This window comes from Centroberyx gerrardi, chromosome 17 (assembly GCF_048128805.1).
Source record: "Centroberyx gerrardi isolate f3 chromosome 17, fCenGer3.hap1.cur.20231027, whole genome shotgun sequence".
Lineage (NCBI taxonomy): Eukaryota > Metazoa > Chordata > Actinopteri > Beryciformes > Berycidae > Centroberyx > Centroberyx gerrardi.
In genome coordinates this window covers 9635934-9696881 of record NC_136013.1, presented here as the reverse complement: position 1 = coordinate 9696881, position 60948 = coordinate 9635934, and the positions used below count along the sequence as shown (strand labels likewise).

Sequence of the window (60948 nt, the reverse complement as noted above, 5' to 3'; positions counted from 1 at the left end):
TTTGCAAGTATCTCTAAATAATTCCTAAATGTAGTGTAAATGGAAATAAATATTAATACAAATCAAAATCATTGTCCAACCATCAACTTTACCTAAAATATTCCCATGTGTAATAGTAAGGCATTAAACAGTATATAAAATAACATTTCAGTGGTTTAAAATGCTGATAGAAGTACACACTGATGAAGCTTGTGACAGGGAACCTGAGTACCAAACTATATTTATTGTATACAGTAGTAAAAGACGACAAATAATGTACAAATCAGTAGAGAAACAAATAACATGACAAGACCTGTGGGTACAGAACATTTATCTCCCCAATTCCATTGGTTGACCTCCCTCCCCTCCCAATATCAAACAAATTGCATGCATCACTTTCTGAATTGTAAACAAATTTTGGAGACACTCATCACCTCTAGAGATATGCTCATTCTGTTAACATTACTCTCCAAGGTGTTAATTGTTCTGTATGTCTGCCTTTAATATTATTTCAGGTTTGACAGTTAGCATCAGGCGATGACAGCCGTCTCCAAAATGTGTTAACAAAAACCTACGTGACGTATTGACTTTTGCTGGATATTCATGCGCAAACCGGAAGCCGCCGCTTTCCAAACACATCTAGAACCAGTTGCCCCGCCGACCTCCATCCTCGAGGACGACACGGAGATGACGAGACATCTGACCCCAGAACAGTGTTGAGGAACAGCCTTCCAATTATTCCCTCCCACAACCCACCCTTAACTTTAACCCGCCAATGTAAAAACCACAAGCAGAACTGCTTGAAAGAATGCTATAGGGACTGGCCACTGGCCCACTTCAACAGAAAAGAGAAGGGAAAGTTATGTATTCCATGTCAGGAGACTTCCCTTCTACTGCCAAACCCCACCCTCGACTCTGCACCTCAATAGTGTAACATAATTTCCTCTACTCATCTCTGTCCTACACAGACAAATTCTGGATGAGTGAACACTAGCTTGTGCTATGGATACCCACTGGAACGCTTTCCCTTAAATTTCAGCCAAAGAGAAGAGGAAGCAAATTACCACTAATGAAACACAAACTCCCTTAAATGTGACAGTTTTAACCTCGCCCTTTGCTTTTAGACTGATCCAAGTACATGATATATGAAACAAAAGCTCAGTCTTTGGAGTATTGGTCCAGGCCCCACAACAATTATCTAACATCCATTCTGATACTTCTGTACACAAAGCAACAAGCCCCCTGGGTAATAATTCATTTCTTAAAAGAAAAAAAAAAAAAAGAAAAAAAAAATACAAAACTTTGCAGAACTGTTTAGCAAAAGCACCTAAAAATGCAGAGAGAATTAAAATACATTGAGACAGAAGAGCAGGAGTCACCGTTCAGAAGAGAATACACAAGAAAGCGAATTGAAATGGAAGGGGGATTTGTATTAAGTTCAGGTAGTGCTTCCATTTCAAAACATTTTCATGCCAACTGACTGTGACCCTGGACAAAATGGCCGAGGCTCGCATTTGACCCGCAATGGACGAAAACCATGACAAACTACTGGATACTACGCTTTCACTGGAGAGAGAGAAGCACTGACAAACCAGGAACAACCGTGACGCTCGTCGATCCAATCACAACCCTCGGCGCCGGATGGAAGCGCTGTCCTGATTGGCCACAGCAGAGAGACCGTTGACACTCGCAAAAGTTCAGTCCTGGCTGAGACAGTACATAAACAGCTGAGGAGCCCCCCACCTGACACACTGACGAAAAACCATGACAGACATCTTTAAACGGGAAGAAATAATAATGATAATAATAATAATAATAATAATAATAATAATAGAGAGAAGCTGAGAGGAGCGATGGGGAGGGGAGGGACAGTGAAGGTGGCTGAGGGCGTGGTCTGAGGGTGGCCGTCAATGAGGTGGGAGGGGCTTAGCAGTGCCCACCCGTCTGCTGCTGGAAAACATCTATGGTGTCTTCATCTTCCATCTCCAGCTGAGTGGGGCAGGGGGACAGAGAGGTTCAATTTAGTGCATGTAGACAATAACTGAACAGGTAGGGTGAGGCAGAGATTACAACATACACCACAAAAACGATTTTGATCCACATCCAAGACTTTCCTTTCACATTTGTCTACATTTATTTATAGAAACTCAGCACTAGTGACATGCGTGTCAGTCCATTGTGCTGTCAATGTTAAATTCAACTACATCTCTCCTTGTTTGTAAAAGGCAAAACCAGTATGTTGTTATTACATTGGAGAAGTCATTAATTTTCAGAAAGTAACAGCTTTAAATTTCTAATGGAAGTGTTAAAAAGTGTCTCCAAAACGCGTCTCGGATATCCAAGGTATGCATTTCCTTTTTGCAATAACAGACTTTCAGTGAACTGCATAAAGACGTTGGTGCCTGAGGTCAAAGTGAATGTTTGGGTGGATAGAGCATCATTTCTCACCTGTGCAGGTGTATCCGTCTCGTTGATAGGCTGGCCATCAAACCTGAACCTGATCTGCCTTATTGAGAGACCCTGCGGGAGCAAGAGAACGCACAACCAGTCAGGACTCACTTACATCCCACACAATTAAATGAAACCACGATATCCAAGATATTCCATATGCAAGCCAATATTTTTGGTAGATGAATGCCTAAAATTAACGGAGAGGATGCATGAGTTTTCCAGCAACTCATACATGTCGGTTGACAGAAAAATTAAAGAGCTGTCATGTGGGCTTTCAACTCACCTGTCGTTCACAGTACGCCTTCATTAATTTGCTGAGCGGTGTGTGTCTTTTGATTTTAAACTGGACCACTGAACCATCTTGCCCTGCAACCTTGAGGTTGATGTGATCATTCTCGGTCTTCACTCCCTCCTAGGAGAAACATGTTATACACAAGTTAAGATTACATGACAACACTGGAAGCATCAAACATGTCCTGCAAACAAAAAGAAGGTTACAAATGAATGAGTTATTTAAGGCAAACTACAGTGAGAGAACCATCAACAGAGAAGTATGCCAATGAAGTACTTGACTGCTAGTAGTAAAGCCTTTTAAATTCAATGATAAGACAGTGCTCCAAGTGTGGCCATGGTGTGTGGTGAAGGAATAACAAATTCTGTTTATATTAATTTTTAGCCAAAACAAACCAGGCATAACAACACAGCCAATATGTCTTGCCTGCCGGGCAGTTACAGATGCTAGCATGATTAGCTCCGGGCTAGCTGGTTAGCACAACAGCCCTTCAGCAGCGATGCTGAATTTGCCTCAAGCTAGCTACCGGCTAACACTGCTAACGGTTTTGTTTTATTATATTTAGCGTAGCAAGTGCGTAAACATTAAAAATACCGGCAGCAGCACGGCTAGCGTAGCGTTTTATATCCGTGCGTCATCGCCGTTGGTGCTCTATTGTCGCCGCTGCAGTTGCGGCATTTGCGGTGTTGCGGACAAAACGTTAGCGTGGTCCCGTTTCGACAAAGAAAAATCCGCAAATGACAGTAATGGTATAATTAACATTTCAGCTAACTATTTTCGAGTTCGTAGTTGATATGACGGAATCGCCTCTACTTCCACCTAAAGCGCGCCGTGTTAGCACGTTTAAATGGAAAGATGCATGTAGGGACACTCATTCATTTGCGAAACAAACACTGCGCCGATTCAGAGAAACGTGCAAACCAGGCCATTTTAGATTGCACATCTGAGCAATGGTTTGGCATGAGCTTGATTTAGCCATCACTTTGAATCTGCGCTTCTTTAAATCAAGATGTCTTACCTTTGGCTTTTCCTCTGACATCTTAGCTGGATTCCGTGTGGCGAGTTTCAGGATAAACAGTTAATTGGGGTTTATTTCTGTTTCTGCCGCCTTCTGTCCTCTCTTCTCCTCCAGTGACGGGAACGCGCTTGGACTACTGTTGCACAGAAACGATTGGATCCGGGAAGACCACGTGACGTGAAATCACGGGAGCGCGGATACGGGAGCGCGCACCTATGCAAAATACTCGATCACGCGAAATGGAGAACCCGCCAAGGGGGGGTCAAACCTCCCCCTCCCCCCTTACCTTTCCTATGAAACAAACAATCTGGTGATGCGGTGCAAGTTGCCAATGAAGCAAAACAGGAAATATTTTGACAGTCCAGAGGAACTGTTATCTGAATCTGAGATATTAAAATGGCATATTATATTATAAATATCCTGTATTTGTAGTCTGCCAAAGCTAACTTTAAGCAGGGCTTTTGTTGACCAGATGAGGGCGCTCCAACACTTTCAGCTTCAGGACTGATGGGAGGCGGGTCGGTTACTGAGAGATTGTGCATTTCATATTTTGCAGATTACAGCATTTGGCATGATAAAGGCCAGACTACTGCTCATACTGACTATGTTTGACCTTTTGACAAACAAAAACCCAGACACACATGATACGGCAAAAGCTTTTGTTTTAATAAAAGTAAGACGTAGACCTACACACAGCAAAGTCCAGTGTTGCTGGCAGAATTAATGATCAGTTAAGAGTTTGATTAAAATTAGGCCAATTTCAGTCAAACTATAATTTCAACATCTACACATTCAACTTAAATGAATGAGCTATTTATCAGTTTGGAGTGCAAAGGTGCAGATTTCATTCTGATTTCATAAACAAACATCTCAGAGTCGTAACCGATTCCAGTAGGTTAAAAAAAAAAAGTAGCCTATTCCAGTGAATGGAGCCTACAGCAACAAAATGGCCTCTAAAAAGTTCATTCAGCTGTAAAAGATGCCTTGGAATGGGAAGGAGTCAATCCGCAACAAGAGATGAATCACAGAAAATACAAAAATATAGTTTGCCAAAATATCTCTGAATCAACAAGTAAGAACTCTCTTGAGCAAAAACTGACAATTTAATGAACAATAGGTGTTACATAAACTGTTAAGCAACCAAACTGGATTCTTTTCATACTGTACAATTAAAATTTAAGCGTCAACCCCAGCAGGAATAAATAGAATACAACTAATCCTACAGGAGCTACAGTATACTATAGTATTGTACTATCAAAGAACACTGCTGCTACATCTGTCTGCTCTATAGACCTTTATTACAGCCTCTTTGATCATTACAGTGAACACAACATTCCTTAAATTGACCTGTGCATCGGCAGGATGAAGTGGGAGGCTGCCAGTATAAAGCCAATGTCACTTCTCTTAAGCAGTGTTGGAAATGGGTTTAGATTCGTTCTTAGGTCAACGTCTATCCTTACAACCGCTAATCGAGGTCGTTGGTGTCCACAGGGTCAGAGGTCAGAGGTCAGGGCAAAGCAGGAAGTTCACTGATCCTCTCACGCAAACTTGGAGTACGGGTTTGAGCCACTCAGACCTGGAGAAACGGAAGACAATCGACAAAGTGATGCTTTGATTTGAAGAAGTACATTGCGTCAAGCAGGAAAAGATGAGATTGCTTTTTTTTTTTTGGGTGTATACAGTATGAAGCCACAAGACAATGTTGTAGTGTTTCTTTAATACTTCAGCAGCTCACAATGGGGAAATTGTGCTTTTCTCTCAGTGGAATGGGGAAACACATCAACATTATGGTGTGTGTGTGTGTGTGTGTGCGTGTGAGAGAGAGAGAGAGAGAAAGAGAGAGCTCACCATATTTCTTCCTGATGTCGTCATGTCTCTGTTTCATCTCTGTCCTCCTGTAAAGACGAAAACATTGTCTTGAGAGCCGTCTTGAGAGTATAATGACTAATGAATATTTCTGAGCCTCTAAAACAATCCTGGAAGTCGTGGGTAGGCCACAAACCAGTTTGGGCTATTTGTGACGTGTGTATTTTTCCATCTGTAATGCTTTTGTATTGTGTGCTAACAGATATAGAATCCGACCAACAATGCAACAGGGGCAGCTGGTGTGTCAGATGTAGGTGATAAGACATGAGACAACGTCACACACACACGCAGATTAAGACAAGCGATAAAGATGTAACACAAAAGCAAAAACAAATATGTGGCTGCACACTTGTAGGTACGATGCAAATACATATTTCAATGAATAATGATTTACCACTGGAGCTGTGTGTGTCTATGAGCAGCTTTTTGTTTTTACATGCTGTATCAGATAACCTGGACACCATCGATGCTGGTATGCATCCTGCTCCACTTTTAAGCAGCAACACAAAGAACATAGTACAATGCAACCTAGAGCGTGCATAAACTAGTTCAGGCCAACTACAGCCATTCATTTATATAAAGGTTTTGCTCAGTAGTTTCTGAATTCAGATTAAGATTTAAGACAAATTCAAGTTCCCCTTGAGAATTTATGGGAAAAATTATCCTGTAATCCTCAGCAGGCTGCCTGTAGAAAATGGACATTGTGTCTCTTGGAAGAGTCTTTTAGCACTTGAGAGATACAGGTAAACTACGCATATACAAATGAATCAAGTCAACATATAAACGAATTTGACAAACTAGAGACACTCAGACCATGTCAAGTCCGTATGTGAAAACAGTGTAATGAATGACAATAGAAAATGCCCCCTCACCTTTCTTCTTGTTTGGTCTTTGTCTTATTGGCCTGTCTCTCCATCTTGGCCTCAAACCTTTTAGATCTGACACACAGACACAAGATCAAAGTGAGGTTATGATTTTTTTTCATCAATTAAACATATTCCGGGTTTGAGCTGGACAGTTTAGAGAGAAGTTGTGGACAAATCCACAACATGTGTGTTTCAAGCACAGGAACCTTACAGTGACCACACCAAAGCTAACATATACATATAGCCATATTATCTAGACAGAGGCCTGATTAGATTAAATTTCCCCACTAAATACACACTCACACTCACACTCACATAACCTTCCAACGCATTAGTTCCAGACATGGCACATACATTATCATTACCCCTTAAAATCATCACAAGCAAAGAAAAGCTTTGGAAACAAAATAATCTGGGTATCTACTGGTTGATTAAAGGTGCATTAAGGAGATTTTTACTGTCTCATAGCACAAAATGATCATAATGTATGATCATATAATATGGTTGCTGATCAATACCAAAGACTCAACAATTGGTTTGCCAAGCGCTGAGATTTCTGGCTTTCAAAAACTTACTTTCCGGCCTCTACTCTGTTTTTGTGTTTAATAGTTTTACTTACATTTTAGGCATAACATTTTATTGTTAAGCTTAGTTTGTCACTATTTTTATTTGGTGAATGGGTGATGTCTCATGAATAAAAGCTAGCAAATTAGACAGTTACACTTAATAGGCCTTTAGCCATAAGACAGTAACCAATGTGGAGCCTGTTCCTATACTTGAAGTTACTTATTAAATAAACCATAAATATAGCCACCCTTAATAATTGTTCCAAATTGTTTTCTGGATAGAGGTAGTATGGGAGCTAGGGAGGAAAATCTCCCTTTTATGCTTGTTTACGTCACAGCTGTTAGGTAAGGCCTATTCAAGAAGTTCGTAAGTAAGAAGCCAAGAGAAGTTCGTGAAAGACGAGACTGATCTAACCAACTAAAGAAAACACTGGGGAATTGCACATAAAAGCCTTCCTTATGTAAGAACTTCCTTAAATGTCTTCTTAGGTAACTTCTTAACCCCTTGCACATAAAGCTGAAGTATGACTTAGTGCCTCGGTCTCATGTCATGGAGGACGGCAGTGTTTCCTTGTTGTGTTCCTGATCAGGTAGACGGGGCCGTCCCGGCTCGCTGCTGACTTACCCGAAGTTCTCACACTTGCAGCAGCAGAACAGGCAGATCAGGAAGGCGATGATGATGACTCCACCTACCACCGCCAGGGTGATTATCAGCGCCTGGAAGTTCACTGCGTCACAGAGAACGCAGAAACACAAAGGACACATAAGACGAAGACAGAGTCACTTTAGCGTAACCACACGCTGATACATTTCCTCTCCTCTACTCACTCCAACTGCTTTAAAAAAATCCATTCTACCTCTCTCTTTAGCTCTTATTTAATTTATTTTTATTTAATCGCTTTTCTCTCTTACAAGGTCATTATGTGGTTGCAGAAATATTGTCAGGGAACTATGGGTCTGACCCTTGCACTCTTTACTATTGGTTGCTTATAATTTAAGTGATCTAGGAATAAAATGATTCTACTGCTGAACTCATTGTAAGTCGTTCTGGATAAGAGCATCAGCTAAATGCTTGAAAATGTACATGTAAATATATTCATAATGAAGTGACTCACGGAAGTTGTGCTGGGAATGTAAGGGAGGGGTTGTGTGTGTGTGTGTGTGTGTGTGTGTGTGTGTGCGCTCTCTTACTCCAGCAGAGCCCCCAGCGTGCATCATTCAATGGGCAGAGTGAGTGTGGTGGAAGGATGGTCTGCACCGGGTACGTCATACACGTCTTTGTTGTTATACACCACAAGCACTGTAAAAAAAAAAAAAAAAACACACACACAGAATGACCACTCGATTTGAACGAACAAACGCACACATACATACAAAATGTACAAAATGGAGAAGGTGGGGAGGGTAGATCAGTTACACTCCCCAAACCTGTCTAACAGGTGTCGAGGAGGAGCGACTGGCTATGGCTGCTACACCTGTGACACCTCAGACTTCCCATCACACACACACACACACACACACACACACACACAAGTTGGTATTAGCAAAGCCCAGAATGAACTAAATCCAGCAGAAACAAGCGGCTTTCTCCCTGAACTCACCGTCACATTCTTCAGACATTCCTCACAGTTTGTTCCATTCTTAGCTTCACATACTGCGAGAGAAAAGAGTTAGACAGTTAAAACGCTTAGGACACGGAAATCAAGAGAGGGGGGGAGTAAAAACATACAACTATTTGACTGTAAACATGATGTGGGTTAAATATGTGCTGTGATACAAACAGGCAGACAGGCAGAAACAGCACAAGTGACTTAAATATACCGTAAGAGAGAAAACATTAGGTATGGGAGTGGATTGAATGAGGCCTGCTGGTTTGGTCTCACTGGGGTGTTTTTAACAACAGCTAATCCTCCTGGGACATTTTCCATGGAAACACACACACTAAACACAGGCTATAGACCAGTCATTATCACCAACACCATTACCACCCAGGCTACACTGGGTGGTAATGGCAGAGTCAACAGGGTAGACAAAGGCTTGGTAAATTAATACAGTGATACCCAACTGTTGTGTGACAAAGCAAAGCTTCATTGCTACAGGTTCAGTTTGATGTTTGTACTTGTTGTGGGTTTCTTTACATTGAAATGAGGACCTGAGGGGTGTTGAAACTGAAAACAGCCTCATTGTTCCTGCTGAAAGGTTTCTATTACACAAAGATCTGAAACCAACTGAAAGAGAGACTACCTTGAATTTAACAAAATCACTATTATAGTTTATGTTTAGCTTCAAGCAAAGCTGGACCAAAGAAGCTTATTTTTATTTTATGATGAGTAATCTGAATCCAGAATATGAAAACTCATTGAAAACAAGTCCTGAGGGTAATTCAACACCAGCATGGCTCAGATCAGGCTCTTTTGGCTTCTGTATGCTCTGTGCTATTCTCATTAATCATGTGAGACCATCTCAAGACATAAGAGCACTACAATAAGGATTAGTGGGCTCAAGTGATAAAATTAAGACTGTTTTAGGGAGAGAGAAAAGTCTCAGTAACTCAAGTCAGGATTCTGTGCCATTTGGTTACCTAGTTAAAAAAAACTTAATGAAGCAGCCAAAGGCGATTATATCAAATTTAGAGATGATTTATGGCGGCCATTAGTTCTTCAGTCACAGTAAAGTCAAAGTGCCAGTGATTTCCTCTCCTACCTTGGCCAGGTGCGGAAGTCTGGGCGAACACCGTCGCCAAGCCGAAGAGAAGAAGGAGAGCGGGGACAAAACTCCGTAAATCCATTTTATAAAGTAAACGCAGATATTCCAATTTAGTCCGAGAGGGTTTAAGGTAAAGTGTACAGAAATTAGGAAATATTGTGGGAGCCAACAGTCGGCAGCTGAAGTTGTAACAGCCGAGGAGGAGCAGGCTAACCTAAAAGTTACAAACCCTCCTCGCGAACGCACGCTCATTACCCACCAAACTACGAGGAGGAAGAAGCTTGGGTGTGTGTGTGTTTGTGCGCGTGCGTATTTGCATGCGCGTGTGAGTGTGTTTGTGTGTGTGTGTCTGTGTGTGTGTGTGTGTGTGTGTGAAATTAAACCAATAAAGAAAAAAAAATAATAATTGAGGACAATTTCCAATAATTTATTAAAGCATAATTTTGTAAAGCCAGTTACAAATAAAAAAGAACAACACACATTTCTCTCTCTTTCTCTTTTCTTTTTTTAAACAAGCACAATGATTTACTATGTAATGATGATAATAATAAGCATAACATAAGATAAGAGATGGGCCCCACTCTGGCCGCCTGCGGCTGATAAAAGGACCCTTGTGTTGAAGTTGCCCTATAGTTACAGACTTGTGATCAGATTCTTCATCATCTAACTAATCAATACTATTATTGGCCTGTAACAAACACTGATCACATATCAGCAGCTCAGGGCAACTTCTTCCTACTCAGTGTAATATCAGTGAGAGACAGAACCATAGATGTAGAATAGAGAGAACAGGCAGCTCCGAGTTCATCATAATTATGGCTTATGGGTTTAACTAGACTTTGTTTTCTCCAGTTCTCCACTCACTTTAGCCAAAACTAAATGAGCGAAAGGTTTCAACTGGAACATCGGAGTGAGTTCTACTTATTCTAACTCTACGGGCAGGATCCCAGTGGGTTGTGTGTATGCAGCACTACAGATAGACAACAGACACTTTAACCTTTAACCTTATTTAGTTCAATTTCACCTCAGTATTTGCCTTGAAAAGCAACAATGTATTGTCTTCAGGGCAAATATTCCAATTCCTATTGGCACTGAAACTAGTTTGGGCTGTAAAACCAAATTTAGAGAATTAATTAGACCCTGTTTTGAAATTATAGACAGACTCTGCTATTCTGAGTCATTTGACTAATTATCCCTCTGGATATTTAATGTGGAGAAACCCTTTGTTTACAGACTCTATTTGTTATGGGAATAGGTTTTTGAGGGATGCTGCTGCTGTCTACCTGCAGTGCCACAGTCTCAGGTGATATTGACAGAACAGTAACTTCACTTTCAGTCCAAGACACACACACACAAAGCAGTGATGACTGTCCGCATTCCCAATACATGAATTCCCATTTCTCAGACAATTCCCATTTCCTTATCCTCACAGTGTCTTATCAGGTCCTCTTACACTGAGAATTTTTTTTTTTTTGCTGTTTTTTTAAATGCATTATCTCCCCCACCCACACATCCCCCATCCCAACCCCCTTGCAATACATACAATAAGAAATAAATACCCCCACCCCTCCCTCCATCCCCATACTCTTCCCTTTTAACTCACAATCACGAAAATCATTCTTTATAAAGGTTAGTCATGTAAATACTCTTCTTATTTCCAAGGAATATACACTCAGTAATGTTACTTCTCTTATTTCTCATTTCCCTTTTCTTTTCCGTCAGACACTATGTTCGCATTACACCATCAATACACACACACACTCACACACGCACACACACACAGCAGCATTCCAAACACAGCACTTGAGGGGGGTAGACAGCAGGGGCGTACACTAATAGTAGTAGTAGCAGTAATAATAGTCACATGTTCATAAACAGGTTTGAATCACACACAAACTGGAGTTCTTCTGCTTTTAAAAGCATCAACGGTTAAGTCACTGATCTCCTTTGTAAAGAAAAACAAATGTAGCAATAGCATGGGTAGAGTGGACAGGGATACACAGTATCGTATGGCTCCAATTAATACTAATAGAGTAACGGCAAAACATAATAATGTAAAATTCATCAGAACACTGTGAAAAACAATTGGGATGCCAATGCCAGCATGAACACCATGGCAATCAATCTCATTATGGTCTGTGTTTTACTAATTCTGTGAGTCACATTGATGGCACAGCCAGTGAACGATGCATCGGCATATTTAGACATACAGTGGTCATTAACACCAGTTCAGCTGCATGTATTATACACAGGAGTAGTCACATTGCATTTAATATGGCATTTATATACTGTACAGTACGGTGGCCACCAAAATTCAATATAATTCTTACAATATGTGTGATATACAGTACAAAACGATACGTGTTCTTCAGTTTATGCGTACATGTACGTGTAAATGTGAATATACAGGAGAATTATGCAATGTGTTGTTCTCGTAATATGTAGACGTAGACAGGAAAATGTTTTGTCTCATACTGTTCTGGTTGATATTGTTGACAGTCAGTCTTAGGTTTGCTCTCCTTGTGGATCCCTTCAAACAGCAGGGCCAAGTGAGACTGCTACCCAGGGACAGAGTCTCCATATCAGGCATGAAACCTCCACTCCTTGTTCTCTACAGGGTCTATATGATATTATTCAGAAATATTTAAAGTCACTTCCATTTGGCCGTGTCTTCTTCTTGAGGCCGCGCGGTGGCACTGATGTGTGAGGTCACCGGACGTGATGCCATGTCGTTGGGTTGGGCAAGGACCTGATATTCCCTTCAGCCCCAAAGAATAGTCACTGAGTCCTTTGTCTCAGTCACAACAAATGTAATATAGATGATAAGAAAGACAGAAAGAGAGAGAGAGACAGTGAGAGAGACAGAGAGAGAGAGAACAACAAAGAGAGAGAGAGCAAGCGAGAACAAATTCAGCGTCATAACTTAATATCAATAGCAAACAAGATGCAACAGGAGTGAGGACAAAGGACACGTGAAGAGAAAGAGAGAGACACCGAAAGTGGAGGAGTGAGAGAGAAAGGGCCAAAACTAAAAAAAAAGAAATAGTTAACTGAGAAAGTGTGGCTATCCTCCGGCTGGCAGTGCACTGGGGGACGGGGAGCAACCCGGGACAGATTGGGGAAGGGATGAGGGACTGTGGGGTTGAGTGGTTGTGCTTGTTATCAGTGAGTTTGGTCCAGAAAGGAAAACGGAGAGAAGTTTGGAGTGTGCTTGAACATCTACATGCAGGACTAAAACTGGGGTTGTGTACTTGAAGGACTGTCCCAAAATACAGGTTGTTGTTGTTGTTTTTTTTTTCATGCTCATTTTTAAATAGACATCTACTCGATTCCCACAACATATTGACCCTTATCCCAAGTGAAACCTAGGCCAGTGGAGTGTGCGTTTGGCCTCTGTGTCCACTTCTATCTTGCTTTTTGAGAAAAAGACTCCATCGTAGACGCTCTCCCACCATTCTGGATTCGCCCTTGAAGATTAGCTGATTGGTATGACTGCCTCCATCAAAACCAACCGACCAATGCCAGGGACCGAGGCATCTGCTGCCTCTCGCTGTCTGACCCGTCGGAGGAATCAAGGGCTCTGATTGGTCGGTGGCGATCACCTGATCCATGCACTGGAGACACTGGACACGGACATGATGCTGCAGCGTTTCTTCACCACCATGTTAATGTAGGCCCTCATGATCTTGGTGATCTCCCCCACCTGAAGAGAAAGAATGGATATTTTAGTGTGTGCATGTTTGTCTTTGCATATTTGTGTGCGTACGCAAGTTCCCAAATATGACTGTGAGCTCTTACCAACGGAGTCTCGAAGAACATCTCCCTCTCATCCACGATGATCTTGTAGGTGCAGGGCTGCGGAGCCCCGAAGAAGGTGATGTGTTCATACTGGAAGGTCTCCAGCGGCTTGGGCTCTCCTCGCTTGTACACAGACACATTGTCAGCACTCACTCCCAACCACAGATCGTGAGGGAAACCCCCCTCTTTACACTGCAGAGACGAGAGAGCAGGGGTTAACACATGGTTGTCAGGCATTTCCATGCTAAAAACAATGCTTTTAATGTTATTTGCTCAAATCACTGAAAACCATCTTCTCCTATTTTTATTTTCTTCTCACCTCCACGTCAAACAGAGTAGATCCGTATCCGGGCCACTCCTTGACGATGCTCATGTATTTGAGCATGGCCTGGTGCTGGGGCATGCCCTGCAGCCGGGTCCACTTCTCCAAAACACTGGTCCGCGTGGCAGAAGTCTCCTCCTTCACCCACATCTCCAGCATCTGCTCCTCCTCCACCTGGAACACACAAGTCAGTCAATCCATTAATCCTCTGTCAACCTATCAATCAATCAATGACTAAATCAATCAGCAATCCAGTCAGCAGGTAAATTAATCTGTCAGTCAGACTGTTAGACAGGCAGTTGACTGAGCTTGTGGTAATGAGACGAAATCTGTTTGCAAAGATCCAAAAATCACTGTTGCAAAGCAAGGCTCCAGTCAAATCAAACATGTCACATTGCTCCACCACATGGAGAAAATGAGCAACTACAGCTATATAAAGAAAAAGAAAAATTGGTTTCAAGTAGTGTACAGGCACTTGGCTGAAGGATTTGATTCTCTATTCACTGAATAAATAAACAGAGAAACTTGGTTTTATTCTACAATATAAATCGTCTTTTGATCCCCACCTTCTGTTTCTTCAGTGAACCAGTTTTGAAGCTTCTCCTCAGGGTGCCATCCAGGAAGCTCGGAGTCCTGCGTTTCTCTGACCCGGTCCCAATGCCCCCCACCCCTCCTACCGCCCCCTTCCCTTCTCCTGCTCCTCCACCTCCTCCCCCTGCTCCACCTGCCGATCCCGCGCCCTGCTTGGTGGAGTGGAGGATGCGATTGCGGAGACGCCCGATTGGATAAACATTTCCCAGGCTCCACCCGGCCCGGCCCGCCCCGTCACCGTGGAGATACTGAAGACGTAAAGCGGCCAGGTGCTGCAAAGTCTCCTCAGAGGCCGGGAAGTGGCCGCTTATGAGAGACTCATGGGCCTAAGAGAGAGAGAGAGAGAGAGAGAGAGAGAGAGAGAGAGAGAGAGAGAGAGAGAGCATGAGAGAGAGACAGGTTGTCTTTTCTAAAATTGGACTATTGTGCATAATGTGCAGTAAAGCTCACCTGCTCAAACATGAAAGCGAACTCCACTCCTTCTTTAGGCATGCTCTCTACATCCAGGAAGCAGTAGAGTTTGAAGTAGAGTCTCCACTCTCCTTCCTCCTCTTCTTCTTCGCTCCCTGCCAATCTGGGAAAAGGCACAGACTCAGGTTGAGTCCCCAGTCACAGAGAGATACCAAAACAGTCCCAACAAGAAATATCAAAACCAGCATTTCCCTCAGAATCATTTTTTGGCCAGTTGACAAAGCCTCTAAATCAGTATTTAGACCAACTGAAGTTCAAACTCTACCAAACCACTGAAACCAGTAGAAGTAAAGTTTGTGTTGGTGGGGTTCCAGCTCTTCTAGCCAAGCTGTCCTGCCCACCCAGGTTCATGCTAGAGCAAAACACTAGACTCTCAGATACCTCTCAAACTTGGCCAGGACATCGGCCACGATCACTCTGCTCTCCAAAGCTCGGTCTGTGAAGCTGTTGTGTTCAAACAGAGAGAACAGGTTCCTGCTCTCCTCCATGGCCAGACCTCGGATCAGCTTCTCCACCACCTGGAGACAAACAGAAACAATAAAACACTGAACAACTGAACACACACTCATCTCAGCTATTTAATCATTTAATTTTGTATTGAGCCTTAAAATTAGATTTTTCTTAAAACAAGTGGATAAAATCTGGGGTTTCAAGAATTTTCTCGACTCAAGTGAAGCAAGTCTTGAAACAAGTTAAACTGCAATGGAAACAAGTGAAATTATCTCACCCCATTGGCAAAATTTTTCACTTGTTGAAAAATAGAATTTCAGGACTCAATACCAGATCCTTCCTGGACATTTTTTGTAGTATATGCAAGGGTTGGGGTTAGAGTTACATGAACAAACACTGAAGAAAAAATAGAGACTCTATACTAACACAGCTCTGATATACTATTTTTTCAGGTTACTCCATGAAAACTTTCCCAGACTTTATATTTCCAAGATGAAGAGGATGATGTGTTAGTGTGTGTGTGTGTGTGTGTGTGTGTGTGTGTGTGTGTGTGTGTGTGCGTGTGTGTGTGTGTGTGTGTGTGTGTGTGTGTGTGTGTGTGCATGTGTGTTTTTATGTGCACCTCTCCAGCTGTGGTGTGTGAGTTGATGGAGATCTTGCAGGAGCCTCCTCCATGGCAGTAGACAGTGGTGCTCATCTCCTGCCTCACCAGCAGGGCGGCGATCTCCTCCTGAGAGGGAACAAACTCACGAGTCTTGGTCTTCTTCAGGGATTCCCCGATGAAACCGGCGTAGCGCTCGATCTCTGTGCCTGGGTAACGCTCACGCACCCTAAGTAATACCACACACACACACATTACACATTTATTACATATTTCATACAGAAGATACATCCTACAAACTGCAGACCACGCCCACCACACCCAACACACACACACACACACACACCTCTTAAGGTGGAAGCGCAGGTATCTGAGAATGGTTCGACTGGGCAGGAAGGTGCAGCTCATGCAGGTGAGCAGGTGCCAGTGCGCCCGATTGGCTGGGCTGTTAGGCTGAGGCACGTGATTGGTCTGCTTGATCACCTGACAGTACACCTGGAAAATAAAATATTAAAAAGGGGCGTTGAGTAATCTATGGCTTTTATCAACCAAGGAATCTCAGCACCTGGTGAAGTGATTGATATTGATCAACAAGTCTATCAAACCCCCGCAGACATATGGTCATTTTTAGCTATAGGACAGCAAAAATCATACATATAAACTTTTTATAAGGCTCACATTATATGGCATAGTGTTTTTTTTCTCTCTTTGATTTTAACCCTCTTGTAATACTGGACAGTAGACACCAAATCATAGTGGTAACTCGCTGTGTACTCTCCATTAAAAGTAATATAGTAGTTGTAGTATATTTTGTTTATTTTAGCGTTACATTCATGCTAGTTATACTAGTGTACAAATGTACATGTAGGCTATAATATTTTATTCTCTTTCATTGTTCAGGCCAACTTGTTTTCTCTGTGCATATGACAATAAAGAACTTGAACTTGAATTTAAAGTACCTCATCCCTGAGAGGCCGCAGGTCCTGGCAGGTCTGCAGGATGCCCTGTATGATGGGCACCGTGTCCGCCAGCGTCTCCATCTCCTGCAGGGAGTTGAACACTCGCACCGCCTCGTCCTGCAGACTGGCATAACCCTGCTGCCTTTGGACTGCACAAAGAAAGACATAAAGAAAGACAAAGAAAGACAGAGGTGTTAAGAGTAGTGCGGTTGATTGATTTAATTTATTCGCTAATCTTAAAAACAAGTACATGAGGAGGATTCAGCCAGAAAATATCTTCATGTACCCCTAACCCCAACTCAAGAGCCAACCTGGGTCTAAACGACATATACTCCATTCTCATAAATCATGACAATCATAAAATCCCAGAATGCATAATAAACATAATTTAGTGGAACCAGCCACAATGACACAAAACATCAAAAATATAGTTTACAAAGTCAAGACAAACATTGATAGGTCCCTACACCTGACGAGCCGTTGTTTTACTGAGGACTTGAACCTGCCTGTGACACTGATTTCCTTTAAGTTCATTAGAAAATGATCCCACAGGATGGCAGCAGAGTAGAGAAAGGTCTGCTTGCCCATACAAGACTTAAATCTGAAGGGAACAAGGTCTGTAGAGCTCCCTCTAGTGTCATAAACACGAGTATCTCTAACATATTTAACAAAGTTAGAAAGGTAACTGGTAATCTGGTTGACTCTTTCTTGTACTCTAAGCCACTTAACTTTAACGACATGTGAGGAGGCTAATCAATAATATTGAGGATGTATTGAGGATGTATAGTGGTAATAGTAACGTTTAACCAGATGGTCAGTGTGGAAGCCCTGAGACTGTTACATGTTATGTTACTTTGCAATACATATATATACAAATACATATACAAAGAAAAAGACACATTATTCAAAGAACTGTCAGACATAGGTATTTCTTCTTTTTCTTTTTAAACTGTTTTGCCACAGCATCAGTTAATTTTTAATTTTTACACTCAGCTGGCTTTTATCAGTGGATATAGGCTGCAGTTGAGTTGAACTTTTTGTTGCTGATCTGCAGAGGGCAGTCAAATGCCTGGAAGCATTTAAACAGCTGCAAATTGAAGAAGTACGAAAAGAAGACTACGGCAACAATGACTAACGTTTAGTGCGTGCCCTTAGGCTGCATGTAGGGCCTGGAGTGCGGGAGGTTTACTTACGGCTGGTGACCTCTCCGTACGGGAGCGGCAGCAGAGGGGAGTGTAGAGGATGCTGGGTGTATCTGAGGATGGGATTCCTCCGGTACATCTGCTCCACCACATCTGGGTTCACACTGTTCTCCTGAGAGCACACAGGCACAGAGAGGTCACATTCAACAGAGGAATGAGAATATATTGATGAATTTGAATATGTGTACTTACTGTGACTGTGTGTGTATGTCTGTGTGTGTGTGTGTGTGTGTGTGTGTGTGAGTGTGTTTTACCTTGATGTCTCTGATGAGCTGCAGAGTGGGGGTTTCTATGGGCGTCTTGCTGTCTATGACTCCCTGTATGGCGGCTGTCCACCTCATGGCCTCATTCAGCATCTTGGTGTAGAGGCGGTAGGAATGCTTCCTGCCGTGCACTATGATGTTCCAGTAGCCTACAAAAACAGGACACATGCATTATGCATTTAAATAATTAAAAAGCCTCACTTTTTAATTAAAGGAGGCAGAAAGGAAGCCTCTTCCTTTCAGCTGAGGAGATAAATTAAGTTTTATAAAAAGGGGATAGCAATTTTCTTTCAATTTAATTCAATTACTCACACTTTTCATGTCTGTAACAGTAAAATTAGAATCCTCTCTCGACATATACTCCCTATCCTCTTATGTCTAATCCCTGATTAAACCTACCCTCTCTATCTTTTCCCTCGCTTTCTCCTCTTTCTCACCTGTCTCTCTGTGCACCCGTTCATCCGGCTGAATGACGGAGCAGAGGGAGTTGAGGACCAGGGTTCCCATCTTGGAGGAGTTGCGCTCTGAGCTCTTGTAGTAATCCAGGGAGTTGTGGGTCAGAACAAACCAGCGCTTCTTCAGCTTTAGAGAGGTGCTCTTGGCGTTCGTCTTCATCTCCTTCTGGAGCCAGCCTGAGGAAGAACGAGAGAGAAAGAGAGAAGGGAGAGAAAGAGGAGGAGCGAGGAGGAAGAATGTATTTTTTTTTCTTTTTACAGACCAGGAAATGGACTAAAAAATTGTTTTGAAAATTCTTATATAAACATGCACATTTCTACACACATTTAACCCTAAATTGTCCACTTTTTTGTTGATATTGTAAATGCCATGTATGCCATATATGCTGTAAACCTTAGACTGTCAATGTCTTTTACGCTCCCAACTTTATTTGAGATGTTATACCAGAATTCATCATCTATATACCTGAGACTATGTTGCCTAATTTACATATAATCCCTATAAATTCACAGAAGTGCATGTGCAGGCTTATCAACATCCCAGAAACCCGGTTCTCACCCCTGACCAGGAACTCCTGCCCGTCTATCTTGGCGTCTCCTTTGGGTTTCTGCAGCAGACTGATCCAGTGATGCATCTCCTCTGGCGTGTCGGTGTTGCAGTGGATCACACGGTTGGCCGTAATGATCACAAAAGAGTTGGGCCTACAGAGGGAAAGTGACAGGCATTTAAAGGTAAAATCCACCCTTGGATACTCCCACACTGTTAGATATCATCAATTTGTGATGCATTCTGGTCTAGTGCGGTCGGTGGATAAATTAGTATCTCTGCCTCTTCTAAGATGTATGATTGTTGAACATCGGTTCAGCATGGTGAGTCTAGAAAGAAGCCTTTGCTCTTTGATTCTGACGGACTGACAGCAAAACCTGACATTTACCATTGATGTTGTTGAAAAAGTTTCTGATATCATATTCCGTGATATCATATTTTTTTATCATATTTTCTGCTATCATTTTCTGTGATATATTTTTTATCATATTTTCTGCTATCATATTCTGTGATATCATATTTTTTATCAGAATTTCTGCTATCATATTGTGTAATAAAATACACCACCAAACACTAAAATGGACCCAGAAATACAAGGTACATCACCAATAGCTGTTTTTAGCAGTGTTACTTTTCCTTTTGTGATTGCTAGATATTGCAGATCGTCCTCTAGCCCTCTTTTTGATGAGTGATCAAACTTACCGATCAGGGTTGTCTGATGCACATACAGAGTCAATCAGGCCCACATCAAGAGTACCCTAAAGGAGGAGGGGAGGAGAAAAAAAACAATCAAACATATGCACTATATAGTAAGTTAATATAGTAAGTTAATAAATAAATACGTCTTCTTACTATGCCATGCAGCAGCTAGAGGACAGGACATTTCTACATGCATACTGTGTGTGATCTAGAAATGTAATTACTGTATAATAACAGAGAAATAACTATAACTCATAAGTTATTTGTGGCATGTGTTGAGAGACTGACCACAGCGTTCTTTGGGTTGGCCTGTTCATGGGACATCTCCAGCAGCTGCTCAGGAGTACACACACGCACCTTACTGAGCACATTGAACCAGCCACTAGACAGAGAGAGAGAGAGAGAGGTGTGGAATAAGAACAGCACAAGTTTGAATATATGATTCTACTCAGGTTCAAATAGAAAATAGTTTTTATTCTCTGTTTCCTCCACACCTTGCATCCTCTGGCGACTCGGCAAACACCTGATAGGTCCTCTCGTCTGTCACAATGTTCAGAGCGTTCTCCTTTTCGTGATTATCCACTATCTCTCTGTAAATACACAAACAGTGTATATGTCTGAGAAATGCAGCTACTGACTAGAAAGCAGAGACACAGTGACTAAGGGATTGTGTGTGTGTGTGTGTGTGTGTGTGTGTGTGTGTGTGTTCTGGGCCTGGAGCGGTGAATCTTACTTGGCGGCCCGGATGTCAATGGTTCCTTTCAGCTTCTCCTCGCTGTCGTTCTCAAAGTACATCAGCTTGCTGTCCCTCAGTACGAACCAGCGCATCTTCCAGTTTCTGGGGCGTGGGGGATGAGACATTATGAAAACAAAGGTCAAGATAATCCAATGTAGCATTATAAAGGGTTTTTTGGACTCTATAAACACATTCACACATTGATTTTAGGAATTTAGACCGCTCTATTCCCGCATTACAAACTGTATTAAGGAATTACCTTCTTTATATAGGCCTACCTCTGAGATACACATGTATGTATTTTACCAGAGGTTTCAAAGCGCAGTATCATCCAAAAGCAGCATACAGGGGCTCATGTCTTGCTCACGAATATTTCAAGAGGGATGAAGACATTGGCTGTTCCGGGGATCGAACCTGCGCCCTTCCAGCTATAGGAAGGGCTTCTTTACAACCAAACCACCATGTATCCACCATTTCAACTGGTAATTACAGGCATCCCAGTAAACAGTCACTATTCCATATCATCAGATGAAAACCTCCAAAATGTAAACTTTTGTTTGTCTGGTTTTTAGCTTGATGGCCAAGCATTTTTGAGTTTATTCAATGAGTTTTGAAAGGATTTAAAAGCCCAATGTGTGTAGGATTTTCTCAACCCTCCTTTAATCTTTCAGTTGAAATCACCTAAATTGGAATTGCGAGGTTTTCACATGACAGCCATATGGAACAGCATTTCCAACAGAGTTATGGAACAGCATTTCATAATTATTATTCATTATCAATTAGCATGCAGGTTACGCTCAGTAACAACAACAACAACCTGCGTGAGAGAGTGGAAAGGCCTCCTCCTTTCTTATAGAGCCAGCCAGACTTGAGAGACTCCTGTTTGGACCTGAACCACATGAAGGTCTCGTCCTTCAACACACACCAGCGCCTCCTCCATGGGATCATCAGACCAGCTGGAGGAGAGGAGGAGCAAAATTAAAATGATAAAAATGCATTACAAGTAAGCCCTATTGGCAAAATTTAACAGGTAGATTTGTTTTTACTTCAAAATGAGATAGTTGTATTTTGAAAAAAGTGAAATGACAGCTACTGATAAATGATAAACTTCAGGTAGGGATTTTTTCTTCATATAGACAACAACTAAAAAGTGTTGATGATGTATAAACTCACCCTTCATGTAGAGGTAGCTGTGGAAGTATGGCGGTCCGTTTCCATTGAGTATGCTCACTCTGCCGTTAGTCACCTCTTCATCAGTGTCCACCAAGCCGTCATGCTCGTCATCACTGTCTGCATACTGGAACATCACACACAGTAAAAGACATTTTATTATTATTTAATTACACTATCATGCAATAAAATAGTTAGAGAGATATTGTCATCAGCATTTCAGACCATCAATACCTTGCCATAACAGAACTAAAACAAAGGAAACTATAATCATTTTATTACATCATCAGGTCATAAAATACCATGAATTTTCATAGAGAATGACAGTAATTATATGACTGTCTATGTGCATACATATCTGCGTGAACGCGTGTGAGGATGCGTGTGAGTGTGTGTCCTCACAGAGTCAGAGCTGCCTCTGTAGGACTCTACAGAGGCGTTGGTGCAGGTCGACTTCCTCGGGTGCTCCTCGTCCGCCACGGCAGCGCTCCCGCGGTTGCTCCCGGATACGGAGCTGTCGTCTCCGGCGGTGACAGACCCCTCCTCCTCCTCCTGGTCGTAGTCCGATTCGGTGTCGGCCGGCATGCTGTAGATAGGCTCCTCCCCGTCTCCCAGGCTCTCCGCCATGCTCACCTTCCTGCCTGTCTCCGCCTTCGCTCCCTCTTTCTTCTCCGCCTCCGTCCCATCTCCCGGGGGATGGGGAGGTGGAGGTGGAGGTGGAGGAGGTGGGGGAGGGACAGCGGAGCCGTCTCCAGGCGGAGGGAGAGAAGGAGGGGGAGGAAGGCCGGGAGCAGCGGCGCCATCGGTGAGCAGGGGAGGCGGAAGAGGAGGTCCGGAAGGCACCGTTCCCTCTGCAAAGGCAGGCGGGGGAGGGGGGAGGTGAACGAAGATGTCCTGGTCCAGAGGAGCGTCCGTCTCGGCGGGAGGGGGGAAGTCCGGGAGAGGGATGCACTCCTCCTCAGCGTGGAAGCCCTCGTCCACCTCCTCTTCTTTGGGTACGGCTGTGGCAGCGGCTGCCCCATCCTGAGGTTTCACCTAGAATGGATGAAATGGGTTAGTCAGGGAAGTTTTGCCCAAGTATGACCTGGAATTTTATGCAAAAGAATGGGTTGCCTATGTTTTACTTTTGATTTAAGGTAGTATTGCATGCCTATTTCTTCATATTTTGCAAAGGCTATGACTTGAATCACCTCTGCAGCGGGCTTAGCCTCCATTGCTCCCAGTGCAGGATCCAGGCCTCCGAAGTTCAGCAGGTCGATGAGTTCTGTGGCCTTGCGGGACGCCTCCTTCTTCATCCGTTTGATCTCGGCGTCCCGGCGCAGCTGGAGCTCCTGTTTGGAAGACTCGCACAGCTGGGAGACCCCGTCCTCTCTCTTCTTCTGCAGGCGCTCAATCTCTCTCTCCAACTGCAGGATCTCCTCCATCTGACGGGTCTCCTGGAAAGGCAGAGAGGGAAAAAGGGACGTATTGAGCATCAAATATTATCGAAAATAGTAGCACTGCTTTCATTTTACATATATTTGCTTTATTCTGTAAATCAGAGAGAGCAGAATGAGCTGCACTGTCACTTGTGAGACAAAAAAAACTGGGTGTATAGGTGGATAATGGCAAAAGCAAAGGAAAAAAAATCTCATCACTTGCAAAAAAGATCAAAAAAGGCATCAATTTTAATTTCGTATTGATTCCTTTTTGGTCTTCACACAGTGTTTTTTTGTTCTTTGTATAACTTTTATTTTATGAAACCACACTGAAGATGCAGCACTTGCCTCTGTGGATTTGTCTGCCTCTGCTCCTCCTTCTTCTTTCGCTCCCTCCTGCTCCCCTTCGCCCTGCTTTTTCTTCTCTTCCTCCTCTTTCTTCTTCTTCTCGTCTTCCTCCCTCTTCTTCTTCTCGTCTCTGAGTTTTCGAACACGGGTGCGCGCCACCTGACCTCGTCTGTGTTTCTGCAGCACCAGCGCTGCCTTGCGCTGCTTTACGAACCGTCTGCGCTGGATGTGTTTGCGGAAATGCTTCTGGAGGGTGACGACGCTCGTACGTACGCGCTTGAAGTGCTTCCTGTGGACAGAATAGGTGAAATAAAGACAGAAATTAAGAAACGTCAAAAGCATACAGACACTTGACCTCACTGAGAATCCCGTTTCTGAAAGGCTCTTACTTGGCAGAAAAAGTGAGTAGGTGGGCTCTGATTATCATGGCCGCTTGCCGACGGACTTCATCTCTTTCTTTCTCTAAACGATGCTCCAGAGACTCCTTCATAAACACCTACAGGGGAAAGGTCAGAGGTCAAGAGCGAATGTTGTCCATCATATGAATCTCTCCTGGCATGTACAGGTGGTGTACAAAATTGCTGTTCTGTTCACAAAGGCGATTCATAAAAGTATTCTACAAATCGAAAAGGTGCAGAAGAGTCACATGGACTTGAAAAGCTGCTACAGTCTTACCTTGGTCTTTCCTAACTGCCAGTCTTTCTTGGTCTTGTCATATTTGGTCAGAAGGTCTGTACTCCTCTTCTTATCATCGGCTGCTGCAGCCACTTTTTCCTTCTGAATGATCTTATACCTGGAAGGGAGAGAAGAAGTGGGACAGAGTGCAAGAGAAAAAAGAGAGAGGTCTTGGGTAAAATGTAATAATAACAAAAGAAAAACAAAATACAATATCTCAAAAAAGAAATACACAAAGACACAAATGCACACAAAAACACATACACATAACAAAAAAGACAGAGAAAGATGGAGAGTTAGAGATGCTTACCGAGAGAAGAAGTCTTTGAAAGTCCTGCGGACAGGAAACCCAGCCCGGCGGATCTTGACCGTCTCCAACATCCCAGAGTACCTCAGCTGGTTCAGAACCACGTCCGGGTCAAACACATTTGGATTCTACAGGCAAGAAAAGAAGGATTGTTGTTACAATAAACCAGTACTTTATGAGAAGATACGCAATCATGTTTTAAGACAGTTATTAATGTGAATTTCAATCAGACCAACCTTCTGCATGTTGGGCTTAATGCAGCGAATGAAGAAAGGGTTTGATACACTCAGAGTCGCCATGAGAGCGTGGAGAGAGTCCTGAGGAGAAAGAGGAAGAAAGAAGAGGAATTGTTAACCCTTTTCGTCTCTATGATATTGAACTAAATTATCACAGTAACTCCTTTGAATGCTGCTTGTATTGGTGCATAGACCAAAGGTAAATCTCTGGGAAAATAGTTAAATTAAAAACCTTTATCCCTTTCTCCTCAGCTCTTACATCTAACCAAGCACTTTCGATCATATATGATCATTGAAGGGAAACAGCAATATTTGTTACATCTGTTGTCATCGCCCCGTGGCTCTGACCTTTGAACTCTTTTTTATCAGTTGCTTGTAATATTGGTCATCTAGGAATTAAAGCTTCTGTTGTACTCTTTGCAATTCACTCTGCATAAGAGTGTCAGCCAAATGCCTAAAATGGAAATGTAAATGTAAAAAACCTTAATGTATGTACAGTGTGTGTGTCTCTTACCCTGAACTGGGAGCTGACAGTCGGTTTGCGTCTGGCTGTTCCCATCTTCAGAGTCTCCTCGTTATTCCTGCTGCCCACTTTCTCAAACAAGTCATAGATGAAGTCCAGTCTGGAAGGCAACAGAAACATGATGGATTATACATATGATGAGTGATGTAGTGGTAAAAAAAAAAAAAAAAGTAAACCTGCAGTTGGTGATTAACATAAGGCAAAAAGCTGCCAAAATGAACAAAAATCAAGTATGTTTTCAGAAAAGCACTGATTTATGTTTTTTCCTTAAAAGATCCTATTCACACATAACTATGATGTGTACTATGAGTTTACATCATAAAGATTTACCTACTCCAAAAAACTGCAAATAGAAATGTGGGTAATGTGGGTAAAAAGTTTAAGCTCCACTGTATCTCTTCATATGACTGAATTTAGCACATTAATATTGAATATACACTGTAAATGAACACAATATTGAATAGCTGAAACCCCAATTAATTATTCATTCAACCAATCTATCAATTATTGAGTGTGAGAGACTGTGTCCGACCTGCTGTCCTTGAGCATGTTTAGGATGTCGTCTCTGAAGGTGTCTCTGTTCTTCTCCAGGATCCCTCTAACATCATACAGGACCTGACAGACAGAGACAGGCTCATCATGAATTCCCCAGGCTTCACAAAATAAACCTGCTTTCTCTGCAGCTTAATAGATATGCTGATATGAAGAAAACAAATATGCAGAACTCACCTCCCCGGCATAGTGTTTGATACCAAACTGATGGTCAGCAAGCCTGGGCTTTACATAGTAAGGGTTTGTCTGCAGCAAAGGGGAAACAGCACACACAATACATTTAATAGCAGCACAGCAGCTCCACATAGTGTGAACAATGCATGCAATGTCTTCTGCATGTGTGTGTAAATGTGTAAATAAACTCACCGAGTGTCTGCTGTGCAGCTTCTCCAGCAGAGTAAAGTCTGTTCCTTTGGGGAAACGGCTTTCCTCGTTGACTAGCGCCAACATGCCCAGTTTCTAACAGAGGAGACAATCATCACATTACAGCATCAGCTAAATCAAATCAATGTAATTGATTATAATATAAACAACCCCCAGTCAAATTTATTAATTCCCAGGAAGCTTCTAAGACAGGCAACCAAGCCAACTCATAGCTGGCCAGGAATAAGCCTTCAATTTAAACCAAGTTGAAACTGTTACTTAGAAAAGATTTACTCTGAAACAGTTAAGCTTGGTGCTGCAGTTAAATCAAACGTGCTAAACTGAATATATCTGTTTTTGCCATGAGCAAATCCTGGGCCAACATTTCAAAATCCCTTCCAGACTTCCAGACAATAGACTTGGAAACATTTGCTGAGTTACCTCTCTTCATTATAACACTAACCGCTATTTATGTTATGATATTGGAATTTCTTACCTTCTCTATAAGATCAAGACACTCTGCATTGTCCATCCAGTCTATGGCATCCCACTGGACACCTTCCCTGTGGAGCGTAAACACAAAACATTACACATGGAAAATAAGTGTGTTTCTCTATCTTTATTTCACTGCAGCATCTGTGCACTCCCAACCAAACTTTGGTAAAAAAAAGGATCCTCTGACACCGATGCAAACATACAGCCTGTATATCTCTGGCCTTTGTTTACATGTGTTGTAGGAGTGTACCTGTTGTACTCTAGCTGCTCCAGGGAGAAGATGTGCTTGTTGAAGTACTCCTGGAGTTTCTCGTTGGCGTAGTTGATGTTAAATTGCTCGAACCGATTCACCTGCAGGGGGGAGACACACATATGGTATGAGAGAGAGCTGATGTACAGGTCTGTATCTGGCGTGTGTGTGTGTGTGTGTGTGTGTGTGTGTGTGTGTGTGTGTGTGCGCGCATGGGGGTTGGTAGGTTGGGTGGCTGAGGGGCAAATTCACCAGTTAATTATGAAAAAGCAATTAAGCAAATAACAGCCCAGAGCTCTGACCTCAAAGTTCTCAAAGCCGAAGATGTCAAGGATGCCGATGGATTTGAAGTTTTCCTTCCCTTTGATCTTCTGATTGATCTTGAGGATGATCCAGGAGAAACACTGGGAATACAACGCCATGGCAACAGAATCCCGGGAATCCACGGCCTGTGACAACGAGAAGGAAACCCAAGGAACGGTTATGATGGATGTTTGTGTGTGGGGAAGAGATAGAGATCGATCCAGAGAGGGAAATAAGAGAGAGAGAAAGGGAGAAAGAGCATGTGCATGTGTATAAATGTGTACATGAGTATTTGCCTCAGTGTGTGTGTGTGTGTGTGTCTTGCTTACCTGCTCTATGGAGAGTGGGGAACAGATCTCCTCTCCTCTGAGGATTATGGAGCGCTGAGTCAGGACTTCAGACAGCTGGAAGGAGTCCAGGCCCAACAGCTCACTGGCATTAGTGACCACTGGAAAGAGAGAGAGTTAGACTAGTAGAGAAGTTACACACATCTATCTATCTATCTATCTATCTACACACTGACCTTGCTTGGTGGTGATCTGTGCCCCTCCTGCGGTCATGAACTCGACGTTGCCCAGCTGTAGGACTCCTGACAGCAGCTTAAACATGTCTCTGATCTCCTCCTCTGTAAACTCTAACACCTTCAGTGCCTCCTGCACAGAGAAAGGCACAGTGGAAAGAGATTAGGCGATACCAACAGCACTCCACATTTCCCCAAATGAAACGCTCATATTACCAACGCGCCGAAATTTTCTGCCGACTAAGATTCAGTTTTAACCTTGATATTTCAATGACGAGGATGGTAATATAGGGAATATGGTCACTGATCCTATATCAGCACTCCAACTCAAAGAGGTTTGATGAATGCTGATTAGAGTTTTAGTTAACAAACATTTCTCAGAGGTGGAGCTGCTTTGGAGGCAGAAATGATCTTATTGGTTGAGTTAAACCTCAAGGTGCAGAGCCAAAGAACCACATCTTTTCAGAGCACAAGTTAGCTAACTTATCACTTAAATTTTAAGTTGAATTGATTTCTTGACTCTGCAAATGTGCCTTTAGGATTTGGAATCAAGTCTGTCTCTGTTAGTTTCATAGTTATGGCTTAAAAACAATAATCGTCTAATGACAGAAATCCCAGATCCTGATCACCACTAAAATCGAATCAATTGTTCGTTGGCCCAAGGTCTATCTGTCCACCAAATACCATGGAAATCCATTCATACGTTTCTGAGATAGCCTACTGCCTGACAGACAGACAAACTAACTAACAAGGGAGAAAACAACCTCCTTGGTGGAGTTAATTGAGGTTTAGATTAACCAATGAGATTTCTTTTTCCACAAACTTCAATCTGATGAATACTGGACATGGTCAGTTATAAAAATACAGCCAACCGAGGAAATGCAATGACACTGACCATGACACTGTTGAAGAGTTCTTTGTCATTCAGGCTCTTGTCCTTCAGACATCCTGATTGGCTGAGGTAGTGGAAGGATTCAGGAGGGTCGTCCAGGTAGTACAGCTCTGATCGAGGAAACACATAATGTCAGTGTGATGGGGAGATAAACCTCGAGCTACCACCCTTTCCACTTGGAGATGGTCTGGCAAATTTGTGACTGGAAAAACATTAGGGTGACATTCTTGTTAGATTAGAATATTATCTGTGTAGATTAGAGTTATCATCTATTTGCTGCAGATTATTTATATCTCCAATTTTGCCTTTTTTGCTGTGACTTACATTGTGCGTAGTGTTTCATATTTCATGACTTTGTATCCACATTAAAACATTGTAAATGGATCGTATAACACCAAAAAATTCATAGGCATCAGTGAGAAAATCAAGCAGTTTTTCTCAATTTCTGAAATGTTGACTGTGGCAAAACTGGTGTTGGGAGTTTTTCTGCTGTCTGCAATGTATAGAAAATATAATATAGGGTTTCTAGATGATTCTGGTGTTACTGGACAAATGACAATCATTACCAAAATATTAGGAAGATGTTCACAGAGCTTTCCGTACCTTTATGCTCCTTTGTTGCTCCCGCCAGCAGAGCGTAGAAGATGTGATAGTTCCGCTCTCCAGGGTTTTGTCGCACGACGCGGTTCTACAGCAAAATCGATGCAGCAAAATCACAATTAACATATCAATGTGCTTCACAATACAGAACAGAAAAAAATCACTCTTAATAAATTTTAATTTGACGTGAGCAGGCAGTGCAGCCCCAGACATGATTACCTTTTCCAGTAAATCTGAAAGAGACAGAGTCAAGGAAATAATCCAATCTCTGCGTTCCACTGTTATTGATCTTCACATTCATACAAATCAAGCCGGAGTCAAATAGTCATAAACAATCCTCAGCGTGCTATCATGGCATTTCAGACTGTGTAAGGTAAGTTGCCACATAATAGTAGAGTAATTTGACTTTCAAATACTTTCCGGTGATTGTTTAAACTTTGTATTGTCTGTTTTGGCACATTCCTGATACAAATACATCTATTTTCTGTATAAAGAACAAGGATACAGTCAATGACGCAGCCTCCCTGGATGTTGCCGCTCTCCGAGAAGTGAAGCTGGATGAACTTCCCGAAGCGACTGGAGTTGTTGTTGTAAACAGTCTTAGCATTACCAAATGCCTCCATGATCGGGCTGCAAAGAATGAGTGAGTGAAGTGAAGTGAGTTTGTGAATTCCTGTTTGTGTGTGTTGATGTGTGTACATGCAGTGCAGAATGGTGCATAGAGATCACATTGTGCTGCAGGGGCCATTCACTCCATACATGTGCCTTATCCTCATATAGCCACATTGTGTATTGACCTTTATTTATCTAGGGGAAGTTGGCAGAGGAAGCATGCTCTTTTGCAGCAATTCCCTGCTTCATATTCACACAGCTACACACATCCATAACTGGCAGCTGCCCAGTATAACCACAGTCTTTTTCTGCTGGCCACTGATCTGCTCTGCTGGAATAGCTGGGCTTGCTCAAGGGCACTGAGGCAGTAATAGTGTTTCTCCTTCAGTTTTCCCACCCAGATTTATCCCGGTTGGTCCATAGATTCAAACCGGTGAACTTCTAATTATAAGCCTGCATCTCTAACCTGTGTCACCCTATATGTATATGTAATGCCATACACATACATATATACACGTAATACATATACAATACATATGTAATCAATGGTATATACATGCCTACCTAAATAGATAAAACAAATCTAAAATGATCCTTTTGGATATCAAATCAATGACAACAACACAGCTACACAACAGCTACATGTATGCAATTATTCATGTATGTAAGTGTGTGCGTGTGTTTGTGTGTGTGTGTGTGTGTGTGTGTGTGTGTGTACCTGCTCTGTACGATGGCCTGCTCCACACGCGTGCTCTTCTCCGAGGGAGGTGTCCCTGCTGAGTTCTGGCTCATCACAGACAGGAACTGGAGCAACAGCTTAGTGCTTTCTGTCTTCCCTGCACCTGACTCTCCACTGGAACACACACACACACACACACACACACACACACACACACACACACACACACACACACACAATTCAATTTAATTAAAAACATTGTGACCTTCTCTGACATTCCCCTATCTCAAATTAGTCTGGTTGTTTAATAGATACTGAGGTTTGATAGCTGCAGAGATATTGTGTCTCTCCCAATCAGGCTACAAAGTGACATCAAGCTTGAACATAATTGAAAGCATGATGGCTGACTCTACTACCAGACCAAACCAGCTGGCTCGAAGTCTTGGAGCAGTTTACCCCAGTGGGTAAACTGGGAAATAAATGCCGCCCCCCTTTCACCCTCTATCCCTTCTTCATCCCGTCAAACTGACCATTCAGGGCTGTTTCTTTGAGCTTTGACCTTTCCTCAGTCTTCCTCAAGGCTCATTCATTCCCCAATCATTCACTGAAATCAATAGGTCTGAAACCTGGCAGCCCTCCTCTATTTCCTTCAATCTTAACCTTTGCTTTTTATTAGATTTCAGACTGGCATATTCTACTTCACTCCTTTCTAGTGATTGATCTGCGTAGGATGGAGAAGTACAAACTGATGAAAGAGAAAGACCATTTGCATACTCAGACATAGTGGTTTTTCAGAGAGAAAACAATTTTTGTATGTGGTATTTATTAAACTCATATAAGGGAACAATGTATTATATGATATAATGGGCTGTGACTTTATCAGTGTTCCTGCACACACTTGGGCACTTCGGCATCAGGAGAAGCAGAAATCCTGGTGAAATCATTCATTTTAAAGCTGCTGCTATATGAACACAAATCTCCATCACAGGGTTTTCCTCAGGATATGAAATGTTGATCCTAGGAGAGAGTGAGGTCCAGAGAGCTGAAGTGTATTGATGAATTTGGGTGCTATGTTTTAATAAAAAGTACTTCCATGCCCATCCATTCATTTTCAAAAACTTTTTTAAGGCCTTATTTTGTTTTTCTCAAATGCAAAAACTGGGAACCGTGCTTTATGGACAAAGTAAAATGTGGGTCCTAAACAAAACCAGTTGAGAACCACTGTATTAAACCATGACCAGGCCAGAGTGAAACTCACCTGATGAGGACACACTGGCTGTCGTGGCGTTTCCAGATGCAGCGGTAGCATTCGTTGGCCACGGCGAAGATGTGTGGCGGGAGCTCCCCTAGGTGATGCTTGGAGTACAGGTCCACCCTCTCCGGGTCATACAGACCTGAGATCTGCTTATAGGGGTTGACGGCCGCGAGGATGCTGCCGATGTTAGTCTGAAAACAGCAGAGCAAGATTTCAGAATCAGTCTGTATATCTTTTTGTGTTTTTCTTTGTTTCTTTGTTTCTTTCTTTCTTTCTTTCTTTCTCTCTTACTTTCTCTGATATTCTCTCATTTCTTTTTTGTTGCTGTTTTCTTGCTCTTCTCTCAAACACACATATCAACTTGAACACACATGTACACACATAATGCATGGACACATATACACCCACGCACGTACAGCATACTAAAAGCAGGCACACACACACACGCTCCAATCCACACAAGGCCACACATACAGGACATTAAAATACTAAAGCGCCTCAGCCTTGTGTAAATGTTAATCTGGATTTCAGGCTGAGGGAAAACAGGAGGGGAGAGATATGACAACGGGGGAAGAGTGAAGAGTGAGAAGTCAGATTTTTATTAGAAAGCTGCGGTCGAATCAATGCGGAGATGGAGGAGGGAGGCAGGATTTCCATTTTGAACTATTCGTACTGTAACAGTGACCTTGCTCTCCATCCTCCTGCTCTAGAAATGAAAAAACACATCAGGTCAGCATGCCATCCATCATATCATATTACGCTCTCTGTGCATTTTGCATCCTACACACACATAGGAGTGTGTGAAAGAATGCATATACACATCAATGCATGAGCACACACACACACACACAGTGACACAGAAAGCTGCCCCACACAGGGTAAATTCTTATGATCAGCTTAAGGGAAATCCGTGTATGGACAATATTTCATCATCTAGATTAGGTCACACCCAGCGGCCCCCTGTGTCTGTTATCTGGTAAGCTTTCAGGTTTCCAGGCTTTTCCAACCATCTGACTCTTCAACTCTCTCTCTCTCTTCCATCCCCAACGCTACCGGACCCGACCGTTTTAACCATGGTTTGATATCTGCTTCGAGAGCGCTGCCGGTGTCTCGGTCATTGAGATATAAATCAGCACTGCTGTGGGACTTGGAGAATAATTCTGTCACAGGCCCAATTTCAATCCTTTAGCGCTAGTTTTTTGGCCATTTCAGAAAATTCCCATGTGCTGCAATCTGATTTAGCTCACTTTTTGCCCTGTTTTGTGTGAATATCCATTTGAATATCCATTATATAACTGCAGACACAGATTGCCTCCTTGTAGAGTCAGCATGGGTGAGCTGTAACCCTCAAGCCAAAGGAGTTTTATGGCTGTGGACTTTCCATTCATTACACACAGACACACACAGACAATCCACTATAGCCGTTCATCTCACTTGTTATGATAATACACTTAAGGCATGTGTCTGAGTGTGTGAGAAAGACAGCAGGAGAGATTTGATGCCATATAAGATATACTGTATATGTTCAGTGTGTAAAAGAAAAAGCACCATGTATGTGTGTGGACTGTGTTTTTCTCTATCTGTCACTCTGTTGCTATTTCTTCCTGCCTCACTGTGTTTTTATGAGTCTGTGTGTCTGCAGCAGTCAGTCAGTTTCTCTCCACCTGCTGTGTGCCTCCTGGATGTAGGGAGCATGCCAAAAGGAGTGGAGTTTGTTTTTCCTGTTTGAACAGGTGATTTACTGCATACCTACAATATTCTGACTTTACAAGACTCTCTCTATCTCTCTCTCTCTCCCTCTCTCTCTCCCTCTCTCTCTCATCACCCACTCTACCTCTTGTAAATACACAGCCTCTTATAGTAGATGGGTCTGATAAAATGATTTGTGTTTCCCACTAAAAGCCTCAAGCATGGCGAGATTCCTGGAAGAGGAGAGAGGAGAGGGAGGGCGCAACAACGGTAGACATCAATATACGGTCACACGCATTCACACACACACTTACAAACGCACACGCACACAGACATAGAGTATATGTATGTATGAGACGTTATCAGATAGTCTTGTCAGTAGCTGGGTTTCCATCCAAGTATTATACTATAGCCTAAATTATGTATCATATTGATTGAATTAGAAAAGATGAGTGGAAACATCTATATCAAAAATGTTTTCCGCTCACTTTAAGCTCAATGGGGTTTTTTTGGTCAATGAAGAAATGATGTGCTAATAGTGATGGAAATGCAATGTCGAATAAATAGTGATGTAGGCTTGGCATGATCAACCTTCGATTTCATTCATGTCATATCAGTCATGTATGACAGTCATGTCATACACACTGTTGTTCCCATGTTTAGATATCATGATTGTAAGGCCATTAGTTGGTGTATTGGAATATTGCCAAGTGCCTTTCTTCGTTTTTGTCTTTGGATAAAAGCATGAAATGTGGCCAGCATTAACTGACACGTAAGAACAATAACAACTTGCAGAATACTAATCAATTCTTGAAAGACTGAGTGACTCTCTCCATTTTTCTCATGGTGTTTTTTATTTGCCTGAAACCAGCTGATGAAAACAAAAGTTTGCGTAAATTTTGCTTGTCAGGTGGATATCAATATAGCCAGTGAACTGCCATAACTCACTCTCTCACACACATCACATGACCGATATATTGTTTGACAAATATTGATGACGTCATCAAAATCCCCCACTGGAGCAGAGCAGAGTGAATGCTCTCTCTCTGCCTCTACCCATTTCTGGTTCTCTCTCTACCATGCATGCACACACACACACACACACACACACAAACATCCACAAACACACACACACACACTTACATAGATGTTATCCTTATGGTAGCGCTGGTACAGGTTGTGCATGATGGCGGCCTCGTGCAGCTCGGCCAGCGCTGACATGTCCTCCACCCCGTTGATGCTGGACTGGTGCATGGCGTACACCCGCTCCCTGGTGACCTCCGCCTGCTGCAGGTACAACACCTGTAAAGAGAGCAAGACATACAGGTGTGTTACAGGAAAACTCTGTTACTCTGTTACACTGTTATGTATCATCAATTTGTGATGTTCAGTGCATTTCAGGAGTTATTTTGTGTGTACCCACTTTCCCTCTACCTGCCTCGTCTACCTCTAGTTCAGCTAGTGATTTCCTACATTTCCCAGAATTACTTTCAGCAACCCCCAGAGAATGTGCCTGAATGTTGTACATGTGGGTGGAGAGAGCGATGGAGATATCGATAGTAAGAGCAAGAGAGCAAGTTTTTCCAGTCGGGAAAAAGCCCCCGTTCGTCAAAATGTAACATGTCTTGTAGCTGCATTGCATTATGGTCTATTGAGGCTACTGTTGTTGGATAAATTGGTATCTCTGCCTCTTCTACAATGGATGTCTTCCTGTCTGATTGAGGATTGTCAAACATGGTGCAACATGGTGAGCTGAGAAAGAAGCCCTTGCTCTTTGATTCGGAGGGACTGGCACCAAAACCTGCCGTTTACCGGTGATGTTTTAGACAGCATGAAATATTTTATATCAAACTCCATTGTAGCCGCGCTGCTATCTCCACTAAAATACACCAAACAACAAAATGCAAGGTTCAAACAGCTGTTTTATTAGTTTTTAAGTATTTTAGGATGCATTTTTTTCTGTAATATATTATATACACTGAAATGGTCTTGTTATGCGTTGCGTTGCGTTGCGTTGCGTTGCGTTGCGTTGCGTTGTTGCATTAAGTGTTTCATTGTGTTATGTTGTTTTAAGGTGCTCTGTTGTATCACACTGTATTGTGTTTCTGTGTTATGTTACATGTTGTGTTACATGTTGTGTTACATTGCATTGTGCGACATTATGTGGTGTTGTGTTGAAGTGCAAAGGCATAAAAAGGCATCACAATACTGTTTCTGTCAAACACCTTCCTTTTGAGATAGAATAATTACTCAAAGAGAGATATGGAGAATATTTATAAGGTGGTTGCAGTCCTTATCAGTGTCACACAAACACAATGCTGTGAAGCTGTTAATGGTGCTCACTGGAGATATATGAATGTATCTTGTTCAGAGGAAGGAGAAGCAGCATGCAGATGTGTTGTACACCAGATAAACAAGGATACCAGCGTTGCGTTGGCTTTCCATTTTTAGCGGTAACAGGCTAATTGTGATGCAACATTACGAAAATCCACATGACTGGAATACAGAGCTTTACGGCTCTCCCTCTCCCCCAGACCCCCATCTCATCCATGTCATCCGTCGCCATGGCAACTGGAGAGTAGGGGACAAGACGAGAAGGGAACCCGGACGTGGGAGGGGTAGAAAGAGAAAGAGGGAGAGAAAGAGAAAGAGAAAGAGAAAGAGGGGGGAAAGAAGGAGAGACAGAGAGACAGAGTAACCAAACTGACCTGGCAGGACCTGACAGGTGAAAGCAGCATGATGCTTATTCAGGTCAGGCACATATACGCTAATACGCTCTCTGTCTTCCTTTCCATCTCTCTCCCTCTCGCACACACACAATGCATACAGCACACACACATACTCTGACAGGAGATAATTGTCATGCTATTTCGGTGTAAAGGTCGTTCATTCACTCCAGTGTAATCCAGTTGTCTAAGAATAGAAGCTACGGCCTTTAGAATACTGGGTTGTTAATATGTCAGCCCAGTCTCACAGGCTAGCCTCCGCCCTGTGTGTGTGTGTGTGTGTGTGTGTGTGTGTGTGTGTGTGTGTGTGTGTGTGTGTGTGTGTGTTGCTGTAACAGATGTGATGGAAGTCTGTTGAGAGTGGCAGAGGGGCTCGCTGTAGGCGTTTAGACATCCTCTTCTTAAATAAATCTATTTCACTCCAGCAACACTGTCTTCCAGTCTAGTTCTGTGTTGAGCTGCTGCTGCAGACGCCTCTCTGGGGCCGTGCAAAGTTGCAGCGCTATCATCGTGTGCCAACTGTCTGCAAGTGAGACGCTGTTTGTTGCTTACCAGTCCAAACCTGGGGGGGTATTTCACAAGGCAGTTTTAGAAAGTTAGCCAGATAACTGTGAAAAAGACTACACGAGTTTTGTTTTCCATCATCCATCTCCCCGTTTCCATTACTGTTAGGCTGACAGATATGAATAATAAACAAAATTTCAGAAGATATTACATAACATTTTTTGTAAAGTAACTTGCTAATCCTGCTTTGTGAAATTCCTCCTGCTATCTCTCTTTTCTCTCCTCTAAAAAATAGATGTCTTGCAGACAACTCGTATCTATAAAAAGTTTCTTTTTCTTACATTGAGAGAGTTTCTCATTGAAATCAATAGATTTTTGACATTTTATAAAGTTTTATCAATGGTTTGGCTTGGTCCCTGCATTATGAAACATTTTCTACACATGGGACAGAGGATAAGATCACATCATCTGGTCTGGTGCTGTATAGGCCTACTGTGCGATCCTCCCAGAAAAACGTCCCACACTGCTGTCTGCTCTCCACTGCATACTCTGTTGATACCTGCTGGTCAGGGTCTAACCTCTCCACCTATCTCCACTCACTCGACTGTGCTGAAATGATCCAATTATCCCTCATCCTCCATTAGGGAGGACGGCTCATGTAGGGTCCACTGACTAACAGCACTAACAGCTCACCACTCTCACTCTGACTCCATCCACTCAACACTTTCTCTTCACCTTTTATGGCCGGGCACTCAATCACGGCACTGACACGTCGTTATCCCAGTACAAACACACATATGCATCTCCTCTGATCTATTTTCCTCTCTCTGCTCTCTCCACCTACTAAAACACTATATGTACACTCTTTATGGCACTTTATGCACTGGTATAGCCAACAACTCCTTCAGCCAACTGGAGCGTTTCTGCAGTTATTACTTCATTACTTCAGCAAGTAGCTAACTCAGCCAGGACCCAGTTAGCTTTAAGCCACATAGTCTAGCTAGCTACTTTTCTTTGAATTTCTACATTAGCTAACGGTAGCTTGCTAGCTAACATCAGTTAACTGCATGTACAGCAAAGTTAGCCTTGTCTTTGCTCTGTTTTTAGCTGTATGAGGTGTCCTTCATTATAATTAGCTATCTACCTAATATTAACAAAATTTGTTCTCTCTGCAATATTAATGCAGTCAAACCAGATAGCCTAATTACTTACATTGCCTTAATGAATTTATCTTTCCTGCTACTTTCAGCCTATTCACAGTATTCCCATGATGTCACATGCATTTCCTACTATTGTGGTGCTTCACCATACACAGCTCATTGGCTGTAGCTGTCATTTGATTATAATCACCTGTTAATTTATTACAATCACCTGTTATTTTCCTACCAAGATGGCCATGTGGAGGACGTATGTTCTCCTCCCAGTATAGAGCAGATATTACATTTACATGTGTGTAAGTGTATGTGCATGTGTGTGTGTGTCTGGTTATGTGTTTTCTGTGTGTGATGTGCGTGGGAGAAACATGCTTGTCTGAGTGATGAGATGCATTAACATGCCTGTTAGTCATGCCTTAGACAGCTGTACACATACAAGAGTTCCCAATAAAGCATCTGTCTCTGTCTCTCTGTCTCTCTCTCTTGCTCTCTCTCTCTCTCTCTCTCTCTCTCTCTCTCTCTCTCTCTCTCAATCTCTCTCTCTCTCTCTCTCTCTCTTCCTTTCATATTGGCTGTACTGTAGATTGGGATGAATTTCTGTATCTCTGAGAACAGAAATGGAGAGAGTAACAGGAGGAATGTGAACACACACAGGCACACACACACACACACACACACACGCGCACATTAATGGTACCTGTGGGGTGGGGTGGGAATAATAAACTGTTGAATAATTTGAATTGTATCCGTCTCAAGTTCTCATTAATTATCTTCTGGATTATATTGTAATGTGCTTGTACATTAGCTTGCTCTCATGTAAATGTGAAAATGTAAGTTAATGGAGCATTACAGATCCACAATACAATGCTAGTGGTCTTTAAACAAGAGAATGTAATATGTGTGCAGTCATGCAGGTTTCATGTAGGACAGTTGGTTGTGTTGATCTTTACTCCATTGGTAAGATTGATGTAGTTACCCTTTTTTCCAAGTAGACACATTACACTGTAAAATAAAACATATATAACTAATAGAGAAAAGGATTAAAAAACTGTTTTAATTGTGTTCAAAACTTACGCCTACATATATCAATAGTTTGTCACTTAGCATTTTCCTTTTTTGGTGAAGGTGATTTAGTCTTTTACTGTATTCAAGAAAGCTCAACAGTGATGCCAAAGTGTGTAGAATTGCAGGAAATGCATTTAAAACCTAGCTTCAGTTGGTCTCCCCCTACACACAATTACGCCACTGATCTCAAACATCACTTGTCTGTCTCTCTCATCTCTCTTTCTCTTTGTATGTCACTCCTCTTTTATCCCTTCCCTCTCTTATCATTTGCCTCTCCTCTCTCCATCCCCTCCTCCCTCCCTGCCTCCCACTCTCCATTAATTTCTCCCCCTCTCCTTTGCCTGTCCCGCACTGCATTTTTCCACTCACATTTCAACCTCCTCCCTGTCCTTCCCCCTTCCCCCAATTTTTTCTCTATCTCCATCTTTTCCTCCATCTTTGCAAGAGCCTGCGATGTATATTATTCAGAATTTTGTATAGAGACACCCATTCAGTCTCCTTTTAGCTTATTTATCTTCCTGCATGCCTTCCTATCTGTCTCCCTGTCTATCTATGGATGCCTGTGCATGCACACACGCACACACGCACACACACACACACACTAAATGGCTAAATAGCTATATCTAAGACCCCTGCCTGTAATTGAAGACTAACAAAGTCAAGCGTGCCTTTGCGATCCAGGGAACTGGAAGATAAGGCTTTTCACACACACACACACACACACACACCATCAGCACATGCTCCAAGGGGAAGAGGGACACTGAAATGAAGGTTTCAGTGAGTCTCGGCTGTCAAAATTAGCTGCCTTCACACGTCTCATTTCCTTCATTTACCGTAAAACTTGTAATAACTCCTGGTGTCAAATGATAACCAGCAATTTTTAGGAGCGTGGAAATCTTTCTGTAAAAGGTGCTGTAGGTAAGTTTGGGAAGAAAGAAACCAAATCTCCGGAAATTCAAACCAACAAAAGGAATGACACGGCTCCCACTCCTGCTGGTGAGTGACAGGAGGAGTGATTGACAGGACGCAGTCCCGCCTTCTGTCTCAGACTTCTCCTCATTGGTTGGCTGGGTTTCCACACATTCCACTTTGAAATGAGAATAGCAGAGGAAGGGGGCTTCCAATTTTTCTGAGATTCTGATATATAATCCTGCTCGTCTTTGGCCACCAAAATACAGATTTTTTTTTATTACTTCTAAATAAATGTTAATCTATAAGAGTTACCTACTGCAGCTTTAAGCAAATGAATGCATGTCCTAAAAAAATCTTCATGTTGCTGGAGACAAGCTTGTGGAAACCACTAAGCACAACTTGCAATGTTATAAATATTGAAATGTAACAGATGTAGGTAATGTTTTATTATGGGTTCGCTGTTCCTTTGTAGAATCTCAGATTAATGTGCAGATGAAATAAAAGTCTGTCTCAAAAAAGCCTGGTCATTTTCACTGTTCAAGCAAATAAATGCCTGGGCTACTCAATCGCTTTTGATGCCAAAGCTCCTTTCCTCCATCAAGGTCTTAAACAGGATAAACCGGAGATGATGGAGGAAAAGCACTTGGGACAACTCAGATGCAGATGATTCTGAGAGAGCGATGCTGTGAAGTGGGAAAGTATGTCAGTGACTAAAATAAATGCCGCTGAAGAGAAAAAGGTTTTTTTTGCGAGCGTCTCCTTCTGCACCCGTTGCCCTCTGGTGAGTTTTAGCATGCATTCTGTGCATGGCTTGTTGGTGCACATTAACACACACAAAAGGACACACACACACACACACACACACACACACACACACACACATATGTACAGCAGGCACACAGAATTGGAGCCTGACTACCCACAGCATCTAAAATGGGATACTTCATATTTAATAATTCATTATTAGTGAGAGAAACAGAAGAGAAAGAAAGACTTGGGATTAGTGAGGGGAAAACAGAGAAACAGAGAGAGAGAGAGAGAGAGAGAGAGAGAATGGGAGTGATGTAAGAAGTAGAGCATGGTTAAGTAAGTCTAATTTGTCTTAAGTAGTAGATCCTGCACTGGACATGGAGGGTGGGAGAGAAGACCACTTAAGACACACACACACACACACACACACACGCACACACACACACATATATACAGTGGTCCGCCTGCAAAGCTCTCTGATGTCTGAAGCTGCTTTGCATGATTCAGGAGGAGAGCCAGGGGAAACAAGACTCTTCATCTGACTTCACATATTAGCTAAAGTCAGAGTGAGCAGAGGGGGCGAGAGAGATAAAGATGGGAGAGCGGAGACAGAGAGAGAGAGAGAGAGAGAGAGGCCTGTGGGCACAGTGACCTATATTCACAGCAGAACAGAGAGGACCTGCAGACCGGAGCAAGATATCACACAATAAACACCTGCAGCTCTCCCCACTGACCTTGGATCAGCTCTGACAGACCTCCACAGGTCAGATATAGGACTGAGGAACATTAGGAAGGTAAGCGGTGTAATCTGACCCTAGATCAGAATATATTAGAAGCACGAGCAGCACTAAGCGCAGCTGCAGGACAACCATGCTGGGCAATTCACATTCACTGAAAACCAAAGTGTGCTATAATGCATACAGTGAGAAAATATGTTTCTTTGGACTGGCTACAGGCATTCCTGACTGTAGGAGCCAGGTTATTGATTCGCTTACTGAGAGAAAGGTGCAAATGTCTCCAGAGAGCAGAGGTAACAGACATACCAGAGGCAAAAGCAGTGTCTTAAAAAAAATCAATAGATATCTTTGGAAGAGTTTGATAAGTACTAATAGGGCCAGAATCAATACTGTAAAATATGAAGGGCTTTACTGACATGGTTATGGCAAGTTCTCAGCAATGCAAAAGATGACAAACAAAGCATGCTTTTCTGTAATTTCGGTAATTTTCTGGAGTTTTAACCTCTTTTGTCAACAATTTAATACCAAGCCATCATGTGAAGTTTGAAATGAGCTCTAAACCTGTGTCATATGCCGTTAAAAGTTTTCCCCCAACTCTGCCCCTGGCCTGATGTTTCTTTTACCACACAGCTTGGTGAGTGGGATTAGGAGAAAGAGGTTAACAACAAGCTCTAACTCCATTTATACCCTCTCTGCCCCACAGCACCCTTTCAGTAGCTGGGTGAACGCCACATTTCATATGTCGTCGTCCTTTAAGATTTAGAAACCCATGCTCATCCCTCCCCGAGGGGCACCGCTGCCTCATTTCTTCACTGGTTCAGATAAAGGATACCGCAGAGAGAGGGAAGGGGAGAGATGGAAAGAGAGAGACGGACAGAAAAGTGGAGAACAAGAGAGGAAGGCAGCGAGGGAGAGGGTGTGTGTGTGTGTGTGTGTGTGCCACTTTGACAGAGTTAAGTTAATCTCATTATATGATACCGAGCGAGTGAGTAACTACGAGATCTTCAGAGGGTTGGAAATCTGAAACTGTGAAGAGGAATGTGGGTCAGGAGATCATACAGTAACATCAGGTTGTGTCTGTGTTGAATCAGACAAATCATTTCTGCACTTTTGATTAGCTGCATTTGAAAAAGTGTGTCAGTTGTGCACCTGTATGTGTGTGTGTACGTATAGAAATGTGTGTACGGCAACCCAGCAGCATGTTCTATGCTCGCGTGAGCTCTCACTGCAGCTTTCACGCTAGCTTCTGAAATCCAGGTCACATACTCTCCATAACTCGCTATGTATGTATGTGTGTGTGTGTGTGTGTGGGTGTGGGTGTGCATATAGGGGAGTGTGTGCTTTTTATTTGCTCCTGTGTGTGTCTGCATACTTGCCTATGCACATCCCTGCGTGCGTGTACGTGTGTGTGTGATGCAGGTACACATGTGACAACGCCGCTGGCCTATCACAAAAGAACACATGTGAGGTGGAGCCTGACGCCGACTCTGTGACCATATCCATGGCAACCAGACCAGGATCATCCCTGTCTGGCAGACTATTGTCTTTTAAGCTGAGACTCAAGCTCTGTTTACTCTCTCCATGCCCAGTCTCAAATAAGAGGTGTGAAATATGAACTTCCATGTAGGCCAAAATTCTTACTAGAACATTAGAAATTGTTAGGGGCAGGCATTTATCCAAAGCACCTTACAATACAATTAGAGCATGCATTTTTAGCATGGGAGGCCCCAGTGTGAGCAGCATCCCTAAACCTATAAACTCCAGTTTGCTAAGTAACATAAATTTGTCAATCGTCAACATAAGAATTATTGCAAGCCAATAGGAGCTCTGTATTACCATGACTTTATATGTATTTATTTGTATTATCCCCAACATGTTCTTTTATTGTAATTATTTGTTGTATTATCCTCAATACTCTCTATTTGCTCTATCTTTATCTATATCCTATTCTCTGCTGCTGCACTGACCCAGTTTCCCCACAGGATCATTAAAGTTTCATCTAATCTAATCTAATCTTACGCTCTACCCAGTGATACGGGATTCATACTTAAAAGGAAAAGATAAAACATTGGATAATGCACAAAGATAGAAGAGGTTGGCTTGGATCCAGAGTTGTGAGCAAACACCCTCTGTGTCTACAAAAATAGGAAACTATGGGGGGAAAGTGAGGTAGTGCAGTGTGTTTGCAAAGAAAATCAGGATACACTCATTAAAGAGGCATAAAGTTGGCAGCCACCTGGATTGATGTAATTCAGTCTTGCCATCCCATCTCATATGCAATGCACATCGAGCATTACTGAACTGACAACAGCAGATGGTGACATTTGGAGGCTTTGTTGGCTTTGTACTTTGCACTGTAGGACAGGTAATGACATTAGTCCAAGGGGCAGGCAGCCATCTTTATACAGCTGGTGCAGTGAACTGGATGATGGGGAAGGGCTGAACTTTGGGTGGTTGTGTACCATGGGGTGAACGAATCTAGAGGGTAACAGCGTTGGCTGAAAATATTTAAAAAAACGTCCATAACATCACTGTGGCGCTTCTGGGTTCTGTGGTTCTAATGATCAGATGGCATAAAATCACAAGTTACACAAGTTACTTAATAACAGCCATGGGAGGACAGGATGATGGGAATAAAATGTCTGTTCAATAAAATGAAATTTATTGAAATAAAACTGGCAATAACGTTTCAATAAAACATGGTCTTTGTCAGATAGCTGGCTAATAAATTTCACTTTGTGGGAACACTTCAACAGTGTGCGGACATTCCTCTTTTATTCATTTGATTCCTGTTTTTATCCGGCTCCTGTGTAGAGTATTTTGGATGTGTGTAAAACCTTTCCAATTTTCCTTGGAAATAAAATGTCTGCCACTGAAAACAGCAACATTTAAACTCCCTGGATGGTGGAGCAAAGGTGAGCAGCAGGCTAGAATATTATGCTATCCTCATGAAAACTCAATGGTGAAAAAAAATATAGTAAAAAAATGACTATGACTGATGTAAAGGGTATACCCCAGACATTTTGAGTTGTGCTGACAGAACGATAACCCAGCTATGATGACCGAGCGTTTGTAATGTAGTGAACTGGGTCAGGCACTGTAGATTACAGAACCAGAGAGACGGAGCAGCAAGGAAGAGAGAAAGGGGACGAGGGAGCATTGTGGGAAATTAACATCAACAACCAGCCAAGTGCTGTTACATCTTTGCCTCTGGCTGGAAAGTTTGCCACGTTGGCAGGTAACCAACCATCATTTTTAGCATCGTTTTCATCTGCTGGCTGGTGCAACAGTGGAAGAAGCATGTGAATTCAGGGACCGGCGGAATCAAAAATGTATTTCCTACCGAGATCAGGAGAGCGAGGGGCAGGAGGGCACCGAAGCAGGAGGGTGGGGGTCTGTTTGCATGGGTCAGATCCTGTTTTAACAGTGTAACGCTCCCACCCTGCTGATTCTCTATCAAATATTCACCACCTCCTGCAGAGCTAACATTTAAACACCAACAGCCAGCAGAGAGGAAGGGAAGCAGAGGGAGGGAGGTGGAGAAGCTGGATGGGGGTTGGGGAAGTTAAGGACATTCATAATCCAGAGCAAAGACAATGCCTGTTCACATTACCCATCCGCTATTTTTGGGAAATGCCCGTCTTCGTTGCCATGTCCCCGAACAGAGACACTGAGGCAAACATCAAAAGACGATGTGGAGCTTGTCCAGTTCATGTCTGAGAGAGCCATGAAACACGAATTCACCACTTGACATCTGTGAAACTGAATGTGAAAGCGAGTGTGGATGTGGATGTTCTTTGGGGGTATAAAGGGAGGATTGAGGCTCTTGAATTGGGGCCAGAGAGCCAGGTCTATTATTAGCTCCATCTAAACGCTGCCAACTGGAGCGCATGTGTGAGTGTGTGCGCCAAACACTCCACATCAGCCATCAAAAAAAAAACACACTAAATCCAGAAAGCGGTGTGTGTGTATGTCCTTGCTCTAATACAGATTACACAACCACGCACACACACACACACACACACACACTTATAATGAGATTTAAACATTCAATTCCATTATTTTGGCAAGGGGTGTGGCGTTAAAAGGTTGGGGTTAGGGCAGCAGCCTGGCTTTGCCGTTTAGATCGACTGCAGGCGGCCCTATGCTGCCTTGACATCTGACATCCCAAAATGACCATGCGCGCTTGTGCTCCCATAATGCTCTCCATCCATTCCAGCTCTCTTCTGGAGGCAGAATATGTGTCAGAGATGAATTTTGCATATGTATGAGGAGGAGGAGGAGGAGGCAGGAGGAACTGGGACAGGAAAGTGGAGCATCATGACAGGGGGTTTCTATTGATCCATGCAGTAGAGGATGGACCTGCACAGCTCCTTCACCTTCACTCTAACCTTTACTTTGAAACTAATGCACAGTCCAAATGATTACAAACAATTAGCTTTCGTTCAGCAATTACCTAAGTCGTTTACTTCTACTACTCTGGTAGTTAAACCAATTCAAAGTGTTTTCAGTCCCTACACGAATTTGCTATTTTCCATCAGGCTGTTTGCTAAATAAATCGCCCTCACATAAGGAATTTGTTATTTTGTGAGGTTTCACCTACAGAAACCTTTCTGTCAGTCTGGCTGGTACACAATTTTTACAGATCATAACAATTTTAATGAAAAACAGTGTCATTAAATCAATCATTAAGAATTAGATGACTGCAAGTTTGTCCTTGGAGCTTTTTCAATCCACCTCGAATGTCTACAGCAAAATTTAATGTCACAATAAATATTCAAAATATAGAGGGAAGTAGGCAGTGTTTAACTAGTCAAACACAATGTCGTTCTTCAATGAACATGACTTCAAGCTGTGTTCCTTTTACCTGCTAAATGAGTCCAATGAATGTGTGTACCCAGTCCCATATTATTACTTTAGTATTATATTTCAATTGCACAGACACATACACAGAAACGGTTATTAAGCTATTTTAGGCACAATATAAATTCAGTTCTTTGACTCATATAGGGCACACCATTGTTTATAAAAGGGCAGCTACTGATGTCTGTGTGTGTGTGTGTGTGTGTGTGTGTGTGTCCCATACCTCTCCATAGTCAGTTGTGACGACGAGGGTTCCATCTCCACAGGAGTTGACGGTGGAGGGGACCAGCTGCTCCTTCTCCCTGACCCACACACGGGCCCCCTGCAACACACACACACACACAAAAACTGGATTTATACAGTGCAACAGGTACAACACAGGACTTTCAGGTGACGTTACACACTCTCTGGCGGCCATGATGGAGGTCTTCAACTCTTTGCCAACAGTGGCTGTGAACAGCTGATTGCTTTTCTAAACATACAACTTGTCTGTCTCAATTAAAGAAAGAAATTAATGGATCTGGTTAATTTCTGTGCTTTTGATTGGGAACTGATCGTTTCTCCAATGATATATCTGACTGATTTAGTGTGATAATGTCATCATGTTAGCTAGCTAACCATAGCATTTGGTTAGCTATCTATCAATGTCTTTTGGTAAACACATCTGATTTGCAGACTTGTATCAAGTAGAAGCTAACAAATTGGCTAGTAGTCTCATGTTAACATTAAGATTGGTTTCTTTGCTAAAGTAGTAGCTAGCTAACAATGTCAAAAACCAACTGTCAACTGAACTGACTCTTCTCAAGCTACAACATAGTGCTTTGGAGCAAAGACTAGGATAAGAGGGAATACAAAAAACAAATCTACTTTATCAGACTTTTTTACTCTCATTACTGAATTGACCTCCACCTGCACCACAACAGTCTTTTTCAGGTATCTCTTTTTCTTGCCTGGTATATTTAGCCATTATTTGCGTACAGCCAATTCTCCAATGGACCTCCATGATGGCCTTAGACCTGATTAAGATTTGCGACACAGCTGCGAAGCCACTAGACAGTATTGTGCAACGAACATGAGCAAACAATGGCTGTCACATTCAAAGTCCCACACTGTAGCTACAGTAAGCTACAAGAACAAGTTTTAGAGCAGTAAACTACAATACAAACTACATTCCTCAAGTATGTTCGTATCCTGAGTGTGTTTGCACAGACAGATGCCGCAGATGTGTTTCAAGCGAGACACAGAGTGTAACATCTGGACTTCTCACCAAGGCAAAGCAGTAAGCGCGTGTGTGTGTGTGTGTGTGTGTGTGTGTGTGTTGGACTCAGGGGTCAGAGGAAGTGTGTTCTGCCCAGTCTCATCCTCAGAGACAAAGCCCTCTTTCACACTGAGTCACTGACCTCTGACCTCCAACCCCTTAAATGGGGCACAGCATAGCAGGGGAGGGAGACAAGAGGGGGCAGAAAAGGAAAAGAGGAGAGAAGAAGAAGAAGAGGCAGAGTCAGTAGGGCTACTGAACGAGTAATTACTGTAAAGAGAGGAAACAGACCACATTCCCACCCCTAAACCTGTACACTTCAGTATGTATTGGTGTCTGTTTACAAGAGTGAAACTCAACTCAAATTCAACTCAATTAAATTTTAATTCAGTTCAATTTGGTTTACTGAACTGCACCAAAATTCAATTATTTGCTAATTTACCAAAGCATGCAGTTTAGAAGATGTGAACAAATTACCAAACCACTAAATATAATCAACCTAATTATCAGAACTGTAATTTAATAAATGAAAGAGCAATACTAATCTTGAATAAATCAACTGTTATTGCACTACAGCTAGTTAATATATTTGTTGAATCACTTGTCCCATATCTGTCAGATGATTTCAAATCCAGTGGCTGGTAGCTGAATGGGGTGACGAAAGGTGTGAGGGATGTGCGCCGGGGTGAGTGGGAGGCCAGTGCCAGTGATTGTTGATTTGTTTAATCTGAGTGGTGGTGTGTGTTGGTGATATGACAGGTGATGTAAGGATGACCTCACCGTGCTAACAAGGTTTCTTGAACTAAAAATGAAGCGCGGCTAAGAAGGGCTGAGAGGCCTGAAAAGGCTGTGCGGGACACCAGATGTGTGCATCTGAATGAAGTGAGTGACAGAGGAGGGGTGGAAGAGAAATGTTTTAGCAACAGATGGTCCTCCACCCCTAAGCATCCCCCCCGACAACCTCTCTCTCTTTCATTCTTCCCCTCTCTCTCTGTCTCTCTCTATTTTGGTCTATTTCCCTCTCTCTCTGTCTTCTTATTTCACTTTTTATCAAACTCACGCACATACACACACTGTTGATAAAGGAAACCAGTCCTGCTCTAGGCTATGGAGTTAACCAGGCAGAAACCATGCACACCCACACCCACACCCACACACACACACACACACACACACACACACACACATAGCTCAAGGTGGTGCGTGAGTGTTTGAATTGCTTTTGTACAGAGAGTTTAACACTGACTGCCTTTGACAAATCTGCAGCCCTACAATCCAGCCCTCGCAACAGTGACACAGGAAGAAATTAAGGTACATACACACACACACACACACACACACACACACACGCACACACACACACTGACTACATTCCTTATAACCCCTAGCTCTAACCTTAACCATCACCACTACATGCCTGACTTTAACCCTTACTCTAACCTTAACCTAATCCTAATTCTAATTTTACTACAAAACCCAAGTCCTAACCCTAAACTAACCTTAACCCTAACCACATCCTAATTCTAATCCTAATCCTAAACCCAAATCCTAACCCTAAACTAAACCCTTGAAGAAGTGAGGACCGGCCAAATGACTTCAATCACATAACAAAAATATCCTCACTCTCGACACTTAAAACTGGTTCTCACAAGTATAGAAGCACAAGAACACACACAATCTAGGACTCAGCACCCACAGATCCACCGTTCTCTGCCTCATCCATAAAGTATGTACCGCATGTTACATTTACTGCTAATTCACTTCATTCCAGTCTTCATAGGAACAAGAATCACGCATCTAGCATCACAACTGAAAAATTCAGGAGTCTTCCTCTGTCTCTCTCTCTCTGTTGTTCTCTCCTCAGCAACTCTATATATAGCTGCCTCATCTCTCCTCTAGATTGTCTCTCTCTCTGTCTCTCTCTCTCTCTCTCCACTTTGCAGTCAGTCATCCTGTCTCGTCCCTCATTCCAGCTCATCTCCCTGGCAGATTCCAGCACACACAGCTATTATCATGATAATACCTTGACTTGACCCGATGACCTTCCTGCCTTTAGGCTCTAAAACCTCATCGCTTCACCCCCCTCTGCCGACAGACACGCCCTCAGTTCATCAGTACTTCACTACATCCCGTTTTAGCTGGCAATACGACCCCTGACCCCACTTATACCTAACTACCGGACCTTTAACACCGGCCCTGAAGCACACACAGGGCACAGACACACACACACACACACACATAAAACATATACACATCATAACACTGTTCCTCCTCTACACAATCTCTCCTTGTTCTCTCCCCAAAATAGAATCTAATGTATCCCTTTGCTTTCATTTCTCTCTCTCTCTCTCTCTCGCTCTCTCTCTCGCCCTCTCTCTCGCGCCCTCTCTCTTTCTCTCTCACCCACTGTAAGTATATTGGTCTCTAGTCTCCGATCGATATGCAATGTCTGAGCGATCCGCTATCTCTGGGGCAAATACGGGGAGGGGGAGACCGAGGGTTATAAATGACCTGCCAGCGTTACAACCTACACCAACCGACACCCCCATTCTCCTCCTCCTCCTCCTCCTCCTCCTCGTTGTCTCCTCCTCCCCTCCCCCCCTGTCTATTACTGGCCCAGACAGACAGGAATGGCCGTGCATGACAACAAACTCTGGCACTTTCTATGTGGAAAAACACAGGTTCAAGCAGGCGGTGTGATTGACACCCTGCTAGCTGCTTCCCCACTTCACCCAGCCAATCTTCTTTCACCTCTCTACTTATCTCTCTCCCTCTCCCTCTCTCCTCGCTCTTCCTCGCCCCATGAAATCCAAACCAGCTCCGTCCATCATCTTTTCCTCAAGCTCCATTAAACCTCAGCCAACCTCAATCGTCACCTCACACTCAACCATGACCCTTTACCTCAAATCCCTGACCCCACTCTGCAGGCACCAAGATAAATGGAAATACGGTAGAAGTAGCCTACTGTTACTTTACTGAAATGTTACTAATTAGCTGGTGCTAAAATCGAATTAAGTAAAAGTCAAAGGTACTCAGAGTAAAAGTTACTCTGAGTACAACAAAGTCCATTGATGTTCTTTTGCTGTTAGCTATCCAACTAGCCAACAAGGCTAGCAAACTAGCTAGCAAACTAGCTAAACAACAACCAGGTAAACACAAAGCAATAAAACTATAGCTGATTAGATGTGTTTTTGGATAATGGTAACTAAGCTGCTATCATGGATGAATTTCAGCATTTAATCTTACAGTTATAGTTATAATCCCTTCTTGTGCAGGTTTGATGCAGATGCAGTTTACGACTTATGTCTGATGCGATGCTTATGAAGGGGCTACAATAGGCTATTTGTAGGCTACTCTGTAATTGATGCGATTTAAAATGTAAATTATACTGTAATTTTTAAAGCAAAACAAATAAAAAAAATTAGTGACTTAAAATAATTTAAAATAACTTAAAATAAATTAAAGTACACAAAAAGCTACTCAATAACAATAATGAATGTTGGCTAAATGTAATTCGTTACTTCCACTCTTGCCAGCCACCAGAAAGATATCATCATAAATTCAGAAGGAGAAGAAAGAATACCTCGCCTACCTAACATACACTGTATAAAAGGCTGAGAACATGACAATGGACGGTATTACCAGAAGCAGGGAAATAATAGGGATTAAAACGTGTTTTGAAGAAGAAAATCTTGGTCTGAGTAGTGCGCAAAACTGCCTTTCTGTTGCCTCATACTGTTTTCTCCATGTACAAAGGCCTTTATACAGTGGGATGTGGCAGGGTTTTGCCTGTAGATTACAGTAATATACCTAAAAGGAAAAGGGAAGGACCATGAAGAAAATCCTGACCGTCTAATAAGGTCCAACTTTAGTTTCTGAACACACAAAGGAAGGCGTCCTCTGAGCATTTGGCTCAGACGCCTGAATGGCAGTGTGTGTGTTTGTGTGTGTGTGCGTCTGTGTGTGTGTGAGAGGCATGCCTGATAAAGGCCTTATTTCCACTCGGGTGATCACATGGACGCCCGTGCCATTTGATTGAGGCATCGCCCTAGAGACAGCCTCTGATGAAGGACCCCCCCCCCACCCCCCACCCCACGAGAGAGAGACGCTAACGCTCCACCAAACACTGACAAACCCCGGACCCAAAGATACGATCAACGTCTGCACACATACACACACACTATGAACTTCAAAAGGCATGCAAACACATCAATAAACCTTGTTACATGCACACACACACACACACACACACACACACACACAGATGCACACAATCACACAGATTCAGCCACTCACTGAGTCATGAAGACATGATCTACTGCATTGACTAATACAATCTAACATGAAGTTCATAGACACAGAAAAAGGGAGAGGTGTTTGTCCCAGTTGGAAAGTGACAAGAAAAAGAGGAATAAAAGCAGATATTGAGAGTGTGGGAAGGTGTTACTAAAGACAGGGAAGAGAAAAGACCCACAGAGGAGGAGAGAGGAGAGAGTAGGAGTAAGCATAAGAAAAAGAAAAGAGCAAGAGGACAGAGAGTAAGTATAAGAAAAAGAAAAGAGTAAGAGGACATGCAGAGATGAGTGACAAGGAGTGAAAAGGAGCAAATCGCAGGAACAGCGGCATATCTGACCTGGCTGTCATCCTCTGACAGGAGAGGAGAAGAGACGAGAGGAGAGGAGAAGAAAGAGGAAGAGGGAGAGATTGGTACAAAAAAGTAGGAAACGGGTACAAGGGGTAAAAGACAGTAGAGGAGGGTTTGAGGTAGAGATAGAAGGACAGAAGGAGACACGGATGAATAAATGATGACAGAAGAAACAGCTGACCAGACACCAGCTAATGGAAGAAAACCTAAAGAACAGCAAGGAGGGAGAAGCGGAGGGGGATGCTCTCTAGAGATTAAAGGTCAGGGGTAAATGAGAGACGATAGCAATGACTTTGAGTGTGTGTCTGTCTCTCTGTCTGTCTCTACTCTTTAACTACAGTTACATGCTGTAAAAAACAGCACCGGCAGCCCCACTGACACAAGAAACACAAAAAACAACCAACCATCAATAATGCAGCACAATAATATCCATTTTACGCCTTATTTCACTCTGCTTCCTTCTCTCTTTCAGATCTTTTTGACACCTCAGGCCCCAAGCCCCAAAAAAGACCGGCAATTGCTTTTAACATTTTCAACAAATTGCAAATTCATGATACTCTCCCATGCCATTTTTTTACTTCACCCCCAGTCCTCCAATGGTACAGCCTCTTCCCTCCCTAAACTGATGCACCTCTAACAGGACATTGGGTGTGGTTGTTAAGTGTTGCATGAGTGTTGGAGGTGATGAGGCAGTTAATCAGGCGAGGAGGAGAGGGTCCTCCTCCCAATACGGCCCTCGTAACTCACTCAGACCTGGACAGAGGGGTAGTTATTGTAATTGATGTTTTAGTAGAGTGGGGTGTTGTGGGAAGGGTGCTGGGGAGACTACAGGTTGAGGAGTGAATGGGTGTATGTGAGGGGGGTGAGTTTGTCTGTGTGTGTGTGTGTGTGTGTGTGTGTGTGTGTGTGTGTGTGTAGAGGGGACTCTAAGACCGCTCCCAATAGACTACGGTGACCAGACGTCCCGGTTTGTCCGGGATTGTCCCGGTTTCAAGATGGGTGTCCCGAGTCCCGACAAATATCTGTAAAACACTAAAATGGCCCAGTTTTCAACATTCACTACCAAATTGTCCCGGTTTTCACCACAATTAAAATAATAATAATAGTATTATACTCTGTTTTCAGCGCTTACATAGACGTTTATCATGTTCTGTCCCGCTCATTATTACCTAACCCAATCAAAAAACATAAACAATGCACCACGCGTCTGAATTAAACACTGATTTGTGTGTCAATCAATCAATGTGTCGTTGTCAAGGCTGTTGCTAGCCTATGACACTTGTGGCTCTGTCTGACAGAGTCTGTCAGTACGCTAACGGTTAGCTGTCATGCCGAAGAGAGAGTCGATCTTTTCTAAAGACCTCCAGAAGGCTTACTCTTTTCTTCGTGAAGTAGCCGGTGTTGCGTTCTGCACACTCTGCACACAAGAGTACATTTTCGCGCACGGTGGAAATGCCGACATAAAAGATCATATTAATAGTGCGTGCATAAGCGCATACATGTGCGCATGCATGAACGTGCGGTACACTTAAGGGTCCCGGTTTGGGGGGTTGAAAATGTGGTCACCCTACAATAGACCTTTTTCACAAACATGGCTGCCGTACTTCCGCAGGGTACAGCTCGGTTCTCACCATTGCCAGCAGTGTTAAAAAGCCAACTTTCTGTCGCCCATAACTAACGATCACTAATTCTGTGTTTCAACATGTGTAACACAATACAGGTGTTGTCACTGACATATCTTTCTGTTTCTGACGACTGCGCAAGCAACTGTGATCGAGGGTCACAAAATGCTAACTGGCTAATGCTAATTTCTGTACTGTTAGCATTTTGTGACCCTCGATCAAATCACTTTTTTTATAGTGGTGCAGTCGTCTGACAACAGAAACAGAAACAGATATGTCAGTGACAACACCTCTATTGTGTTATACATTATGTTGAAACACAAAATTAGTGATCACAGACAGAGTAATGGGCGACAGAAAGTTGGCTTTTTAACATTGCTGGCAATGGTGAGAATAAGAATGTTTGTGAAAAAGGGCCATAGGGAGCTGAAGCAGAAGAGTAGGCCGAAGCCTTTCCGTGGTTGACTAGCGGCTAAGTTGCTAACGTGATCTTTCATTGCAAGTAGTATGGTGAATGGTGTTGAGATTCTTCCCTTGGCACACTGCGTAGCATAAGCTTTTAGATGATTTTGACCATTTTTGAGGTTTCTATTATTTTAGGGCGTAGAAACTTAGAGAAAATAATTTATTTGTAACGATGGAGAACTACAACGCAGAATGTACCAACTGTTGATGGCGGGTTGATCTGCCTGAGTAGGGAGTAGACGCCGGTATCGCACATGCGTAGCTTTTCACCTCTTGAGATGCAATTTGGTAGGAGAAGGAACATTCCAACTAGCTAAGAGCCTGAGTAGTGTAGTTCGGTAACAAACCTTCTCATCGTTCATGTAAATGACTGAACCTTTTTTTGTGAAATTAAGCCAAACGATGTATTGATGCTTACTACAACATATTTTAAAATCAAAGCCATATGCTTTTGAGATTGCTTATATGAGGTAACCTCCCATATATTGACATAGGGTAAAGTCAACCAAAGGGTTGATGGAAATGATGTCAGCTTCAGCTCCCTATAACCATATTTGGCCGTAGCCTTGTGCGTCCATCTTTACTTCACTCTGTTGTGATGGAGCGCTCTGATCCATTTGGCCCAGCCTGTGGCAGGGATGTGGACCCAAACTGTGCCAGTAATATTCCATTAAAGGTGATAATGCAATCAGCAAGACGAGGCTTTCAGCAGATTATGGTGGTTGGCGGGAGAGGCAACAACATGTGTGTGTGTGTGTGTGTGTGTGTGTGTGTGCGTGTGTGTGTGTGTGTGTGTGTGTGTGTGTCACCTGTCCTATATGAGTCACATCTGTCAGTGAAAGGGATTACAGGTAAAATTCAACATCGTAAGTATAAAACATGTGGCAAAGACAAATAGATGAACACATAAAGCGACACATGAAAGGTTTCATTTGATTACATATCCATTTCTGAAAATGCTGTTTCAATATTTCAAACTATTTTGTAATCAGATGGCTCACATTTTTAATAATGATGAACAATGTACTCCACCATTTTCCAAATGGTGGATATTTCATTTTGGAATGAAATTCTGTGCTATAAAGTTATCGCTATGCTTGTGAAGTGAGGACACTTCATTCCCTCACCCCTAACCCTAACCTTGAAGGAAAGATCCACCCTCCAGTACTCTTACCCTATTATATACCATCAGTCTGTGATGTTCACTGCATTCCAGGCGTTATTTTGTGATGCAGTGTTGTAATTTCCTTTTTTGGTGCACCAACTTTATCTCAACCTGCCTCTTCTACTTCTACTTCAGTTAGTGATTTCCAACATGAGAGCGATAGCGACAGTGAAGCGAGAGTTTTTCCAGTGGAGAAAAAGTGAGAGCCGCGCCTCTTACTCAAAACACAACATGTCTTGAGGCTGCATTGCACTCTGGTCTATTGAGGCTACTGTCAGTGGAGAAATTGGTCTCTCTGCCTTTTCTACAATGGATTTCTCCCTGTTTGATTGTTGAACAATCGGCGGTGGGTCTAGAAAGAAGCCCTTGCTCTTTGATGCTGAGGGACTGACACCAAAACCTGACCTTTACTGTTGATGTTTTAGTTTGCTGAAAATGTTTCTACTATCAAACTCCATTGTAGCTGCACTGGAAATGTTGTCTCATCATGTCACGTTTGGCCAGTCATCTACAGGAATAAGAAAAATACACTACCAAACAACAAAATAGCTGTTTTTTTTTAACAGAATTAAAGTGTGTTAACGTAGATTTTTCCTTTAAGCCTCATCACTACATGCTTGACCATAACCATTAGCTCTAAAATGGCCCCTTTTCAAAGCCTTTCCAAACCAACAAAATCTTCTTATTTCTATTCTTATGACAACATTTCCTTACCACAACACAGATACACACACCCACACACACATAGAGAAGCCATCTGGTCATACTATGGCTCCCACACAGCTACTGTCGATATAGTAGGGTCTCTAGTTCTTAAGCACATATGTGCATTCTGCTCCCTGTTTGGGTACTTCACTGTTATCCTGGAATATTTGAAGCTTTATTTAGATAAACTTTCTGCCCATCCTGAATTACAGCACAAACACATGAACGATTTATCCAGAGTAAACCAGATCAGAGCATACTGCCAAATTAGACCCAGCAAACAGGGATAAACGCAGCAGATAGAAGCGGCTATTAAGGTTATTTTGTGTGTGTGTGTGTGTGTGTGTGTGTACAGTGCAAATCCTCATTGAGAGGCCGGTTTTGAGCAGTCTGCTAATTATCACATTCTCTCTCATCTTGGATTAAACTACAGTCACACCCCCCACCCCCAGCATTACCCTGGTAACAAGACTCCACGGCAACACCGTGGAAACAGGGCACCATGGAAACAGCCTCTCTGCTCTCAGCTTCCAATGGCTGCTGGGAGATGGTGTTCATTCGGAAGAGAATTGTGGGATATGCTGTCCAGAATACAAGGTGGGAGAGAGGTTGATGTTTTTAGAAGTCAGTTTAGCATGGTGAAGTGGGTCTGGGGTGGGAAGAGGAGGATGCTGGGAGATGCTGTTTTATTCACAGCTGCTGTAGTGTGAAATAGCTTTAATGCGATTCGACTGAGGCAGAGCTGTGATCCCACACCTACACATACAGAGACAAGAGGGAGAAGGGGGGGGGGGGGTGAAGGAGAAGAAAGATAGAGCTGGAGAAATGCCAAGAGAAGGAGGGAGACTGGCAGAGCAGCAGAGAGAGCGGTTGGTTGAGAGAGATGGAGATGCACCAAGAGACTGGCCGCAGGGAGAGAGAGAGCATCAGAGGGATGGAGAGAGAGAGGGGGAGAGAGAGAGAGAGAGAGAGAGAGAGCAAAGCTGATGCAGCTTCTGAGCAGAACAAATGTGTTTGGAGCTGCTGAATATAGGTCACACATCTCCAGTGACTGCTCCCTCCACTCCACTGAACCAGCCTCCTGCAGTACGCACTGCATACGAACCCCTGCATAATTTGGATTACATGCTATGGACGTGAACACCGCAAAATTTAACCCAAAGCTTTTCACATCAACGCGGCTTCAACATGCATTGCAAAAAAAGTAATGTTGGGAATTCAGCCGTAATTAAAAGATGCCTCATATAGTTTAAACTGCAAAACATGGAAGCAGCTTTGATATTTGTTCGTTTGTTTGCATGAATGTTTCACAGCTTATGTGCGAGCAGTCGTACAGAATGCATCCAGATAATGAATATTTTATTGTAGTGTATTGTAGTTTTTTTTTTGCAACCTTAGTGTGAAAAGGCTTTCAAAGATGAATCCCCCATAACTATACCCAGCATGGTGTGTACTACCAGAGTACACTCAACAGAGAGCACAGTGGTAAATAAAGATTTACAATGCCGCTAAATCTCATTCAATTATACAGCTTGAAGAGAGTGACAGAGCGAGGAAGAGCGGAAGAGACAGAGGAAGAGAGGAGAGAGGATTGTTGGCTGAGCAGCAGACGGGACAGTGGGATGGACAAAGTGAGAGAAGGCTATAAACAGACAGAGATGATATGATGTGATATGATACTGCCACGCTGACAGCAGGCATGAGAGGTTGTGTCACTGCATCACCAAAGCTGTTCTTTTCATATTCACACCTGTCTCGCTCCCCGGTTATCGTTTCATGGCGGCTGGACACCTGCAGTCACAGTCGAGACCTATCACACACACACACACACACACACACACACACACAAACTCTCCCCATCTCCCTGCTGAGAGCCACACATTACAGTACACAATGTATCTGAAAGCACAGGTCAATGGGACACACATTACACTACACTGCTCTCATCTGAACACAGGTGGGTTACTAGTTACATCATCAAAATTGTAATCAGTAACCTAATCCAAGGCATTACCCAAACTCATAAATTCATTCTGATTACTTTCAGTTCCTTTCAGATTACTTTGCCATATTTGAGTTATAAAGGTACAAATAAGAAAATGTGAAAAAATTACAACGCTCAGGAAATTGATTTATGGCCTTCTGAGTTTCTCGTTTTCACTTCTAAAGTTATTCCCAGAACTACTCATCTAATTTTTCAGAAGTACATCATTTTTTTAGGTAATGGAATGGAATACAGTTATGTTTTTTGTATTAGGAACACGTTATGCCGTTACAAGTATTCCGTTACTACCCAACCCTTTCTGAATATGAGGGGAACATACAGTAGTCTAATGCCACCTGACATTTCATGCTTGGGTTACGGGCCAGCTATCATGTTTTCTGCCTGGGTTGAGCGAGAGAGAGAGAGAGAGGTCAGCTGTTCAACTCTCTCAGGGATGCAGGGACAGAGGGATGGATGGAGGAATGCGGGGATATAGGATGGAGGGATGGAGTGATGATGATAGTGGAGGAATGAAACGAAGTGGACGTATGACAAACTCCTCCCCAGAGGATTGATTACTTAGCGCCCCTGCATGAAGTCATGTTTCTGGGTATCAGATGTGCAGCATATGCAGGACGGCGGCTCTGGCCATCATAACTCAATAACTCACTCCATTTTCAATTCTCATATAGGCTTTCAAAGTCTGTGCTCTGGCGGCAGGGTCGGTTATATGGTGGTCCCTGAATCAATACTGTGATCAATACATTACAGAGAGAGTGATGGGAAATGGAGCAGTAAGGAGGGTTGTTGCGCTCTGCTGTCGCTGTATTATAGTGGAGATGCAGCGTTTGTGTGTGTATCCATGTTTAAAAAGAAGAAGTTAGACTGAGACAAACAGTTTTGCTGGTTATGTCATATGGTCATTCAGGTTGTTTCATTGTTAATGTAACCACATAAACACACACACACACACACACACACACACACCCAGTGGTCCCCCATGTTCCTGATGTCCTATCTTAATGCCATGACTCAACACATCACACCTCTGTCTGTATCCCCCGGCAACAGCCAGCAATAGGCAGGCCTTGGCCAGTGGCGATCAACATGGTCCTAGTGTCAACCATCACACAACACACACACACACACACACACACACACACACACACACGCACATACGCACACACAACATTACTGCCAATGTGAGAGGCATTTAAACCCATATCAGATTAACTTAAGAGGGAGGAAGATAAGTAGCTTGGAAAGGGGGGATATTGGCATCAAAGTCAGCGGACAAGACGATAGGCTGTGTTTTGTGAGATTGTGCATGTGCGTGTGTGTGTGTGTGTGTGCCACTGAATGGTGGATGTGTCTGTGGTGTGTGTGTGTTGACCAAAACACAAATAAAATGACGCAAAATAACGGAAGGGAGGGAGAGGTAAGCGGCTGGCATCTCCTGAGGGGGATGACAGCCTACAGTGAAGGTCCTACATGAAAGGAGAGGAAGGAAGAAGGAGAGGAAAGAATGAAAAAATGGGAGGTAAATGGCAGCAGAAGCCTCCGGACACTGAGCTAGATCTGAATGGAGAAAAAAACACGAGTCTTGAGGGTGGCCCAGACCAAACCCTGCTTGGTGAAAACAAATCGCTGTGGTAAAACACTGTGTTTATGAGCTTGGTTTGTCAAATGGATTCGGGCATATTAGACGGGGAAACCCTGATGGTATAACAGACCTGAAGAGATGTTCTTATTTGCCCGCAAGCAGCGAAGGAATGGGCAGTTAATTAACCTATTGATCTTTAAAGAGAGGGAAATATCATGGATTAAACACCCCCCCCCCCCCCCCCCCTTTCTCCTTGAACCTGGATTGCAGTGTAATTTAAAAGGTGACAATCTAATATTCTGTAATGTTCAATGATGACAATGTACCTATTATCAATCATTCCTCTCTTACCTTTACCTCACCTATTCCATTCACACACACACACACACACACACACACACAGCCCTCATCATTCAGACACCGCTCCCCCACCTCCTCCTTTACAGATGGCTACCCTCCTTCACCCCCTCCTCAATTCCCGCAGCCGTACCGGCCCATCTCCACCCATGGATCCCTGCTCCAGCCACTTCATAGCGCACTATGGGTTCCTCAACAACACCATGGGGTGGAGGAGGAGGAGGAGGGGGGGGGGGTGTTGCTGTTGCTGAAGGCCACCACGGTCTACCCTCCGTCAACAGATTGGCTTTAATCCGAGAGTCAGCCTTATGGATGCAAAAGCCCATTTACTGACTCCAGTTAGCTGTCGTTTAGCCAATTTATCTGCTCCTCTCCTCTGAATGAGAATCTGCCAAGAGGGGCAGCCAGGCCCCGCTGCTCTGCGGTGTCATTAAATAAAAAGCGATTTTTATGTTTATCGGTCTAAGGACATGCATCCCTACGGGCATATTAAGACATGGGCCTATATTCCTTGTGAATTTTGTTGGGGGTGGATCCACTCGACCGAGGCAAGGCAACACCTGCCGTATCCAAACCCCTGTGTGATTCGATGGATAATGCTTACGAGCCCGAAAACCGTAAAAACCACCATGCAATAGTGCAGTATCAGGTCAAATCTAGGCTATATCACGCCGAGACCGTTTAATCTGTCATTAATGTTTTGCCCGA

The 60948-nt window shown here is 42.9% G+C and overlaps 3 protein-coding genes across 3 annotated transcripts; all 3 read right to left on the bottom strand.

The window, feature by feature from the left end:
* Positions 1-202: 202 nt before the first annotated feature.
* On the bottom strand, positions 203-3888 carry sumo3a (small ubiquitin like modifier 3a). Its single transcript, XM_071921076.2, has 4 exons — positions 3741-3888; positions 2714-2842; positions 2428-2499; positions 203-1968 (listed from the first exon to the last, which is right to left on the bottom strand). Exons 1-4 carry the CDS (start codon positions 3759-3761, stop codon positions 1906-1908), a joined length of 285 nt encoding a protein of 94 aa, XP_071777177.1. The 5' UTR covers positions 3762-3888; the 3' UTR covers positions 203-1905.
* Positions 3889-4385: 497 nt separating this feature from the next.
* Positions 4386-9996, bottom strand: pttg1ipa (PTTG1 interacting protein a). Its single transcript, XM_071921080.2, has 7 exons — positions 9742-9996; positions 8640-8692; positions 8230-8338; positions 7664-7766; positions 6479-6544; positions 5589-5635; positions 4386-5316 (listed from the first exon to the last, which is right to left on the bottom strand). Exons 1-7 carry the CDS (start codon positions 9824-9826, stop codon positions 5279-5281), a joined length of 501 nt encoding a protein of 166 aa, XP_071777181.1. The 5' UTR covers positions 9827-9996; the 3' UTR covers positions 4386-5278.
* A 3296-nt stretch (positions 9997-13292) lies between these two features.
* Positions 13293-56854, bottom strand: myo10l1 (myosin X, like 1). Its single transcript, XM_071921078.2, has 45 exons — positions 56755-56854; positions 52328-52341; positions 46660-46758; positions 34869-35027; positions 32040-32227; positions 30821-30955; positions 29996-30120; positions 29710-29723; positions 29494-29578; positions 28894-29000; positions 28002-28131; positions 27808-27926; positions 27478-27624; positions 27176-27276; positions 26927-26993; positions 26434-26526; positions 26245-26313; positions 26048-26130; positions 25507-25615; positions 24993-25073; positions 24760-24884; positions 24450-24567; positions 24164-24270; positions 23793-24063; positions 23199-23444; positions 22411-23043; positions 22012-22135; positions 21653-21794; positions 20836-20940; positions 20597-20692; positions 20391-20484; positions 20106-20161; positions 19416-19558; positions 18839-19033; positions 18393-18550; positions 18130-18250; positions 16937-17085; positions 16324-16472; positions 15999-16206; positions 15308-15444; positions 14906-15029; positions 14431-14781; positions 13862-14038; positions 13543-13734; positions 13293-13447 (listed from the first exon to the last, which is right to left on the bottom strand). The coding sequence occupies exons 1-45, from the start codon at positions 56852-56854 to the stop codon at positions 13343-13345; spliced, it is 6351 nt and encodes a 2116-aa protein (XP_071777179.1). The 3' UTR covers positions 13293-13342.
* Positions 56855-60948: the final 4094 nt, after the last annotated feature.

Excerpts from the sequence above, each read along its gene's own strand:
- myo10l1 (XM_071921078.2), bottom strand. The coding sequence starts at position 56,854 with ATGAACACCATCTCCCAGCAGCCATTGGAAGCTGAGAGCAGAGAGGCT. Across the intron at positions 20,693-20,835 it reads ATTGACATCCGGGCCGCCAA|AGAGATAGTGGATAATCACG; the intron begins GTAAGATTCACC and ends GTGTATTTACAG. Across the intron at positions 13,735-13,861 it reads CTACTCTGTTTGACGTGGAG|TGTAAAGAGGGGGGTTTCCC; the intron begins GTGAGAAGAAAA and ends TCGTCTCTGCAG.
- sumo3a (XM_071921076.2), bottom strand. The coding sequence starts at position 3,761 with ATGTCAGAGGAAAAGCCAAAG. Across the intron at positions 2,500-2,713 it reads AGGCGTACTGTGAACGACAG|GGTCTCTCAATAAGGCAGAT; the intron begins GTGAGTTGAAAG and ends TTGCTCCCGCAG. Across the intron at positions 1,969-2,427 it reads AGACGGATACACCTGCACAG|CTGGAGATGGAAGATGAAGA; the intron begins GTGAGAAATGAT and ends TGCCCCACTCAG.
- pttg1ipa (XM_071921080.2), bottom strand. The coding sequence starts at position 9,826 with ATGGATTTACGGAGTTTTGTCCCCGCTCTCCTTCTTCTCTTCGGCTTG. Across the intron at positions 7,767-8,229 it reads ACGCTGGGGGCTCTGCTGGA|TGAACTTCCAGGCGCTGATA; the intron begins GTAAGAGAGCGC and ends TCTGTGACGCAG. Across the intron at positions 6,545-7,663 it reads TGCAAGTGTGAGAACTTCGG|ATCTAAAAGGTTTGAGGCCA; the intron begins GTAAGTCAGCAG and ends TCTGTGTGTCAG.